We start from the raw sequence: 60,948 nt of genomic DNA, 5'->3' as shown, positions 1-60,948 counted from the left end.
TCATGAAGATGCTTATTGGTCCAGTTGTGAGGATTTTCTTTTTTTTATGTTGAGGTGTAATCCATACTGAAGGCTGTGATCTTTGATCTTCATGAGTAAGTGCTTCATGTCCTCTTCACTTTCAGCAAGCAAGGTCAGATCATCTGCATATCACAAGTTATTAATGAATTTTCTTCCAATCTTGATGCCGTGTTGTTCTTCATATAGTCCAACTTCTCGGATTATTTGCTCAGTGTACAGATTGAATAGGTATGGTGAAAGCATACAACCCTGACACACACCTTTCCCGAGTTTAAACCATGCAGTATCTCCTTGTTCTGTTTGAATGACTGCCTCTTGGTCTATGTACCTGTTCCTCATGAGCACAATCAAGTGTTCTGGAATTCCCTTTCTTTGCAATGTTATCCATAATTTGTCATGATCCACACAGTCGAATGCCTTTGCATAGTCAATAAAACACAAGTAAACATCTTTCTGATATTCTCGGCTTTCAGCCAGGATCCATCTGACATCAGCAATGATATCCCTGGTTCCAGGTCGTCTTCTGAATCCCACTTGAATTTCTCACTGAATGGAATACACAGGGGTCAAATCTACTACATCTGTGGAAAGAGACAATGGAGAAGCTCAATATCATCAGGTAGGACAAAGCCAGGGACCAACTGCAGAACAGATCATCATTTGCTCATATGCAAGTTCAAGTTGAAGCTGAAGGAAATTACAAGTCCGCAAGTGCCAAAGTACAACGTTGAGTTTATATCTCACTTGAATTTAAAGGCCATCTCAAGAATAGATTTGATGAACTGAACACTAATGACTGAAGACCAGATCAGCTGTGGAAGGACATCATACATGAAGAATGTAAGAGGTCATTAAAAAGACAGGAAAGAAAGACCAAAATGGATGTCAGAAGAGACTCTGAAACTTCTCTTGAAAGTTGAGTAGTTAAAGCAAAAGGAGGAAATGAAGAAGTGAAAGAGGTGAACAGAAGATTCCAAAGGGCAGCTCAAGAAGACAAAGTATTGTAACGATATGTGCAAAGACCTGGAGTTAGGAAAGCAAAAGGAAAGAACACACTCAGCATTCTCAAGCTGAAAGAAATAAGGAAAAAATTCAAGCCTTGAGTTCAATAATGAAGGATTCTATGGGCAAAATAATGAACACAGGAAGCATCAAAAGAATATGGAAGGAATACAGAGAGTCACTATACCAAAAAGAATTGGTCAACGTTCAATCATTTCTGGAGGTAGCATATGATCAAGAACTGATGGTACTGAAGGAAGAAGTCCAAGCTGCACTGAAGGCATTGGCAAAAAACAAGGCTCCAGGAATTGACAGGATACCAACTGAGATATTTCAACAATTGGATGCATTGCTGGAAGTGCTCACTCGTTTGTGCCAAGAAATTTGGAAGACAGCTACCTGGCCAACCGACTGGACGAGATCCACATTTATGCCTATTCCAAAGAAAGGTGATACAACAGAATGTAGAAATTATTGAACAATATCATTAACATCGCACACAAGTAACATTTTGCTGAAGAGCATTCAAAAGCAGTTGCAGCTGTACATCAACAGGGAACTGCCAGAAATTCAAGCCAGATATCGAAGAGGATGTACTTTGTATAATAAAGAATAAACCAAAGCATTGTTTAACGCCCTCCCATTGAGTCTCCTAATTCACATGCAGTCTGTTTCTGGGCGAGGCTTGTTCAGGCAGTCGTAAGGAGTTGTTACACTCTCCTTTTGTAATCATGAGTATTTTTTATATAGTATATTACTGCAATAATGAAACTCAAATAAAAATTGCAATAATAAAACTCAGATAATGATCGTTAACAACTTTGACAAGGAAAGGAACACCAAAAAAAAAAAAACACACCTGTTGCTGTTGAGTTGATTTCGACTCATAGTGACCCTATAGGACAGAGTAGAACTGCTCCATAGGGTTTCCAAGGAGCAGCTGCTGGATTCAAACTGCCCACCTTTTGGTCGGCAGCCGAGCTGTTAATGACAGCTAGTACCACTAGAGCCCCAAGAAAGGGAGAGTGTCCATATTATGCCTTTCTTATAAATGAAAAAAATGAATTTTTCAGCATCACTGCTTTTCTCAACTAGTATTCCAATTTCTTATTCTTTGACACGTTTTGCTTTCTCAAGCATTTTTATCCCTCTTTTTTGATGTAGAGTGCAATATTAGAACATAATAATACTTGATTAACTGGAAAATTATTTTGCAGTTTCCTTAACCCAATTTACCAAAAAAAAAAAAAAAAAATCAATTGATAAAATCCTGGATTGCTGACAAATATATTTGTCAATCCATTTTTATATTAGAAACAAGTCAAACTTTTATTCATTTTTAAATGCAGCTCATGTTCTAATTAGCTCTCAGTTACAGTTTCTGAAGTAGATTTTAGTAATTAATTTCTGTTTGTGATTAACCTCAATTTAATTAATCATTTCTTTAAAGTCAAATGTTCTTTTCAAAGAACTTTCCCTGCTTGATATCTCCAACAGCTTTTTCACAGAACTATGTATTCTACTTTCACCATGACAAAAAAAATCATGAAAAGTTTTTTTTCGTTGTTACAAATACTAAAAACCAATGACATTGATGTTTTTTTAAAAATACAATTTGAAAAGCTACTGAGTCATAAAATTAAAAAAAAAAAAGAATCTAAGGCTTCTATATTTAAATGAATATTTTGAAATAATGATTATTTTGTTAATACATTAAGTTTAAAAAAAACAGATCACTTAACATTGTATCAAGAAATCTGATAGTGCTTAAAATATTTTTTGAAAATAATATAATAGAGCCATTATAGATGTGGCATAGCTTATAATATCCTAAGCATATTTCTATTTCATGTATAAGAAAACTCCTTTAAGGAAATATAACTAAGAGAAAGCCACCATCTAGATTTTCTTACATGTAGTGTGATTATTAGAGCAATAAAAACGCAAAAAATGCACAAGTTACCTGGAAATAATCCCTGCATGTTATAAGCTACCAAGTAGAATGTTTGAACAGTGAGTCAAAGCGAGGAAAATCTATTTCCTTAATTTAAATAAAAACATTTTTAATCAGTGTAAAATCAGAAATAAGAGCCCCCCAAATTATTCATAATTCATACTTATCACGACACCTTTAAGAGAATGGAGTAATTTCCTTTAAATGTGATAAGTTATTTGTAGACAAGTTGGCAAAATTACAACAGAGAATTTTACACACATTTGTCAAGAGTATATATGTGTCTTATATGTTGTACAAATAAAACATTTTTTATGCTCAATATTAAAATATTTTCTGATGTTAATAAAAAATATTTTTTTACAATTGAACTCCTTCCATTATTAATGATAGCTCAGTACTTTTTGTACTTAAAGGGTGAGATATAGGCCTTCTCGATAAACGACTACATTTTTGTTCCATTTTACCCATACAATTATCATACCTTTTAGACAAACTAAGTTTAGTTTTACCCCAATTGACAATAAGATTTAAATCCTCTGGAAGTAAAGTATTTGACCTCCTGCTGTTCTCTCTTATTTTAGTACCAAGAGACTTCTGTGGACGGTGCTTAATATGCTTAGAGTCTTTGATCATCTTCTGGCTTTGACCAGTGTCACTGATACATGAGCTTCCCAGTGTAGTAGGACATATAACCTTGTGATTAATAGAAGGAAGACATGTTTGAGATGACATTTTCCCAAGTGATCCAGTGGGTAAATCTTGAAGATACCTGGGGAAATGTTGGCTAATTTTATATTCATAGATTAAATTTCTTGAATTTGAATCGCCTAATTCAATAGAGTGTAGATTATCTATTATTATATTCTGACACATATCTGTTGAACTTTGAGGTGTATTCAACTTTTCAGAATTCCCTTGAGGTATGCCAGGTAAAATTCCAAGTCTATTTTGCTTTAAGACTAGTCTAGTACCAGGAATAAAAAGTTCTGGTTCTTCCTGCTTTGATGGATGAATGACGTCTGTGTTTGAAACCGACTGATGTGCTTGTCCATTCGTTGCTGTATCTTTACAGATTAAAGGATTATATATAACTTGTCTATCAATAGGGCAGGAATTGCATTTGTGAAGTAACCAGTTGTCAATACATTTCCTGTGAAACTTAAAAAAAAAATTTCGTTAATTAGGCCTCTAATTTTCTTGTTTATAATATATATTATTTATATAAACATTTCCCAGTTTCATAATTTTGTGACTATTAAAACCATTAAGCAAAAACAGAAGGGTAATCATAATTTATCATGCTTTATGGAAATATTTTGAAGAGATTCACTCATAATTGGTTACAGATAGATCTTCATTTTCAACATTAAAATGGAAATCCCATGGATATCACTTTTGTAATTTTGCTAAAAGCTCACTACTTATTCAAGTCATTAATTTCATTGCTGTCTAATTATTTCTAATGAATAAAAATTATTAAAAAATAATGTCATAACCAATTAGAGCTTAAAACAGATCTGATGACTGTAAGATACAAAACAAATCACATTCTTGGGAAAAGAATACAAACTGTCAGACATTTTAAGTAAGGGTGACCCTAAAGATATAAAATTTTATTTACTGAAACAATTTTTTTCTACAAAAAAGTTACTTATTAATTTTTGTCTAACTATCTAGTGATCAGTCAATCTTAGACTTTGATTCTAGTGAGTTCATATGAAACAACTATGTCAATTTCAGTGTTTCTGCTTCCTATAATCACAAAAACACATAAAAACATGTTAGTACTCTATAATTCTTTTCCTTTTTCAGATAACTAAATAACAAAATCTGACTGAAAGTGCCACTTCATCTTCCCTAGATAGTACATACACAAATGAACCCTAATCAGCAGGAATCTATGCTCAGGGGCAAAGCTGCATTCTCACTAGGCTCTGCAACAGCTCTTCTACATGTATTCTGTAATGTGAACAACTCTGAATGTATGCGACACAACTAAAAAGTGAAAGGAGAGACTTGAATTATCATTTCGTTTGTGAAAACTGGCGCTACAGTGGAAAACCAAAAAAAACCAAACCTGCTGCCATCAAGTCAATTCCGACTCAGAGCAACCCTGTAGGACAGAGTAGAAATGCCCCATAGAGTTTCCAAGGAGAGCCTGGTGGATTTGAACTACTGACCTTTGGGTTAGCAGCTGCAGCACTTAACCACCACGTCACCAGGGTCTCCTCCTACAGTGGAAGGCAAACTAAAATGATGTGATTTTTTACCTTGTGAGTACATGGTAGCAATCTTATATGCTGACCAAGATGAAATGCCTTCAGACAAAGTCGACACTGGTAGCCTGGAGCAAGCAATTTACTATTCTTTGTAATCAGTAAGAAAGGCAGTGACTTTACGATCTGTTTTGGTGTATAAACCTGGCTGAATGAGAAGCAGCAGAGAGACGGAATGTTCATAGATTACAGATCAGGGTGTAATCAATAGCAAACCTCCATATAAATAATACAACTGAACCCAAGGTTCTTTTGAACTGAAGATTATAAATCTTATACATTATAAAGTTAAAAAAAAATCTATTGCATTGATCCTAAACCAGATGAAAGTAACTTCAATATCAACTTCATAAAGAATAAAGTTTAATTTAGTCATTTCAAATAAAAATACTAACCTGAAATTTTTTGTTTGCACTTTTTAATGTCAGTGAGACCAAAATTTTGATAAAAACATATGCTCAAATTATTTCTGTCTAAGCAACATGTAGGTATGTGTTTAGAAAAATACAACCCAATTTGCTTTGTCATCTGGTAGGAAATGAGGTACATGGTAAAAAAAAGAAGCAACGTTAAATATTCCAGGAAATCAGTAGATCGTAATCGATGAGGAAATTCATTTTCCCTTGGGTATATGGTTTACTATTTCAGTGTGTTAGATTACATTAATGCAACTCTAAAAGTAGCAACCCAATTTTTGTACCAAAAGTGTCAACCAATGTACTAAGGTGATCACTGTGAATTAACTGCTATTTGATGCCACAGGTAAACAAAGAAAACAAATATTTAAAGTAAAAGCGTGGTTAAAAAGTCAGATGCATTCCTATTATTCAAAAGAACAAAGTTCAAATATATTCTTCAGGAAAGTTCATACTTCTCACTACTCTGGAGATATAGCCCATCATGATACAGAAATTGATTTTACTAAGGTCATCTGGGAAACCCTGGTGGTGTAGTGGTTAAGTGCTACGGCTGCTAGCCAAAGGGTCAGCAGTTCAAACCCATCAGGCGCTACTTAGAAACTCTATGGGGCAGTTCTACTCTGTCCTGTAGGGTCGCTATGAGTCAGAATAAACTTGACAGCACTGGGGAGGTCATCTAATTATCAAATTTAAAAAATTGCATTTTTACTACACATTTAGGGTTGTTAAACACTCATTTTAAACTCTCTCCTTAATTTATTCCATTTTTCTGCCTAGTATGCTTCTCTTCCCCTAATGCCTACCCCACACCTCAATATCTCCTAAGTCTAACCCCTAGAATATAACATATAACTCTAACAGGCTGAAGCTATCAAGCCAGACCCAGGGGAAATGAGATGGCTGTAATAGGCTTATATTATACCCCTAAGGCATTTTATGCCCCACAAGAGCTGTGATAGCTAAGTAAGCATCCAAAATATGCAAAGCACCCACACAGTATGGGCTAAAGAGCCATTGGGATTTGTATAGAAATTAACAGTATATTTTTCAGTGAGAACAACTATCATTTTTTTTTGGATAATCCATTGAAATTATTTTTAAAAAATTATTTCAACTTTATCTCATTCTTTTAAAAGTGTCTTTCATGTATGTTTTATAGTGTAAATAATATATTAATAATACACAGCATGTTTAATTTTATTTAATTGATAAGAAGCATGACAAAAAGTCTGGAGGCCTCTGTACTAATAAACAGCTCAATCAATGTTCTGAAATATGACCCATCAGTTTAGCACTCTTCCTTCATGTTCATGGAGTAGAGGGTTAGGGAGAAAGAGGAATGATGCAGAGAAGACTTCCTTCCCCCTGAAGTTAAATACCTCGAAGACAAATATCAAATCCTCCTGCATCTTTTATATAACTTATGTCCGTCCATTTCGATTTTGCCTTTATTTGAATGATCATTTGATTAGTGAAGAAACCACTATATCCCTAACCTAAAACAAACAAAAAACCTCATTGCCATTAAGTAGATTCCAACTAATGACAACCTCATGTACTTCAAGAGTAGAATTGTGCTCCACAGGATTTTCAATGGCTGTGAGCTTATGGAAGTAGATTGCCAAGTCTTTCTTCTGCAGCACCACCGAGTGGATTTAAACCACCAACCTTTCAGTTAGTAGCTGAGCATGAACTGTTTGTACTACACAGGGACCTAATAATAATGACAGATAACATTATTTGAATATTTACTATGTGTTATAATCATTTTGTACTCACAAAATTTCTATAAGCTTGGTTCTATAATTATTCCCATTTTAAAGATGAGGAAAATGAGGCAGAGAGAAGCAAAGTAACACCCCAAAATCACACAGGCAATATGTGGTTGAGCTAGGATTAGATTTAGGTAGTCTGACTTGCTCTTAACTTGCATATTACAATGTATCCTAATGTTTAGTAGGTGCTCAGTAAGTATTTATTGAATGAAGGCATGAATAAAACTTACTCAAACTGAAAAATTCTTCATAGATCCCATCCAATACAATGAATGTAAATTTCACTTAGAATCTTACCTTTTCGTTTTTTGAAAATGTGGTATCTCTTCTTCCATACCTGTATATTTTACAATTTCATTTGATCTTTTTTCTAGTGGCCTCCATTTTTGGTTTCTTCTCTTTAATAGATAAAAAGTAGATGTTACTTTGCAAATCATGGAAATTTTTATGATGCGAGTTAAAATTAGTAGTAATATCAATAACATAATGTGAATAAAACAGACTCATAATTTTACAACATACCTATTATTTTGTATCACATTAAAGAATGGACAAAATGTTTCTGTGTCTAATATACTATTATACAGCTACTATAATGACATTGGAGCCTTGGTTGCACAGTGGTTAAGCATTTGGTGACTAACCAAAATGCTGGCAGTTCAAATTCGCCAGGTACTCCTTGGAAACCCTATGGGGCAGTTCTACTCTGTCCTGTAGGGTCACTATGAGTTGGAATCGACTCAATGGCAAAGGGTTTGGTTTTTCAGTATAATGAAATTACTTTTTAAGGTAAAAATATTGATCAGTAATGATAATGGCAAATGTTTAATTTTAGCTTGTGTAGTAAGTGGAAAATAGCATTATTATTCAGCATCAAGAGATACTTCTCTTTAAGTGTGCAGTTCAAATGATCTCAACAAAATCTTGTGTTTTATTATTAATGTAAGAAATTAAAAAATAAATGGTTGTCAGTAATACTCTTGTAAATCAATTTGTAATGTAGAAATATTTTTAAAATTAATTTTCAAATTTGATAGCTATAATTGCTGTAATTAAGATTTATATATAATGTCATCAGATGTTTGTTAATGTGTCTAATTTTATAAATTACTAGTATAAGAACTGGTTGCCTTTTACATCTCTATGCAAAAGAGTTCCCTAAAAGCACCCTAGGTTTTATTAAAAACGAATCATTTCTATTCCAGCATGTTACCTATTCTTATTATTCTCAGATTTACAACAGGACAAATATAAATACTACATTAAATTTAAGGTGGATACTGTACCTCACGAAACATAAATTTATGGGAAAGATGGCAGCAGTTACCAAAACATTCCTGGCATAAGTGATATTCAATACATTCAGTACACCTAAAACACAAAGCACCAAAAAACAAACAAACAAAAATCCAATTATTTGATGGTTTTTGGTGAAAAATTCTAGCCTTAACTCTCTGGGAACTACCCAGTTATGAGAAAGTCCACGTCCAAGTCACATGCTGTATTACTTTTCTATTACTGCTATAACAAATTACTACAAACTTACTAGCTTTAACATAAACTTATTACCCTACAGTTCTATAAAATAGAAGTCTGACGCAGGTCTCACTGGGATAAAATCAAGGGCCTGGATGAACTATATTCCCTTCTGGAGACTCTAGGGCATTTCCTTGCCCTTTCTAGCTTCTAGAGCCTGCTCCGATTTCTGGGCTTGTGGACCCTTCCTTCTTCTTTAAAGCAAGCAATGCTGCATCTATGTCTTTCATCCACAGTCACATTTCCCTCTGACTGTCTGCCTCCTCCTTCTACTTTTAAGAACTGTGTCATTTTATATTAGGCCCACCAGGGTAATTCAAGATAATCTCCCTATTTCAAGCTCAGTTGATTAGCCACTTTAATGCCACCTGCAATCTTAATTCCCTTTGATGGTGTAACCTAATGTACAGGTTCTGGGGATTAGGACATGGGCATATTTGGATGGCCATTACTTTGCCTACCACACACCCTTTCCAGGTTGCCTCCTTATATCACCCCAGCTTTCATTTATCTCTTTCTTGAAACTCCTAATAGTATCTACAACCTATTAGACATTCTATCATTTGATTATTTTTTCACTGAGTGCTAGCGGTATATTTAGCAGCATTATTTCTTGAAAACAGGAATTACAAGCCCTTCTTTTCCTGGCAGAACAGAGAGAAGTAAATGTATAAAAAGTTCTCAATAAAAACCACTGATGAATTAATACAACTTCACTTTCCACAAAAGCCCAGTCCAAGCTTACATTGTTTATTAAAAAATTAGACACAGCAGACCATATTAATGTACTCGCAGCAATATTCACCAAATAAATAAAATTCTGCGCAGCAGTCACATAAACTTACTTTTTTATTCCAAGCTGTCAATGATTTAGAAGACTACTTTCATGAGAAATTTGGGAAAATACGTTCTTCAGAAAGCTTTGAGAAGGAAAGTGCTAATTTATTCATTATTATGTATTCATTATACATACAGGGAAGATTCAGTGGATGACGGCAATGGAGCAGTTTATTCAATACAGCAAAATATACCGGGCTAGAAACAGTTAAGTATTTCTATATTTTAACATACATCTGATATTTCTGGAGTTAACTTCTTAAAGATAAAATACCTATGTTACTAAACTCCATGAAAAAGGAATTAAGATGGTTTCTAGTATATAATCATCGAAAAGTTTTTTCAGGGTGATGACTAAAATTTAGAGTTTGAGGGGTTGAAAGGAGAGTGAAGTCACAGCTGATGAAAATGAGTTATTTAATTTATAAAAGAGGATTGAGATTGAGGTGAGTAATTGTCAGCCAACTCTACAAAGGAGAAGTTAAAAGAAGAGAAGATATTCTCAAAGGAGAGTGTACAGCAGTGGGCACAACAGCAGAGAATGCCCATAGTTAGGAGCAGGAGCCTTGGTGGTACAGTGGTTAAGAGCTGCAGCTGCTAAACAAAAGGTCAGCAGTTTGAATCCACCAGCCATTCCTCAGAAACCCTATGGGGCAGTTCCACTCTGTCCTATAGGGTTGCTATGAGTCAGAATCAACCTGACAGCAACTGTTTTTGTTTTTTGGTTTTCCATTAGGTTACATGGGAAACTTCTTTTCCAAATATAATACAGAAAAACCAAAACAAACCCAACAGGGCTCCCTAACTATCATGCATTTCAAAAGGAACCCACCTTGACGCTAAATGCATTAGAATCAGAATAATGTACTACCTGTGAGGTCCAGAGGCATAAAAAATGTCTGGTGTACTATTAACCACTGGTAACGAAAGGGTATAATTAAGACAGAAGGCTAGTCCAGGACAGAGAGAGCAGTTAGAAAGCTCAGAGTGACAGAAGAGTACATTGTCCTTAACAAAACAGTTAAGCAAGATTTAACCATCTTTGAGATAATCTACCTAAGCCACACATTAACCCGCTGAGAAATATATAAGCCCTGAGAATTTTACACTGTGGCCCTCGCACATCCTTGTTTCTCACAGTTGTTCTTACCAAACTCCTCTTGAATATGTAACTTCAGTTAGCCTGTAACTCTTCCTATCTGTCCCTCTTTTTTTTTTTAGTTTTTTAATTTATTTTGTTGTTGCTGAGAGCACACACAGCAAAACATACACCAACAGTTTCTACATGTACCATTTAGTGACAGTAATTATATTTGTTGAGTTGTGCAATCATTCTCAATTTCCTTTTCTGAGTTGTTCCTCTCCCATTAACATAAACTCACTGCCCCCTAAGGTTCCTATCTAATCTTTCCAGTTGCTGTTGTTACTTTGATCCCATATAGATAGTTCCTAAAAGAGCAAAATGTTCAAGGCAGACATTTTTTACTAATTAAGCTAAGCTATTAAAAAACAACAACAACAACAACAACAAAACCTTCTTTTTTTCACATTGTTTGGCTTTAAGAAGTCTTCAGAGGATATTTTTGTTTTAAGGCTTAAAGATGATCTCAGGCAATAGTTTCAGGAGTTCATTCCGCCTCCATGGCTCCAGAAAGTCTGAAGTCCATGAGAATTTGAAATTCTATTCTGATTTTCCCGCTTTTGATCAGGATTTTTGTATAGAATCTTTAATCAAAATGTTCAGTAATGATAGCTGGGCACCATTCAGTTTTCCTGGTCTCATGGCAAAGGAGGCAGTTGTTCGTGGACGCATTTACCAACACATTCCATATGCTCCTCTCCTGACTCTCCTTCTGCTGTTGTTACGGGCAAATAGAGACTAACTGTCATGCCTTGAATGGCCGTTTGCAAGCTTTTAAGATCCCAGGCACTAAGCAACAAACTAGGTGGTAGAACTGAAGCACTAAACACGTTATTAGGCCAATTAAGTGGGATGTTCCATGAAACCATGACCCTAAACCTCCAAACCAAGAAACCAAATCCTATGAGGTTTTTGCTTGTACATAGTCTCGCCAGCTACTTTTTTTTTTTTTTTTGTCATTGTTGTAAATATATCTCTCACACAACTTTTGCCAATTCTTTTTACAGGTATACAACTTATTGACAGCAATCACAATAACTGACTGTGCAACCCTACCCTTAACCCATGTGATATCTCCGTCACTGCTAACCTCGCCTTTCCCCTTCCTCCCCACCTCTGGTAACTTTGTTCCCTATATATTTGCCTTTTCTTGTCTTTTTATATAAGTGGGTTTATACAATATTTGTCCTTTTGTGACTGACTTATTTCACTCAGCATAATATCTTCCATATTGTATGTATCAATACATATTGTAGTATGTATCATACATATGGAAACCCTGGTGGCATAGTGGTTAAGTGCTACAGCTGCTAACCAAAGGGTCGGCAGTTCGAATCCGCCAGGTGCTTCTGGGAAACTCTATGGGGCAGTTCCACTCTGTCCTATAGGGTCGCTATGAGTCAGAATCGACTCGATGGCACTGGGTTTGGTTTGGTTTTGGTTTTATCATACGTATTGTAGTATTTATCAAGACTTCATTTCTCCTACTGGCTGAGTAGTATTCCACTTTATGTATGCCTATCCACCCCTCTTGATAACATCTAAATTGCCCAAACAATGGCTGCTAACCCCCAAAATCAATCCTTCCCTTTCTTAGAACTCTCTTTAACCAACCTATCCTGGAACTAGGCTGTTAAAAAAACCCAAGCCCATTTCTGTTGAGTAGATTTTGACTCATAGCAACCCTATATGACAAAGTACAACGGTCCCATAGGGTTTCCAAGGCTGTAATTTTTATGGAAGCAGACTGCCACATCTTTCTCCCACAGAGTGGTTGGTGGGTTTAAGCTGCCAATCTTTTGGTTGGCAGACAAGAGCTTAACCACTGCAAAAATTATGCCCTTCCTCCTGAAGTTAGAATGCTTGTTTGCAGCCTTCTCAGGGCAGCCATTTTCCAATAAAGACTTGCTAATGGTGTTCTGGTTGATTTTCTTCTATGTTATACATAAAACAAAGGACTATAACAACTCAAGGAAGAAAGATATCATTTGCTGTTGGGGGCGATAAAGTTTGTGATTTTATGAGTGAGTTTTTAAAAAATATATACAATTTAAGTTGTGTTCCTCATGATGTAACTCAAGGAAGATTTAAAAGTAAACTAACATGTTTTAGAATTTTTTTTAATAAAGAGTGAAAGAAAATATTCATTTTTGAATATACCATTAACCTAAATTTTAATTGTTAAGAAAACAATTTCTCAGGCATAGCAATTAGCTGATGCATTATTATGGAAATCTTGGGAAAGTCTGAGAGTTACAAAGGTAACGAAAATTTTTTTTCTCTAATAATTATCATGTTGTTGTTGTTCTTGAGGTACTAAACATGCAAGAAAACAAAACCCACACCCATTATGATTTGGAGTACAGAGCTCGATTAAATGTTCAGTCAATCTAGTCAATAGCTTTGGCTCAATCCAAGGAGTTTTTGCCTCCACAATGACCTTATTGGTGGTTGAAAGACTGTTCCAGGAGAGTGAGAGGCACAGCAGGGCTCTGAGCTTGGAAACTCATAGATCAAAGTAATAGTGCCTGTGCCCAGAGCTTCTAGGATGGGATGGTACTTCAGACTCTCAACCTGAGTGCAAAGCCAAATATCCTTGACAAAGTAAGAAAACAGGTATTTGGAGTCTTGAGATATTGGGCTGAGATTGATGACCTGTCGGGAAATCTTAGAAAAGCAGACATCCTTGTAGGCAAACACACCATATATATGAGGAAGAAGACATACTAAAGGATAGATACTCTAATGCTTAAAGTTTACTAAAGTAAAACACAAACAAAACAACCCAAAAAACGTTAGAACACATACTTATAATTCACCGGTGACACTTACTTGTAACACTTCCCTTCAATTGGAAATTGTTTACAGTTATTACAAGGAATTCCAAGGTGTTTGTCCAATCGCTCTTTCTCAGCTGCAGTCACAAGTTTGCTAGAGTTTTTGAATTCCTCTAAAATAAGTTTTAATGGTGCAAAGTCTTTCCTGCACAGAGGACATTTCAACATGGAGTTGTTCATCATTGTATCCTGATAATTAATCAAGATCTTCATGCATTTTATATGAATACTATTGCCACAGCCAAACCTGTCAGAAAGGAAATTCAAATTTACCATATATATACAGCAAAATTATCTATGTGTGTGTGTAATTTTGTGTGCTATCATCTTTATTTTCCATAAAAATAGACTTCAAACTGATTTTCCAGATATAGCTTGATTACACACACACACACAATTTACTTACTTATGTAAATATCTAGCCATCTTTAATTTAGAACATCAGAATTCCAAACATAAATTCTCCCCCATTCCAATGACATGGTGAAAGATTTTGCATCATTAAACTATTTTTTTATATGTTAGATGAGAATGAATATAGTCTTAACACAAAGGAAAATTATAACAACAATTATTTATTATTGTTTTTTAAATAAAATGCTTCGCTAAGGGCAGGGGCACCACCTTATTTTTCAGAATTCACACAATTAGTGGTAGTGCCCAATAAACATTTGTTGAAAGAAATAATATTTCGGGAAATAGTTAATAATTTGAAAATACGCAATGGAAGGAGTCACATGAAAAACTTCAATGTCGATTAAAATTTTGGCAAATAATCAGGAGGAACAAAGAATGAAAAGTTTCAAGAGCAAATGGTTGCCCAAATTTTCCAAGTCCAAATTCACAGTGTCTTGAGTATGAGACCCTCAATAAACATTTGGCATAAATAAAATTTTGGATTAACTACGTTTAAATACAGGATTTTGAAAACTGCAAGGAATTTTTAAAACTCAAAGCAAAATCTTTACTTACAGAAAACTCTTTGTAAATATTGTAAGCTGTAGCATTTACTCATGTGTATAAAACACGTGGAGCTACATTCTAATTCTCATCCTTTAAAATGTGGCTTAGAAACATTTAGTATAACAACAGATGTCTCACAACATTTATATTAGGAAACAAAAGTTCACCAATTATATATAGATCAGTTGTAGGTAAAGCTTTCTATTGTTTCTCTAACAACATGCCTCATAACATAATCAACTGCAAACATTAAATTAGAACTTTTTAAAATAAGTTTTTAGAATCCAAAGAAAAAATACATCACCTGCAAAAGGTGACAGGAAGCTTTTTCTCTAAAAGCACTTCTTGACAAATAGAGCAGATATCCTCTGAACCAATTTCCTTCTGCTTTATGTGCCCATCCTCTTCAACATGTGTATTTTCCTCATTTGTTCCTGGCTGGGGAGTTTGAACTCGATGTATCCCCTGGAGCAAGTAACTGATTTCTCCTTCTGTAAGACCCAGCTGGAAAGCAGCTAGTGAGAAACCCCAAAGTATTAAAATTGGGTGGTATCTTATTTATCTAGTGTGGCTATAACAGAAATACCATAAGGATTGGGCTTTAAGAAGCAGAAATTTATTTTCTCACAGCTTTTTTTTTTTTTTTTTTTAGGAGACTGTTGTTGTTGTTAGGTGCCATCGGGTCGGTTCCGACTCATAGCGACCCTATGTACAACAGAACAAAACAGTGCCTGGTCCTGTGCTATCCTTACAATCGTTATGCTTGAGCCCATTGCTGCAGCCACTGTGTCAATCCATCTCCTTGAGGATCTTCCTCTTTTTTGCTGACCCTCTATGTTACCAAGCATGATGTCCTTCTCCAGGGACTGTTCCCTCCTGATAACATGCCCAAAGTATGTGAGACATAGTCTCACCATCCTTGCTTATAAGGAGAATTGTGGTTGTACTTCTTCCAAGATAGATTTGTTTGTTCTTTTGGCAGTCCATGGTATACTCAATATTCTTTGCCAATACCACAATTCAAAGGTGTCAATTCTTCTCTGGTCTTCCTTATTCATTGTCTAGCTTTCACATGCATATGAGGTGATTGAAAACACCATGGCTTGGGTCAGGCGCACCTTAGTCTTCAAGGTGAAAACTTCACTTTTCAAAACTTTAAAGAGGTCGTTTGCAGCAGATTTGCCTAATGCAATGTGTCTTTTTTTTTTTTTTTCTCTTGACTGTTGCTTCCATGGGTGTTGATTGTGGATCCAAGTAAAATGAAATCCTTGACAACTTCAATCTTTTCTCCATTTATCATGATGTTGCTTATTGGTCCAGTTGTGAAGATTTTTGTTTTCTTTATGTTGAGGTGTAATCCATACTGATAGCTGTGTCTTTGATCTTCATCAGTGCTTCAAGTCCTCTTCACTTTCAGCAAGCAAGGTTGTGTCATCTGCATAACGCAGGTTGTTAATGAGTCTTCCTCCAATCCTGATGCCCTGCTCTTCTTCATATATTCCAGTTTCTCGGATTATTTACTCAGCATACAGATTGAATAGGATACAATCTGGACACACACCTTTCCTGACCTTAAACGACCCAGTATCCCTTTGTTCTGTTTGAAGGACTGCCTCTTGATCTACGTGCAGGTTCCTCATGAGCACAATTAAGTGTTTTGGAATTCCCATTCTTCGCAGTGTTATCCATAATTTGTTATGATTCACACAGTCGAATGCCTTTGCATAGTCAATAAAACACAAGTAAACACCTTTCTGATATTGTCTTCTTTCATCCAGGATCCATCTGACATCAGCAATGATATCCCTGGTTCCATATCCTCTTCTGAATCTGGCTTGAATTTTTGGCAGTTCCCTACTGATATACTGCTGCAGTCACTTTTGAATGATCTTCAGCAAAATTTTACATGTGTGTGATATTAATGATATTGTTGGGTAATTGCTGCATTTGGTTGGATCACCTTTCTTGGGAATAGGCATAAATGTGGATCTCTTCCAGCTGGTTGGTCAGGTAGCTGTCTTCCAAATTTCTTGGCATAGATGAGTGAGCACTTCCAGGGCTGCATCTGTTTGTTGAAACATCTCAGTGGGTATTCCGTCAATTCCTGGAGTCTTGATTTTTGGCAATGCCTTCAGTGCAGTTTAGACTTCTTCCTTTAGTGCCATCAGTTCCTGATCATATGCTACCTCCTGAAATGGCTGAATGTCAACCAACTCTTTTTGGTATAGTGACTCTGTGTATTCCTTTCATCTTCTTTTGATGCTTCCTTCCTGTGTTGTTTAATATTTCCTACATAGAACTGTTCAATATTGCAACTCAAGGCTTAAATTTTTTCTTCAGGTCTTTCTGCTTGAGAAATGCTGAACATGTTCTTCCCTTTTGGTTTTCTAACTCTAGGTCTTTGCACATGTCATTATAATACTTTACTTTGTCTTCTCAAGCCACCCTTTGAAATCTTCTATTCAGCTCTTTTACTTCATCATTTCTTCCTTTTGCTTTAGCTACTTGATGTTCAAGAGCAAGTTTTAGAGTCTCTTCTGACATCCATTTTGGTCTTTTCTTTCCTGTCTTTTTAATGATCTCTTGCTTTCTTCATGTATGATGTCCCTCCACAACTTGTCTGGTTTTTGGTCATTAGTGTTCAATGTGTCAAATCTATTCTTGAGGTGGTCTCTAAATTCAGGTGGGATATACTCAAGGTCGTACTTTGGCTCTGGTGGACTTGCTCTAATTTTCTTCAGTTTCATCTTGAACTTGCATATGATCAATTGATGGTCTACCCCTGGCCCTGTTCTGACTGATGATACTGAGCTTTTCCATTGTCTCTTTTCACAGATGCAGTTGATTTGATTCTTGTGTATTCCATCTGGTGAGGTCCACGTGTATAGTTGCCGTTTATGTTGTTGAAAAAAAGTATTTGCAATGAAGAAGTCATTGGTCTTGCAAAATTCTATCATGTGATCTCTGGCATCATTTCTATCACCAAGGCCATTATTTTCCACCTACTGATCCTTCTTCCTTGTTTCCAACTTTTGCATTCTAATAACCAGTAATTATCAATGCATTCTGATTGCATGTTCGATCAATTTCAGACTGCGGAAGCTGGTAAAAATCTTCAGTTTCTTCATCTTTGGCCTTAGTGGTTGGTGTGTAAATTTGAATAAGGTTTGTATTAACTTGTCTTCCTTGTAAGCATATGGATAGTATCCTATCACTGACAGCGTTGTATTTCAGGATAGATATTGAAATGTTCTTTTTGACAATGAATGCAACACCATTCCTCTTCAAGCTGTCATTCCTGGCATAGCAGACCATATGATTGTCCAATTCAAAAGGGCCAATACCAGTCCATTTCAGCTCACTAATGCCTAAGATATCTATGTTTATGTGTTCCATTTCATTTTGATAATATCCAATTTTCCTAGATTCATACTTTGTACATTCCACGTTCTGATTATTAATGCATGTTTGCAGCTGTTTCTTCTCATTTTGAGTCTTGCAACATTAGCAAATGAAGGTTCTGAAAGCTCGACTCCATTCGTGTCACTAAGGTTGACTCTACTTTGAGGAGGCAGGCTGCTTTTCCCCAGTTGTATTTTGAGTGCTTTCCAACCTGAGGGGCTCATCTTCTGCCACTACATCAGACAATGTTCTGCCTCTATTCATAAAGTTTTCACTGGCTAACTCTTTTCAGAAGTAGACCGCCGGGTCCTTCTTCCTAGTCTTAGTCTGGAAGCTCAGCTGAAACCTATTGGCTCTGGGGGCAGGTCCTTATTCCTTTGTTCCTTGGTGATCTTCGTTTGGTGTGGCATCTATCTTCCCCCATCTCTGCTTGCTTCTCTGTCCTAATCTGCTTTTTTATATCTCAAAGGTAACTGGTTTAAAATACACCCTACACTGATATAGACTCGTAACATAACAAAGAAAGCCCATTCCCAAATGAGATTATAACCACAGGTATAACCAAAAAAACCAAACCCACTGCTGTCAAGTTGATTCCAACTCTTTTTGACCCTATAGGGTTTTCAAGACCATAAGTTTCTACAGAAGCAGACTGTCACATCTTTCTCCTGTGGAGCCACTGGTGGTTTCAAACCATTGACCTTTCAGTTAGCAGTTGATTGCTTTAATCACAGTGCCACCAAGGCTTCTTTAGCCACAGGTATCCTGTTGGTATTGCATTGATTCAGAATCATAGCCACCCTACAGGACAGAGTAGAACTGCCCCACAGGGTTTCCACAAGTATAGAGGTTAGGATTTATAACACATACTTTTGGGGAACACAATTCAATCCACAACAGGTGGTAACTTGGAGATACAGAAATGTTGTAATAACTCATGCTGAATGTTAGAATTTTCTTTCAAATATCAGAAAGATAATTTTAGTTGAATTATTATACTGAGTTTTACCATTTCCGTGTATTCCTTTCATAGTCAAAAGGCCAGAAAAGAGTCATTTATAAAAATGGGTTTTTTTTTTTTTTTTTCGTTACTGAAGAGAGTCTGTGGAAACAGTGCATTATAAAAATTTTTGGATTAATTATACGATAGTGCATTCTTGGACTGGTGTCATGATCATGTCTTAGTCTTACAATTTGATCTGTTCTCACCTGTTTATAAATATTTTATGAACATAAAATGGTGATACATGGATGAGAGTATTAAGAGAAACAGTGTAAATATGTAAAGGAGAAACAGGGATACCTGAGTAGCTAGTATAATTAATATTTGTTAGATGAATATATGAACGAATGGAAGAGCAAGGCTCAGTTAATAGTGCCTATTTTTCTGTCTTGGTTTTGTCTAGTCCTGGTAGCAGCATCCTTTACAGATTTGGTCAGTTATCTCTCAGGGCATTTTATATTGCCTGTAGTCTTAGGATGTACATTCTTTGAATTCTAAATTTTCACCATCCTGCTGTTCTTAAAAGAAATTGCGTTCTAAATGCCTACAGTTTGATCAGGGAATCCTAGCATTTTATTCCCTGGCCTACCCCCATATCTTTCTGCTTCTCCTTAACACATTATAATTTAAATACAAGCTATTATGGGTCTGCCTGGTTTTCTTCATTTTATACATATAGATGAAAAAGAATTATTTGCAAGATAATGAAAAGCTCTATTTTTTTTTTTTTCTGGAAAGCCACCCATTGTCTTAAACAAGAAAAATATTGAAAACATCAGAGTTAGATTTCACTACAGAAACCTCTGTTCCTTGCCTGCAGTGGGGTGGCAGGTGGAATGTGGGACGAAGTCAATACTTTAATTAACAATTACTTTGAGGGCGGAGGTCTATTTGTCACAAAGACACAGCAGCATCTGCTCTCTAAAAAGGGGAAGAAAACGAAAACAAGAGATTGTTCTTTGGGGAATAAAGATTCTCTGTGGCAGGCTGAAGCATAAAAGTTCATAAAAGGAATAGGCCATAACCTGTTCCATGTGGTATAACATGAATTGGAATATAAAAACAAACTCTTCTGAAATTAATTTTGAAAATTAACGTATGACACTATAGAAGAATATTCTGAAAGAAAACAGCAAGGTAGCTAACCTTACCAGGTATCACAATGTGTTATTAAAAGCAATAAATCTAAAAATATCTAAGAGCTCACTAAATAATAAGCATTATGAGCAAGGATAAAAAGAAACACTATCCAATAGCTGTTACTGAGATAACTGGGGGAAATGTTGAGAAATGTAATTAATTGAAACCTAATACCAACCTTGAACTAATACCAACACAACTGTAAATGGATGTTATAATGAATAAAAATAAAAATATTAGAAAAACTGGCAGGAAAAAACCCAAAAACCTAAAAGAATAGCATTAGTATGGAAAAAAGGTAACTTTTAAAGGACTGAAAGAATAAACATGAAAGAAAATAACTGATTTAGCAACACACCAAAAATCTGTATGTATAAAAACCGTTGAAAGCCATATTGGAAAGAATAACAGATTAGGAAAAATTTGCAAAGAAGGGGTAATCCCTATAATATTTGGCAAGAGTTTATAATTTGATTCCAGTAAATAAACAGCCAAAGTGCAATTCACATATGAAGATGTACAAACAGTAAATGCCACAATGGAAGATGTCCAATTTCATTAGTGCCAAAAAAAAGGATGAATCAATAAAACTAAATAAATTCTACTGAATAAGCTATAATAAACAGATGTGACAGGTTTTTGTCTTGCCTTTTGTCATTTCTCTTTTAAAAAGGTCACTTGAGGGCATTTTAGATCTTCTGAAGTTTTTTTTTTTTAAAGGTATGTCAAATGTATGAGAAAATGGAAACTACTTTCTTCTTCATTTACTAAGAATGAGTAGATTACTATGAACCTTGTATGTGACATTTTCCCCGTTTTGTGTGACTGTCTTTTTTTTTTTTTCTAAATTATAGAAATACTATTAATGTCAAAATGTTTCCATGTATCTTTAATTAAAATCTTTGGGGACTTAAATATGCTGTTAATATCTTTCTTATATTCTTAAGTAATATGGTTAAAACATGAACCCCAAAACAACCAAACTAACATAATATTTATATATTGCTGAAATTACTGTAAATCAGCAAAATTATTTTAAAGAGCAATTTCACAATACTTATGGGAGGCAGACATAAAAACTTATTTTTACTCCAAAATTAAACTAAAGGAGAATTTAAGTCAAAGAAATATTTGGAAAGAAAAAGCTTCACATATAAAGAATATGACAAATATTTACAGATAAATGTCTAATAATGGAAAAATATTAAATGAATTATGGTGTATCATATTCAGGGGAATATTATTTAGCAATTGATGAAGTTAATTATGGAGATTGTGTAGCACTAAAAATATAGAGTGTGTGATAAAAGCAGAACACAGAATTACAACAGACTATTTATACACATAAAATAATAAATGGAAAATTGAAAATAAAGTTAATTATATCTTTGTGGTGAGAATTAAAAAAATTTTTAATGATGTTTTTATTTATGCATAAATATTTAATCAAAAAAGGAACAAAGGACATTTACTAGTCATTGTATTTACAGGAAATGCTTAAGTGATGTCTACATTTTTTTTGGAAAACATTTGCTGGATAATGGGGAAAAAAGAGTATTTAGTATTCAAAAACCAGTATTTTTCATAATCAAACTGCTGTATCACCAAAAAATAAATGAGAATCTCAGGTTTCGTGTATGTAATAAAAAAAAAAAAAATTTATAGCAGGGTGCAAATAACTGTTTGCAGGTTTGTGTTAGAAAAAAATCTATGAATGACGTTCAAAACACCCCTCCTCTATTACTAGTAACCATCTGGTCCACACTCATGTGCATACTTCATATGATCCTAAGTAAATTGTTTACAGCTTTGTTTGGATTATTTTAATTTTCACATGTATTTGTTCCAGCTTTCATTTAAGTGACAAATTTCAAGGTAACTAAGACTCTTATTTCCTTTGAACTGAATATTTCTATACTGTCTTGTATTATACTGAGTACTTGGGATTTTCTCAATTTTCACTAACTAAAAATTCTTTTAAATATAAAAACCCATTGCTACTGAGTCAATTCCAACTCATAGTGACCCTATAGGACAGAGCAGAACTGCCCTATGGGGTTTCCATGGAGAGGCTGGTGGACTTGAACTGCCAACCTTTTGGTTAGCAACTGAGCTCTTAACCACTACACCACCAGGGCTATTTTAAATATAGCCCTGAAATATGGAAAATCTTTTATTTCAGTGGGAAGCACAAACTTTCAAACATTAATATATAGAATTAAATTGAAAATTTTATTAAGCACCTATTATAGAACGATATTTATAAAAGAATAAGACATGGTTTCTGCCTTCGAGAAGTTCAAAGAATAATACAACATAAAAAACTGATCTATTTGAACTTGCTGGTTTTGTAGATCAAAATCATTAGAATATTAGCAAATACGATTCAACATGCAAAAATCTTCTAGCAGCATGCCTGGCTAATAGGCAATAGAATATTTGTTGAATTTAATTGGGTAGAGCTGAGCTGTTCAATATGGTAGCTATTAGCCACAGGTGACTACCGAGCACTTGAAATGTGGCTAGTGTGACTGAGAAACTGAATTTTTAATTTTGTTTAATTTAAATTTAAAAACTCGGAAAACTTTTAAGTATGTTTGTAACAATTTGGGTATTTATGTGACTCTATTTTTCAACTGATAATTTCATGAAGTCTAAATGCAGATCAAGTATCTTCAATGAAAAATGTGTCTGAATTGAGATGCCCTGTAAGTATAAAATATACACTAGATTATGATTTAGTATAAAAAAAAGAATGTAAAATATCTCAATAATAATTTTTATACTAATTACATGTTGACATGATATTCTGATATATCTGGTAATATATATTAAAAACAATTTTACTTTTATTAATCTGGCTACTAGAAATTTTAAAATTAAATATGTAGTTTGCATTGTTTCTTTTAGACAGCCCTAGTACAGAAGCTTGTTCAAAATATTAAGAAAAAACTGTAGAGAATAATTAATACTTCAGAGAGGAGATGAAAACTTAACTTCAGGTGGACAAAATGGAGAAATGGAAAAGAAAACAATACCTATGAAATCATACAACCTAATTACTCTGCATGAAGGGACTGGGAGAGAGGATGGAGGAGACTCTAAGTGACATTTCAGAAAGAACCTTTTGTCTACAGTGTGAAGGAGAGATTAGAAAGCGCAGGCACAGGAAAAAAGGAGGCTACAAAGATAGTACTAAAGGATGATGAAGGTTGAACACAGGTGAGAATGAGGATGAACATATGGGAACTCTGTTAAGATACAGTTAAATGCCACCATCACTGAGTCGATTCCAACTAATAGTGACCCTATAGGACAGAGTAGAACTGCACCATAGGCTGTAGTCTTTATGGAAAGAGACTGCCACATTTTTCTCCCTTGGAGTGGCAGGTGAATTCAAACTGCAGCCCTTTCAGGTAGCAGCCAAGTGCTTAACCACTGAGCTACCAGGGCTCCTTTGAGATATAGTTAGGATGTAAAATAAACATGATTTGTAGAATGACAAGATCCACAGGAGAAGAGGATGGGAGAGGAGAAATCAAGGAGAATTTCAAGGTTTCTACCTTTGCTTATTAAATAAAAAAGGAAAGCTGATATGTGAGGTAGGGAATACAAGATGGGGACACATATGAGGAAATTTAAAATGCCTGAGGGACTTCCAAATGGAGCTGCACAGAGGCAGCTGGAAATACTGGTCTGTTGTTAATATGTTAGCATCAGTGATATAGAGGTAACAGGATAAAAGAAAATGGGACATTTCTAAGGGGATATATAGGGAATAAGAAAACATTACAAAGTAGAACCACGACTTCTTGAATTAAAAAAAATTTGAAAACTGATTATCAATTACTTATGAACATTTATTAATAAATATAAAAACGCAGTGTAGTTCTTACATCAGTCTAGTATAGGTCAAACAACTCAGCTGCAGGGAACACTTTCATAATGACAGTGTCTTTGTTATAGAACTTACTACTAAGTGAAATGACCTTTTATAAATTAGTTTTCTTTTTATTTTGAGATATCTGGAATCTAAAGTTGTACAACTATAAGTCTTATTATAAACTCATAATTAAGTACTGACAACAATTATTGTTTATTTAAAAAAATTATTTCTTGCATAAAAATTTCAGTCATTAGACATTTTTGAATGAAATTATGTGCCATACCAGCTGTCTAGTATTGGGATCTAAAAAATTACACTTGCTATTTTTTATCACAATTAAGTTTAGATGCAGTAATCAACACAAACTTTTGCTTAAAATAAATGAGGGAATTTTTTGTACCCAATTCCTGGCCATTGTTCCATCCCTATTTTTATTATGTGCCTTTGAGTTTGAAAATGGCATGCAAAGTTACATTTTATATTAAGGAAGAAAAAAGTTCTAACTCTTTTAAATATAACAAGGTGGGCTCCAGAGAGTTGTCAGATTCTCTAGAAGTATAACTGTCTAAATTAGAATATGTCTAAATAAAAAATTATTAAATTTATTTAATTCGAATCAGTAAAAAACAAAACTTACATTCATGACTCCTTGGAAGCTTGAATTTTTTCAACAAGATCCTAATTTCAGAAGTAGAAAAACAGAAATTAAACATTTATTTCTGACATAACCACAAAAGTCATTATTTAGATTTAATTTTAGAATAGGAATAACATTACACTATTCATATTGCTGAAAGTATTATGAATAAACTTAAAACTCTCACCAGCTCTTCTGTTACAAAAGTAAATTTATGTTTTCAAAAAGCAGATGTGAATTAAAGGGTGATTAATGGAAACAAAATACCTCTGCAGTAAGGATATTTGCCAGAAGGAATCCATGTATTTCTTTATGACATATAGTTATTCACAGAGAGAAGTTAGCGAGAGAATTTCTATATTTGTATTACTTTCTTTAAACCTCCCTAGAAATGAAGCAATTTTCTGGGTATAGTATCAAATGAATGTTTTCCTACATATATGATAGGAAAAATACTGTATGACATAAAAAAATTCAAAACTCACCAATTAAAAAGTAATATAGCTTGTATTTTTAAAGTGAGAAAGATATGAAATACTTGGATTATATTTCCATTGAATGTATGGTTAATATACTGTACAAAATGAATTAATTACATAAAAATTAGAATGTCCTGCCCTGACAAAGCTGACATAAAATAAAAATGGCAAAAATTTACTTTATGTATGATCATAATATCAAATTGTAAGTTTTGGAAGGACCATATTTCACATCTTTATGCCAACCATATCAGGTAACTTGTGTCCATAGATGATCAATAAAAACGATTTAAACAACGACAAAAAAATCTGGTAAATAAAATCATTAGAAATATGACATACACAATGTTTTCTCAACATCTGATTTTTTCCCAAATAACAATTAAATGTTTTTCTATAATAACATAACTAATGATTTGTTGCTATCAGTATAGGTAGATAAAACAAAATGAGTTCACTTTGGTTTAAACTAAATTGAAGGAAAAAACTTTTTTTTCATTTCTGGGGGATTTCCTATAAACAATTAAGTTCTGGCAATAGAGGAAAAATTTTAGATTATACAGAAATAATTTCTAGTAGAGTCCTACTTCTATCTTGAAAGACTCATAGCCAAATACTCATTGAAAAGGAAAATCTTCTGAAACTTGGCCAACCTAGGCCAGTATGAATACTTTAAATTCCTGTGTCTATGCAAGAAAAGATCTTATTAACTATATATAAGACTATATTAACTAAAACAATTTATTAAATACAAAAGTGTTGTAATCAACAAAGTAAAATAAAAACTGACATCTTAAAAAGATTTCATTTTACTTGGATCCACAATCAACAGCCATGGAAGCAAAAAAACAGCAGTCAAGAAATCAAAAGATGCATTGCATTGGGTAAATCTGCTGCAAAGGACCTCTTTAAAGTGTTGAAGAGCAAAGATGTCACCCTGAAGACTAAGGTGCACCTGACCCAAGCCATGGTATTTTCAATTGCATCATATGCACGTGAAAGCTGGACAATGAATAAGGAAGACCGAAGAAGTGTTGACACCTTTGAATTGTGGTGTTGGCGAAGAATATTGAATACACCATGTACTGCCAAAAGAACGAACAAATCTGTCTTGGAAGAAGTGTGGCCAGAATGCTCCTTAGAGGCAAGGATGGTGAGACTACATCTTACATACTTTGGACATGTTGTCAGGAGGGATCAGTCCCTGGAAAAGGACATCATGCTTGGTAGAGTACAGGGTCAGCGGAAAGGAGGAAGACCCTCAGCAAGGTGGATTGACACAGTGGCTGCAACAATGAGCTCAAACATAACGATCATAAGGATGGCGCAGGACTGGGCAGTGTTTTGTTCTGTTGTGCATAGGGTCGCTATGAGCCGGAACCAACTCGATGGTACCTAACAACAACATGCAAGAAAAATGCAAACAAATGGATTTTCAAGCAAACGGTATTTTTGGGAATACAAGGTTCTTGAAGAACAGTAATGTTTCATAATGAACCATATAATTATCATTTGTGTAACTGTTCCACATTATCATCAATGATGTGAGTTAGGAATTTTTTTTTTCTGTTTTATAGTTAGAGTTCACTTTTATATACCATGAGAATCTAAAGATTGATTTTTTTTTTAACATTAACCTTAAGAACATGGTGAGGTGGTAATATGTTTCTAAATTTAAACCTTACTCAATTTGCAGAATGAAATAAAATACTGAAAAGTATATTGGTAAGCTATGACCATTTAATGTTGTATTCCCCAAACACCAAATTTCTTTAATCTTGAAGTATTCAGACCATGGAAAAGGAAATACATGTAACACACCTTCCACTGTGGAAGATCTTCATTACAAAGTCACTTACCAGCAGATATGTTTACAAAGATCCCCTCCTTTCAGAAATGTGGAACAGTTACATGAATGAGGATTTCCTAGGAAAACCTTTAAAAAAAATGCATACTGTTTAAAACTGTAAGTTAGTTTTTAGTTAGAGCAAAACTAATTTGATAGATAATGGGATTAAAAGGAATTTGAAGATGTAATATAGTTTAAACCGAAAACCAAACCTGTTGCCTTCAAGCAGAGTCTGACTCGTAGTGAACCTGTAGGACAGAGTAGAACTGCCCCACAGAGTTTCCAAGGTTGTAAATCCTTATGGAAGCAGATTGCCACATCTTTCTGCCGTGGAGGGGTTGGTGGGTTTGTGCAGAGCTTTCAGTTAGCCTAAACCCAAAAACCTACTACCATTGAGTTGATTCTGACTCACAGCAACCCCAAAGGGTATCCAAGCCTATAAAAGCTGATTGCCACATCTTTTCTCCCATGGAGTCACTGGTGGTTTCAAATCGCAGACCTTTGGTTAGCAGTTGGTCACTTTAACCACTGCACCACCAGGGCTCCTTTCTGACCTTCTGGTTAGCAGCCGAGTGTTTAGCCACTGGTGTTGCCAAAAGGTTGAATACAATCTAGCTGGAAATCTTAACTCTTGACCGATTTTCACCTCCATATTCTTTGCTTTGGTCAACAACTTGCATTATCAGTTAAGATCCCGTTTAAGTGACCTGTACTCAGGCAGGTGAAAATACATCTAATTTTAAAGGCTAAAAAAAAAAAAAAAAAATTCCTATAACCTCTCACAAACCACTATTTAGCAAACCTTACCCAAAGCACCTCATAAGGAAGACTTGGCAATCTACTTCTAAAATACCAGCCATCGAAAACTCTACGGAGCACAGTTCAACTCTGACACACACAGGGTCACCATGAGTCTGAAGAGACTCCACTGATATCCCTGCTGGTGCAGTGGTTAAGAGCTACAGCTGCTAACCAAAAGGTTGGCAGTCCAAATCAACCAGCTGCTCTTTGGAAGCCTATAGGGCAGTTCTACTATGTCCTATAGGTTCACCATGAGTTGGAATTTACTGAACAGCAGCAGGTTTATTTTACTGGCGACTGGTAGTAGTAGCACTGTAAGGAAATTCTACCTTGGGAGCCAACCTAAACACCTTTTATCTACCAGTTGCCATCAACTGCATTCTGACTTATGGTGACCCCATGAGCGTCAGAGTAGAACTACGCTCCATAAGGTTTGCAATGGATGATTTTTCAGAAGTAGATGGTCAAGCCTTTCTTTCCAGGTGCCTCTGGGTCTACGGGGACGCCCAACTTTCTAAGTGTGAAAATTTGCACCACCCTGGGGACTCCAAGACCTTTTTATAAGGTAACTCAAGTTGGATATTTGTTTTGTGCATTTAAACTGGTGAGTTTCCTTTATGAAATTTAATTCTGTTCACGAAGGGTTAGACTATATTAACTAAAACAATTTATTAAATACAAAAGTGTTGTAAACAACAAAGTAAAACAAAAATTGACGTCTTAAAAAAACACGGACTAGTAAGCTGTATTCGGTACTTGAAATGCATGACACTGAACTAAAAATGTCCAAATCAACTCTTGGGAGGTGATATGTGGATGATTTTTGAGGGGTGAGGGTAACCAAAACCAAAAAACCCACTGCGGTGGAGTCGATTCCGACTCATAGCAACCTTATAGGACAGAGTAGAACTGCCCCATAGAGTTTCCAAGGAGCGCCTGGCGGGTTTGAACTGCCGACCCGTTGCTTAGCAGCCGTAGCACTTAACCACTACACTACCAGGGTGTCCAAGGGGTGAGAGTAGGGTATGCAAAAATGAAAAGATTTGTGATCTTTCAGCAAAATTAAAAATAATTTTTATTAAGACTTGCAAGGCATCATCATTTTAAACCATACTTTGAAAAGACCACGTTATGGCTTTAGAATGAGTAAAGAATAAAAGGAAACCAATTCGTTTACTTAGCAACTATGTAAGGTATGCAATCACACTGCAGGAGTTTCACTTCGTTTGATTAACAGGGCTAGTGATCGCTAAAAACAGAGCCAAGAATGGATGTAATACAAACCACGTTTCACTCTTTCAGGCCTAAAGATCAAGGTCTATCATCTTAAGAGCTGGATGCAATTTAGAGTCCTAACCTCCAAAAAATAAACTTCTCTAACAAATACTATTTCCCTCGGTAAGTGCACATCTTTGGGGTTGGGACAGTCGCGAGGATGCATTCGACTTCGGAGTGCGGTAGCGGTAGCGAGTGTCCGCAGGGATTGTGAGGATGGCTAAAGACACAGCGCAGACCTCACGGGAAAGGCGCGGGCGGAACAGGCAGACAGGGGGCGAGTTGGGGGCGGAAGTTACTCGGAAATCCCTGTTCTCCGGCTCCTCCTCCCTCAGCAGGAAGCCAGTGGGGCCAATCTCTCGTAGAAGGTAGATGCTGCTACTCAACGCCTGGTCTTGCTGCCAGCTGAGGTGGTCGCTCACGTGTCTTCGTCTTTCCGAGGTCTTATAGCCTCGGCGAAGCATCCTGCCTAAGTGCAGGCGGAGGCGGCGCCTCAACTAGGCTCTGCGATGCGTATGCTAGCCTCCATGACAACGGCGTGCCGGCTGGTTTCCTTGGTGATGGTGGTTGGGCTCCGCGGTGTCCCAGCGTGCCTTGCGCCGGGTGAGGGCTGGCCACAGAGGTACCGGCGAGCGTCGATTCTACAGCTCAGACCGACCTCCGCGCCTTCCTGAACTGTGTTCCTGAGGAGTGTTTGCGGAAGCCAGCTGGCCGACTTAAAACCTGGCGGCCAAAGGTGTAGTTGTCAGATCTCTTGCAGATGGTTTGCTTTCTTCTGGTTCCTCGCCTACAGGGCTGGTGAAAATCTGCATGTTAGGATATTGGACAGCCCGGTTACATTTTGAGCTCTGGATGCTAAAATCATCCTGTGATTTTCAAATCATTGTCTTTATCAGAAAAAACAGCAACAAAACCCCAAACAACCCATTGCTGTGGAGTCAGTTCTGACTCACAGTGACCCTGTAGGACAGAGTAGTACTGCCTTATAGGGTTTCCAAGGCTGTGATCTTTCCGGAAACAGACTACATCTTTCTCCCGCAGAGGTCGATCTTTGAGGTAGCAGTCCAGCTCTAAACCACTGCAGCATCAACACCAGGGCTTCATCAGAAAGCCCTGCGTATGTTTTGACGTGCAACGGTATTTTACAAACATTAACCAATTGTCTACTATGTCCACAGTCGCTGGGGGGAGACCAAAGATGTAGAAGACAGGAGGTCTAACCCCTAGAGAGCTAGGACCTTAAATCCAGTGTGTTTAATGTGTTGGTCTTAAATCGAGGGAAGCATCTCTAAATTGCAGGTTTGGGTAGGATGTGTGTAAATGTATATTCACTGACTCTTGGTAGGTGGCCTCTAAGTTTACAAATCCTCACTCTAAGGAATGAGATTTTCAAATTTTGACCAAACAATTCAAATCATCTCTGAGTTTTGTTATTATATTCTAGGGTATTAATAAGGATGGAGGACATACATTTGTCTCATTTTATCCTGTGAAGAAGCCACAACCAGGTTATGTCAAGAGCAGGAGAGGAGAAAATGGAAAAGGACACATGATTAAAAAAGATGTTGGTTGTGACAGCTTTCACATGTGCGGTATCTAGATAAAAACCATACAACCCCAGGTCTAAGGTTTTAATTTTCTAAATTTTATTTCTCTTCTATTCTGACTAGTGACAACTAAATACATACAGTATTCCTAACTTTCACATCAAGGTGGTATATTTTAAAGTGAAACGTTATAAATTAGGAGAAAACCTTATATTAAAAGCAAATATATAGTCTCAAATTCACTTATGTATTAATATAATTTTAAAAACTGAAAATAATATCAAGTCACATTTTCTACATACAGGATAAGTTGGGTTTTGAAGTGGAGGCATGTTATTCAACCACCATTCTCTGTGTGTGTGTGTGTATTTTTAAGGATTATATATTTATATATTTAATTATAACATATTTATGTATTATAACTTATACTATATATTTAATTCACATATATATTTAAGAATTGTCTTGGAGATAATTTTGAGAAACAAGCAATAGCCAATAGGTGTTAAAAATGTGTTTTACTGATAATTAGATGATACTTGCTCCGTGTGTGAAAAACATTGTTAATGTTAAGACACAATAGTCATTATGTGAACTGAATATACGCACTAAAAACCCACTGCTGTCGAGTCGATTCCGACTCATAGCTACCCTATAGGACAGAGTAGAACTGCCCCATAGAGTTTCCAAGGAGCACCTGGCGGATTTGAACTGCCAACCTTTTGGTTAGCAGCCATAGCAACTAACCACTACGCCACCGGGGTTTCCAAACTGAATATAGGTTCGTAAATGCAATTTTGGGGGATTATAAAAATAACTTCATTTTTTTATGGAAGTTAAAAAGAAAGCACAGATTGCTAGACTGAACTTCAGTCTGGATATAAGATATTTGTTTTTGTATCTGTCAGTTAAAACTAAAAACATTTTTATAGCCAGGTGTCTAGCTCATATGCTTGCTTTATCTCTGAATTGTGTGACGGGGATTGTTGTTTTTGTGCACTGTCCAGTTGATTACCACTCATAGCTGCCCTCATAGGACTCATAGGACAGATTAGAACTTCCCCATGAGGTTTCCAAGGCTGGCATCTCTACACATGGATCATTGGTGGTGTAGTGATTCAGAGCTCAGCTGCCAACCAAAAGGTTGGCAGTTCAGATGCACCAGTTGCTCTTTGGAAACCTTATGGGGCAGTTTTACTCTGTCCTATAGGGTCGCTGTGAGTCAAAACTCCAGGGCAATGGGTTTGGTGATTTTACTTCATTTTTTAAAAATCTGTAAAGAAGTAGACTGCTACATCTTTCTCCCACAGAGTGGCTGGTGGTTTCCAAGTGCCAACCTTAAGGTTAGCGGCTGAACTCATAACTATTGTACAATGGACTCCTGCGACAGGGGTTAATGGTTTGCAAATAATGAATCAGGGAATTAAATTTCTCCCTTAAATTCCAAGTGTACCCCTCCAAGGTATGTTTTGAGGCGTATTGCCCCAGGGAAGGGGAAGGTGTTTATTGCTAGGAACAAAGAAAACTCTTTGCCTTCCAGTCGATTCTGACTTACAACGACCCTATAGGTCAGAGTAGAACTGCCCTGTAGGGTTTCCAAAGAGCAGATGGTGGATTCAAACTGTGACCTTTTGGTTAGCAGTGAGCTCTTAACCACTGCGCCACCAGGACTCTATTGGAACAAAGAAGTCCCTGATAAATTTTGGATTAATTTTTAGACTCTTTAGCAATACAATTTGGAAACCCTGGTGGTGAAGTGGTTAAAAGCTACATCTGCTAACCAAAAGGTTGGTGGTTCAAATCCACTAGGCACTCCTTGGAAACTCTATGGGGCAATTCTGCTCTGTCCTATAGGGCCGCTATGAGTTGGAATGGACTCAACGGCAACAGGTTTGGTTTTTGGTTTGGTTAGCAATGCAATTTGGTCATGAAAGACAGGAATTAATAAATTTCTATAACTCCAATTTAACATATAAAAAACTAGGCCTAGTGCATTAGACCTTGGGGTTTTATGGAAGAGAAGGCCCTGGGGAATTATGGGAAGAAGAGTAATGGAAGTCAATGGAGGGAATCAGCTGCCAGTCTCAACATGGCTGTATGTGTATTGGGGTGAGGTTGGGAGTTTCGAGAGGGATGGATTGAAACATCGTGATGGATTTGGGAAAGCCTGAGAACCCTGGGGTGGGTGGGTGGGAAAGGAGCATGCATACCTGTGGAATAGTATCAGAGAGGTGCAGGTTACTAAGACACTGTAGTTAGCTTAGTGCCATGTTTACCAAATGGTGGACAATATGCAGAGATGCCAGATTGGTAAGTGAACTGGGTGTAATGCTCTGGTGCTCAAGGATTAAAAACATGCAACAAATACAGGAACTTGTATTTACCTCTGGGAACTGGGGATGAAGAAAGGCAGAATACTGGTATGTGATAAAGAAGATGCAGTATGCTATGACCTATGGACTGGGAGAAAATAGAACCAGGTATTCAAATGGGAGGTGCAAACATGATACCTTTTAAAAAAAATTCAAATGGGGCAAGTCACTACTCAGCGATCACCAACAGGGAGCAGATCAGACTGGCCACACTGTAGAAGTGTCCAACGCGAATCTAGGGGAAATTAATTGTATGGATTCAGGCTCCCCATTTTTTGTCATCAGACACATAGTCACATAAGCTTCACTTCCTTCATATACATGTGTACCTTTTTGGAAAGAAATAGAGGATGGGTGAAAACCTGAAATTCTAAGCATTTTTATCCATAAAAGACAGCATTTATCTAAAAAGAGGGAACCCTGGTGGCATAGTGGTTAAGTGCTATGGCTGCTAACCAGAGGGTCGGCAGTTCAAATCTGCCAGGCACTCCTTGGAAGCTTTATGGGGCAGTTCTACTCTGTCCTGTAGAGTTGCTATGAGTCGGAATCGACTCGATGGCTCTGGGTTTTTTTTTTTTTTTTAATCTGAAGAAACTTAAATTATTAAAATAAGACTAAATTTACAGCCAACTACTGTATTTTTTTTCCCTTGTGGTCAAGGCGGGCAGGGGCTTCAAAGGAGTTTGGGTAAGTTATAGAGAAAATACACTTCATTTTTTTGCACATCCAAGTATAATATTAGTATGATCGTGATTTTTAGTTTATGATGCCAGACTGGGTACATAATGTCTATTTTCCCTTCATCTGAAGAGCTTATTGGGGGGTGGGGGGAGGGAAGACTTCAACCCCTGACAATGAAGAGAACTAGAGAAGACTGAAGTAGGCAGAATTCTGAAAATGACCCCAGTGGTGCTTGGCCTTGTAGAATTCCCGTCCCTGTGAATATAATTGGACATTACTCCTGTGATTATGTCATGTTACATGGCAAGAGAGAATTTGCAGATGAAATTAAGGTTATAATCAGTTGACTTTGAGTGAATCAAAGGAGTGATAATGCAGGTATTCTAAATCTAATCAAAAGGACACTTTACAAGGTAGAGTGTTTTCCCTGGCTGGTTGCAGAAGGATGTTAGAATGAAAGGATGATTTTCTTGTTGGCTTTGAAGATGGAGGGGGCCACATGGCAGGGAATGCTGAGGGCTCTAAAAGAGAGCAGCCCTAACTGACAGTGAGCAAGGATATGGGGACCCAAAACCTATAGCAGTAAGGAGCTGAATTTTGCCAACAACTGAATGAGTTTGAAAGCAGATTTTTTTCCTGGAGCCTCTAGGTAGGAGTACAGCCTGGCTGACACCTGTATTTCAGCCTTGTTAGATGCTGGTCAGAGAACCCAGGCAAGTCTGCTAGGACTTATGACCTATAGAACTGTGAGCTAGGAAGCCACTAAGTTTGTGGTACTTTTTTATGCAGAAATAGAAAGTGAATAAAGGTCCATCAGCAAATGAATAATTTCAGCAAAATACTAGAAGGACAAATATGAGTGGAAAAGTGCTGGTTAACGAAAGGGAATAATTGAAGGTATAAACATGTGAGAGTTTATTTCCTGTTATCTATCAGCATTAGGTGGATGGACAATAGAATCACTATAGCTAGTTTTAAGTATCAGGAATTTATTATAGGATTTAAGTTAGCTTGCAGAATTTCTGGAAGGGCCACAGAATCAAGCTTTGGTGCCAGACTAAAGAGAGGCACTCAGGAAAATTGTTTATTCATACTATGAGATTTTTCCAGTAGAAAACCCTCTGTGATCACTCAAGAAGCTAGGGGCTAGACATCAGTACTTTAACTATCATTGCTGAAGAAAAACCAAAGGACTTCACAACTGATTGCTAGTTAAGCTTCGTGGTCTCAAGATCTTCACTTATAATTATGTATATTTAATGTTGTTTTAAAACTTATTTAAACTAGTTTTCTGTTATTATTCAGTTGCCATAGAAGCCATGTCTAATTTAAGATGTATAATACAGATTTCAGAAACATTCATATATCTTTCCTGTAAATATGTGGAATTTGTACCTTAGTTACTACACTAAAAGAATATCAACATGAAAATGTGTTCTTTAAACACATACACGTATTTTCTAAATATACATAATTTCCAATAATCTGTGAAAATATAAATATCTCATTCATTGGAGAGGAAACCCTGGTAGTGTAGTGGTTAAGTGCTATAGCTGCTAACCAAAGGGTCAGCAGTTCGAATCCACCAGACACTCCTTGGAAGCTTTATGGGGCAGTTCTACTGTGTCCTGTAGGGTTGCTATGAGTCGGAATCAACTTGATGGCAGTGGGTTCAGTGGGTATTCATTGAAGAATCTTTTTTGTGGCCTCTTGGGCCATAATATTACCAGTGTAAATATTCTCCTTTTCATTTACAAATATTCTATGTAAGTAAAAAAATTTAAATTAATATTAAAACAGTGTCTTATTTTGTCTTAATTGTTTAATCATTAACTTGGAAAATAGATCTGGTTCTGTCCTTTTAGCTTTCAAGATCGTGATTTTTCTGATGTTATTTTGACACTATTCTGAACTGCTTAACAGGAACTGAATTTAGCTGATCTATAATTTGAATACCACCGTCTGTCTGCCAGTGTGTTGTACTGTGGTGGCTTGCGTGTTGCTATGATCCTGAAAGCTACACCATTGGTATTTTAAATACTAGCAGGGTTACTCAGGGTGGAAAGGTTTTAGGGGGAGCTTTTTTATTTTTTTTCCAGATTAAGATAGACTAGCAAGAAAAGCCTGGCCATCTACTCACAAAAATTAACCAATGAGAATGTATGGATCACAACAAAACATTGTTCGACTCGCTTTGGACATGTCAGCAGGAGGAATCAATTACTAGAGGAGGACATCATATTCAGTAAAGTAGCGGGCCAGCGAGGGTGTGGGAGACCCTCAGTGAGAAGCATTGGCACAGTAGCCACAATGATGGACCCAAACATGCTGGTGATTCTGAGGATGATGCAGGACTGGGCAAAGTTTTGTTTCATTGTGTATAAGGTCATCATGAATAGGAGTTGACTCAATGACAGCCGACGACATAATTTGAATTAATGAATGTTGTCTGTAACAAATGGCAACACTTGACATCCTCAGGGTAGAGCCATGAGAATATTATTATTACATTACCTAAGCCAAAGGAATGGAAATGTATGTGTGTATTTTCAGAGATAGCAAGAAAATATGGCACTGTGACCTAAACCTTGTGGGAAATCTCAAAGTTAGATGATGCCCTGGAGCGAATGTCCATTTTAATTTGAATACTATCCCATCTTTTGATTTGTAAAAGTCATTTAGTTATTCCTGAGCTCCACTGGTATAGCTCTAGACAGGTCTGGACAGTATGCCATAACTAAGATAAGAAAAAAAAAAAAAAAGAGGGCATGACTACATACCCATGCCTACTTCTCAGTGCCTCTATCCTTTCCAGAGGCCCTGGTGAATGGAAGGTAGCATGCATCATTGTCCCTCTATTTATAGCACCTTGGACCAAGATAGGACACTGCTTTCAACAACATTTCATACATCAGCCTGACCAGTGACCTGGTTCACAAAGAGGATCTAAGTTTCCTTTTTTGAAAACTTGACTAAGACTCACAGGGAAGTTTTTTTTTTTTGTGGGGGAGATAAGCAGATCTGTATGTAAATGATGCAGGGTCACAGTAATGTCAGAGCACTAGAGTAAAGCTTTGTGGACTCCCAGTGCCAAAGTTCCAAGAGCTACCATGAATCTCAACAACTCTCTAGCCTTAGCCTTACTGAGGCAGGTCCCTATTATAGTGTTACCTTCTAGATGGCTATGTGAGTTTCCAGTTACTCATTACAATAAACCCTCTTGCTTGCATTAGCCCGAGTGAATTTCTGTTCTGCTTTTTTTGGAGCCAAATGAGTAACTATAATGAAGCTGTACGTTTACTTAATGGTCGTGGAGATAAAGACAAAAGAATGGATTTCAGAGATTTTAGGGAAAAGAATCACAATGCCTTTGAAGCCAATAGAATATGGATGATATTTTGGTAGAGGGAAGAGTCGAAGGTAGTCTCAAACCCCTGAAATGGGTAACACAGGAGAAAGAGAAGGTATAGGAAGGAAGATGTTATGTCCAGGTTTAAACATTTTAAGCTTTAGTGCCTGTGAGACTTTCAATGGAGATGTTTGTATTGGGCAGTTGGATGTATCAGTTTGGACTCTTACTGCACTATTCTTTTTTTTTTTCCCCAGTAAGTAGACTTAATTGGCATGAAATTTCTTTTTAAATTGAATTACTTATAATTAAGGATTTTGACAATGATTCAAGGGTGAAATCAACATGGTAAGAGTGCATCAAACTAGTATAATGTCATGCCATTAATAATTAAGATTTCATTCCTTTTAAACAATATTATTCACTATTTTGGCTTTCTGTGCTTTAAGCACAGAATTGCAGTTTATAAAACTTGAGTATTTTATTTGATAGTATATTATTTAAGTCAATAAATTATAATCCTTCTACTATACAACAGTCCCTTGTGAGTTTTGTTAGTGTGAGGTGGGTTCCAAAGGACTGAGCAGTTCTGAGCCACTAGTAAAATCATGTTTCTGGAGGGACAAACTTGAGGAATCAATCATGAACTTAGGATGTCTCCAAGAACATTTGGGTGTGGAGGTGGCTAGTTATACACTCTAGGTATGGTCTTTGGTTCTGTTGCATTGAAACACTTAGAAACTGATGTCTGTAGAATGTTCTGGCTTTCCTTCTCAAAAAAATCTGTTGGCTGAATAGAGATACAAGGTTGTTTTTGGGTAAATTAAACGTATAAATCTAAATAAATGATTTCTGAACCCCCATTGAAGCTATAGTAAAGAAATATTTTAAAAGGCTCGAGCCCACAGGTACAAAAGGAATGAGAGTGGAGACGAGCAATATGATTTTGGAAAATGGAATCACAATGAGTGAAAAGGGTCATAGCAAACTGGTGAACCAATTCAATTTTCCTTGAAGAATTCCAAGAGTACTTAAGGATTTATGGAATCAGCTACCTCTGGAAATTGGGGGTTGAGGTGAAAAGATACTCTACCGTAAGAAAAATTGAAAGAAGGAGTTATATCCCCAGACCCCCTTCCTTACTCTGAACATTTAAGCAACTGCCTCCACTCAGGCAAGTCAGCAGAGATTTTTCCTCTGGAGGTATTAAATAGAAAGGCTGTACACTGGGGAGTACCAAGCATAGACGAGAGTGGTGGTATTATAATTGAAAACACATACAGACTGGAAACTGAATCCCAGCCCCTTACTATCCTCCACAACTAAGTCACTGATTGTCAAAACTTTACCTTCTAAGAAGGAGAATGAAGAACCTTCTCTAGAGAATCTGCTCAGCCAAAAATGAAAGACTTAAATGTTAACAATAGAGGCTCCCCAATGTTGTGGCCTACCCAGATCACCTACAGTGATGCGTACAGAGAACCCCAGATACACGCTCAGTACCAGACTGCATTTTCTCACCCCCAACTCTGAAGTATGAATTGGTAACCAAGGATAAGAGGCCTGAGGAAGACCTTCAACATAAACGTAGAGATAAAAACAGCTAAAAGGAAAAAAACTTTGAGGGAGAATCAGAGACTCTGAAGGAAGAAGAAAATATAGTTTTTTTTTTGCATAATCTTTTCAGAGAATGTCTATCGAGACCATAAAAAAGAACGGGATGGTATAATAAATATTAAGAGCATAAAAAAAGCTTTCAGGAATTAAAAATATGACAGAAGAAAACTCAAAAGGATTGTAAGAGTTGAGGAAATCTGCTACAAACAAACGAACAATCCCCCAACCAACCAATAACAAAAAATCAAAAGTAAAATTCAAGGGAGAAAAAAATATTATCAGATAGCATAAGGGGTCCAGTATCTAATTAACAGAAATTCCAGAAAGAGACCAGAAAAAAAGAAAGGGGAAGAGGAGAACATTAAGGAAATACTTTGACAACATTTCCTGGAACTGAAGGTACAAGTTAACTTATTGAAAGGGCTCATCGAGTATAACATGTTTGGGTACTGACCCACCCTAAGGGGGCACCCTGTGTGCGTAATGGAGTTATGCAGCACACAACCTGTGTGTTGTATGTGCTGGCCTGAGTAGCCACTGCAATGTTGGAAGATACATTTTGCCAAGGCCTGTGAATTAAAATTTTACAAACATGGGAATAGAGAGAAGAGACTACATACACTCTGTGTGTGTGAGTGCGTGCGTGCGTGCGTGTGTGTATGTGAGAGAATGAGAGTGAGTGAGAGAGAGGCTAAAGGACCTGGAATCAGAATTACTCTTTACTTCTCACAAAAAGCCCTGAAGCTTGAAGACATGGAATAATGCCTGGAAATTCTAGGGAAACAGGACTTTCAATTTAGAATTCTATACCTAGCCAAACTTAGGCAGAGAGGATGAAAGCATTTTCGGGATGGAAAGGTGTATGTGTGGGTGGGGCAAGGGTGACATAAAGTCAAATCCTTCCCTTGCAAAGTGAGAAGTAAGTAGAAAACTGATGATGTTGTTTGAATATATAGACATTAAAAGCAACTAAAATAATTAAAAGTCTTTGCCTCTGGGGAAGAGTTAATTAGCGTGCAGAGGGACAGGGGCCACTGTTTTTCTTAACAAAGATTGATTCCTTATACTATGTTCATTTAAACGTCTAGTAAAATAGAAATAGAGAAAAACTCCACTGACTTTTAAAAAATCATCTCATTTTTATAAAACTTGATTAGGTATTTTGAAGTCCAGTATTGACTGCTGCCCATTGCTTTCAAGTACTTTCTTACTAAATTGGTACCTTAGTGGTTTGTTTCCTGCAAAATATTTACATGTATATCGTATGTATGTGTGTGAGTGTGTGTTTGTATTATTCTGTTGGCTAATTTAAACATGAACGACTTAAAAATTGTAGATTCCTTGGCAGCATTGTAGTCCTGTTTCTATCCACTAGGTGTCAGCATAGCACTGTGAATCTTAACATGATGTGCGCATCGTTATTAAAGCATTGCTTGTTCATAAATGTGTATCTTTCCAAGGATGATAAAAAAAATTAGATTTAATAATAAAATAATCTGGTGTATTATAATTGTTATTGCCTACCCAAATATTCATTTAAAAAAATCTATTCGGTTAATGTCAGCTGCTGAAATTAGTTAAACTTTGGTGCTAATCTGCATCAAAAAACCCAAACCCACTACCGTAGAGTCGATTCCGACTCATAGAGATTCACAGGACAGAGTGGAACTGACCCATAGGATTTCCAAGGCTGTAAATCTTTACGGAAGCGGACTGCCGCATCTTCCTTTCAAAAATCGGCTGGTAGGTTTGAACCAGCCACCTTTTGGTTACCAGCCAAGTGCTTTAAATCTACATCAAGGGAATAGGAAAACAAACAAACAAACAAAAAAATCCCACACAGGAATAACAGTAATGAGTATGTTTCCTGAATCTGTATTTTGGGTTTTCAGTCAGTAGCTTTTTTTTTTTTTGTCAGTATGTTATGAAAGACATTTGGCCAATGGAGAAGGTCAAAACTATAACGTTTTCCCCTTCCATTATCTAGTTTATAAATATGCTGTAAAGGATATGAGCAATAATTGACTAGATTAGTGTCATGGTAACTGATAAGCTGTCTTGTTAAGAGGATGTGTTGGCTAATTCATAAGTTAGATATTTTTAACTTACTTTTTTTTCCTCCTCAGACTACGCAATGTAGCATTAATGGCTGTGGTTGTGCGTTGACTTGACCTTGATTCATCTGAACATCAGCTTCATGCTACATTTAGACAATGAAAAAGTATCTTAGGTCATATCTTCATAGGCCAGAAATAGCTGAATATTTATGAAAAGTTGTTTCCTACTGAGTTCTGTATTTCTTAGTGTGCAAAAGATTTATCATTTCTTAATACAGCTATCACTGTATTTCAAAGGAAAAAATGACATCATGAAGTGTTTTTCAAATAAGGGTACATAAAAATGAATTAAATATGTGATTTTGGAATAGATATGGTGAACGTTTTAATATGTTTTCAGCGACAGGGGACGGGACAGTTATTGCAAAGTATTACAATCGTAATGAAGTTTTATGTGCCTCATTCATTAGTTAATTTTCAGTAGTAATCTTAGAATTTTTTTCTCTTTGAATCACTTTGAAAACTCACAGGAAATTCCACTTCTCCATGCTATCTCTTCATGGTAAAAGATGACTTTCAGTGTTAATTTACTCATAATATCAATCAATTATATAATAAGCCAATATTAAATAAAAGAATCTATAGAAATACAAGTTTAAGAGATAGATTTAACTGTGTACTATATTACTCTGTCTTAAAGTTGTATCATATGAAATTTTAATCTAAATTTTTTAAAAGATTATTTTAGAAAAAAATAGAGGAAGGTAATATGTATAAACAGTTAAATAAGGAGCCCTGATGATGCAGTGGTTAAGCGCTCAGCTGCTAACCAAAAGTTGGTGGTCTTGGGGGTTCCTCCAGTCTCTGTCAGATCAGTAAGTCTGTTTTTTTGTGTGTGTGTGTGTGAAATGAATTTTGTTCTACATTTTTCTCCTGCTCTGTCTGGGACCCTCTGTTGTCATCCCTGTCAGAGCTGTCAGTGGTGGTGGTAACGGGATACCATCTAGTTCTTCTGGCTCAAGCTGGTAGAGGCTGTGGTAGTTGTCATCCATTAGTCCTTTGGACTAATATTTTCCTGTGTCTCTGGTTTTCTTCATTCTTTTTTGCTCTGGATGGGATGGGACCAGTATCTTACATGGCTGCATAAGAGCTCTTAAGACCCCAGATGCTGCTTACCAAAGTAGGATGCAGAACATTTTCTTTATGAATTATGTTCTGCCAATTGAACTAGACGTCCCCCAAGACCATGGTCCCCAGCCCTCTGCCCTGGTAATTCAGTCCCCCAGGATGTTTGGCTGTATCTAGGAAGCATCTGTGACCTTGCCTTGGTCAAGTCGTGCTGACTTCTCCTATACTGTGTGTTTTTATCCCTTTACCAAAGTTGACACTTTCCTACGATCTAGTTAGTGATTTCCCCTCCCCACCCCTTCTCTCCCTTGTAACCATCAAAGATGGTTTTATCTCTGTGTAAACCTTTTCTTGGGCTTTTATAATAGTGGTCTCATACAATACTTGTCCTTTTGCAGTTGGCTTATTTCACTCAGCGTAATGTCCTCCAGATTCATCTGTGTTGTGAGATGTTTTGCGGATTCATCATTGTTCTTTATCATTGTGTAGTATTCCATCGTGTGCATGTACCATAATTTGTTTATCTATTCATCTGTTGCTGGGCACTTAGGTTGTCTCCATCTTTTTTCAGTTGTGAATAATGCAGCAATGAACATGATGTGCATATCTCTATTCATGTGATAGCTCTTATTTCTCTAGGATATATTCCTATTAGTGAGATTCCTGAATCATGGTATTTCTATTTCTAGCTTTTTAAGGAGGTACCGTACCATTTTCCGTAGTGTTTGTACCATTTTACATTCCCACCAGCAGTGCATAAGAGTTCGAATCTCCCCTCAACCTCCCCAACATTTATTTTCTTTCTTTTTTTTATTAGTGCCAGTAATGTTGGGATGCGATGGTATGTCATTGTAGCTTTGATTTGCATTCATTTCTAAAACTTTTGAGTCAGTGTAGCAGACAGTGAAATGGAGCTATCAGCCAGGTGTTGGCTCTAAAGTACTGACATACATTTAGGAGAAATGTCTGAGCTGGAGATACAGATGTCATTATGATATAGAAGGGCTCAGGAAAGTGGATGAGATCATTGAGACTGAGGTTGTTGAATGAGGACAGAAAAAGACCAATGGCAGAAAACTTTCAGAAGACCAACATTTTAGGGGTGATTATGAAAGAGAGAGAGTTCTACAAAGGAGGCTGGACAGGAAGGAATAAAGTGGTAGGCATAGCTAGAAAGCAGTGAATTTCAATAAAATGGAGTGGTTGCCATGGTCAAGTGCTGCAAAAACATCCAGCCATATGACAACTAAAAGGAGTTCATGAATTTATAAATTAGGAAATGGTGACTCTTACATGAGCTGGTTCAGTGGAGTTGTGAGGATGAATTACCGAGGATGAAGTAAGAGGTGAGGAAGTGAAGAACATGAGTATAGACTATAGACTACATTTTAATGGAATATTAACAGAAGGGAAACAAGAGAACATGGCAACTCAAAGATTGCTAAAGCCAACTGACCCATGGTTTGGATTTTATGGAGCAGCATATCAGCCGTCTTCAAACTGAGATATGCGTAACTCTTAGGTTCACGAAGACTTTACAAGGTACATGAGCTTGGAATGATTTTAAGGTATGCGATGTCCAGATCTTAACTCCCATGTTTATACTTTCCTAATATTAATTGGCCTGAAAACTTGGATTAAAACATCATGCTTATCTTTTTTTCCCCCTTTCCTTTTACAACCACACTTTTACTTTACAAAACAAAATCATGTTTCACATCCATTCTGGTGTTTATCATCCCAGAGGGAAAAAATCACTAGGGCATCAAACAAAGGAAAAATTGGTGTTGGGATAAGAAAGTGACTGTTTCTAATGAATGGGAAATCTTTTTGAATGTCAGGGGATTTCTAATTCTCCATTTTCAAAACAATTGAAGATATTACCAGCTGATAGATTATGAAAACATAATTTCTGAAAATAGATCACTATGTGATTTTTGACATATGGCTTGAAAGGAGTTCGAATAGTTAAGCAATATTGTTAATACCAAAGCTCTCATTCTCATTTACCTTGCTATGTGAATAATTTTTCTCTGTACCTACATCTACAAAAACACCACCAAAACTAGGAATTTAATTCATGCTGAACACTGTCTTCTACCCATAAAAAAACCCTTAAGTAGTATTTATTCAGTGGAGCCCTGGTGGCGCAGTGGGGAAGTGCTTGGCTGCTAACCAAAAGATAGAAAGATGTGGCAGTCTGCTTCTCTAAAGATTACAGCCTTGGAAACCTATGCAACCATTCTACTCTGTCCGATAGGGTTGCTATGAGTTGGAAAAGACTGAATGGCAACGGGTTAGGTGGTTGCTGTTGCTGCTAGGTGCTGTTGAGTCGGTTCCGACTCATAGTGACCCTATGTACAATAGAATGAAACACTGCCCGGTCCTGCATAGTTGTTATGCCTGAGCCTGTTGTTGCAGCCACTATGTCAATCCATCTTGTTGAGAGTCTTCCTCTTCTTTTGCTGACCGTCTACTTTACCAACCATGATATCATTTTCCAGGGATGATCCCTCCTGATAACATGTCCAAAGTATGTGAGATGTAGTCTCGCTATCCTTGCTTCTAAGGAGCACTCTGGTTTTATTCTTCCAAGACAGACTTGTTTGTTCTTTTGACAGTCCATGGTATATTCAATATTCTTTGCCAATACCACAATTCAAAGGCTTCAGTTCTTCTTTAGTCTTCCTTATTTATTGTCCAGCTTTCTCATGCATATGAGATGATTGAAAACACTATGGCTTGGGTCAGACGCACCTTAGTCCTCAAGGTGACATCTTTGCTTTTCAACACTTTACAAAGGTCTTTTGCAGCAGATCTGCCCAATGCAATGCGTCTTTTGATTTCTTGACTGCTGCTTCCATGGTTTTTGATTGTGGATCTAATTAAAATGAAATCCTTGACAACTTCAATCTTTTCTCCGTTTATCATGATATTGCTTATTGATCCAGTTGTGAGGATTTTTGTTTTCTTTATGTTGAGGTGTAATCCATACTGAAGGCTGTGGTGTTTGATCTTCATCACTAAGTGCATCAAGTCCTCTTCCCTTTCAGCAAGCAAGGTTGTGTCATCTGCATAACACAGGTTGTTAATGAGTTTTCCCCCAATCTTGATGCCCTGTTCTTCTTCATATAGTCCATCTTCTTGGATTATTTGCTCAGCATACAGATTGAATAAGTATGCTGAAATGATACAACCCTGACGCACACCTTTCCTGACTTTAAATCACGTAGTATCCCCTTGTTCTGTCTGAAGAACTTCATCTTGATCTATATACAGGTTCCTCATGAGCACAATTAAGTGTTCTGGAATTCCCATTCTTCCCAATATTATCCATAATTTGTTATGATCCACACAGCCGAATGTGGGTTACATTAGCTTAACATAAATGAAAAGCAAACCAAAGAATTCTATAGGGTACAAAAGAAAGTGCTGGGAAAGAGAAGAGGATTGGCACTCAGGGTTGAAGGAACATTTTGTGGTGTGGGAAAGAGGGCGTATGAGAGGAAAGGTCACTGATGGGTTTGCATTTTTTGCTGAACTGGAAGAACAGCCATATGATAGGATTAATGCCTTTAGGTTTTGGAGTTCCAAGTGGAAGCAGATAGAGGCATCAGGTGATATCAGCAGTCTAAAGAGGCCAGCTACCTGTGATTGTAGTCTTGCTTGCCTTAGGATTCCAAATATGACGCCTACATGGAGTTGTTTTCCTGACTTTGAAAATGGCACTCAAGAAAACAGTGGCTTTGATGGGATGGATCCTGAAGACACTCCTCCAATCAGGCAGTAGGAGGAGATTCGTTATATCTGAGAAAACTCACCTCTCATGGAATAAAAGCTTGACTGCCTTCTTCAGTGAAGTAGTCCCAATGCTTGGGACTTTGGCTGACACAGGTGGCTCAAATGTTTTCCACTGAATGAATTGGCAGTGACTGGAAGTAGCCAAGACTCTGGAACCTTCACTTAGTGAATACTAGTTTGAGTTGCCAATTTACAATAAAGCTTATTTGAATTTGTATATTATTTTTTCACTCCACATAGAAAGGAGTAAAAATAGAGCTGAATTATATATTTATATAATTCACTTTGAAGGTCCTTTTCTAAATAAATCTCACACTTCTTCCCTTAACTTAAAAAAAAAAAAAGAAGTGGTTCTTGTTATAAAAAAAGTAGAGAATAATGTTATCAAATGATATCAATTTAATAATGTTATCAGATGATAACATTATTAAAGTCCGTTTTAAAAGCCATAATTCAATTATTTGTATATGGCATTAGGTGTTAAAAGTCCATTTGTGTGTTTGGATGACACAGAGAAGTAATAGACTAAAAGTGTTAATCGAGATTGGTATTAAGGTGTTGAAATTGTCATAAATTTAGCTTTTAATAGGCCAGATAATCATGTAAGATAAGACTAGCAACAATCTCCACCTAGTTTTCTTGGAAACATGGGAATGACTTGGGAGTTAAGAATTAGATTAAACAACTTGGTATTTTCTGTCAATTAGAATGATTATAATCAACAACTGTTTAAGCCAACAATTATTTAGTTGCAAATTATAGAAATCCAACTATAATTAGTTTAAACCCAAAGTGGAAATTAAACTGGGAGGCCCAAGATGCAACTAGCTTTAGCACAGCTAGATGTAGGCACTTCAGTGATGTCATTAAGAGGCCCCTGTTTCTTTCTCTGTTGGTCTCTATCCTCTTGTATTGCAGTTATTTCTGGGCAGACTTTCCCCACTTGGTGGTCAAGAGAGCCACAGCAGTTCCACATTTGCTTGGTACTTAGTGCCTTTAATCTCTGGAAGAGAAGATTTGTCTTTTTCCTGATAGTTTTATCAATAAAACTGGGAGGACTTTTATGGGCCTGCATGGGTCATGTGGCCAGTCCTGAAACATTTTTGATGGTCGGCAGGATGCAGTACTCTGAGTGGCCAGAGCTGGATTCTCTGTATCCTTGTAGAAAAGTTTGGCAATAGAGGCATTCCTACCTTAATCATAAATAGATTGTTAGTAGACAAAATAGTATGGCCATTAAAATATTTTCACGTTGTATTAGTACTGATTAACTCCACATGAAAATGGATGCATTACACAGGCTAAGCAGCTGTAACAAAAATACAGTAACTCAGACAAGACTGTCTCTCTAGGAACATTCCAGAGGTAGGTAAGCAGTTCAGGGCTTTTCTCCCCCAGTCAAACTGAATCTGAGCTTCCTTCTATGTTTTTGTTTCTCCGTTCCCTAAGGCTGAGGCTGGCTCATAAGCACCAGCCTTCAAGGAGAGAGAAATAGGAAACAGAGGAAAAGTAACTTCCAGAAGTTGTACATAACACTTCCATTCATATCCCATTGGCTAGAATGTAGTCATTATGGCCATTCCTGGTGGCAAAGGAGGCTGGGAAATCTGCTATCTAGCTGGGCAAACATGTTGAGCTAAAATTCAGGAGAGTCTATTACTATAAGGAGGAAGGTGAGAATGTAAAATAGACAAAAGTTCTCTCAGCAATACTTCTTTTACTAACCCCCTCCCCCCCCAAAAAAACTAAACCCCCTTAGATATATAAATGTAAATAGATTTTAAAAATTGTTTTTACTATGAAAATATGACTAAAATGTGGTTTTTATTTATATGAGAAAATGGAAATGAAAGTTTCTGCTTCAATATTAAAAAAAATTGCAGTTTAAGTGTTTAATTTTGCACATTTTAAAATCCTTCACATATGGTGGTATTTTTCAGGGATGCTTGAACTCTTGACATTACTATATTTTAGAAAGAAGATTAATGCATATATTTTTAAAATTTTTATAAGAATGAATACTGCTGCTTTGAAAAGGATTATAAATATTTTGGTCTTGTACTTTTTATGCCATTTTCCGTATGAAAATATGGAATTATTTTGCTTTTGTAAAGAATAAAATTGTGATATCTACTGTAACAGAGTAGATTAGAAATTCAAATCCAATGGAACTGCAAGACTGCATCTCTTTCTAATTCTAAAAACCTACTTAGCTGGAAAAAGTATAATTTAGCATGTTACTGGCTTGCCAAAAAAAAAGATGCCTGGCTTGGGTTTTATCCAGGAAGACATCTGTTTGCCTGGAACTAATAATAGCACAAACCTAATGATGTGCCAAACAAGTTATTTTAGTAGAAATGCTTTGTTTTGGGAGGTTAAGTTTGGTTACTCAGCAGAGCTGCTGTGTTTATAAGGGCATTATGTCTGAGTCTTCTCCTAGGACACACATAACCCACTGACGGGCAGCTTGGGAAACTTGGTGGGAGTTGCTGCACATTTTAAAGCTGAACAAATGGGATACTCTTGGCTTCTAAATGACCCCTCCATAGTTAACCACATTAAGAGAATGGCTGCACGATAGTAGCAAGTCACTGTGCAGGCTTTAAAACACTTGTTGGAGATTGTCCATTGTTTAAAAAAGCACAAGAATTCATTTAAATGCCTGGAGTCTGTTTCTCAAAATTTACCCAAACTCAAAAACTCTAGCTTCATTGTGATCCCACTCTTTCTCACTCCTATTTCTCCTATTTATTTCTGTACTACCAGGATAAGAGTATAAATTAGCAGGAAGAATCATGGACTAAAAATGCCAAAACATCTGGAAGAAGTGAAGAAGAAACACTAAAATATTTGAATGTTTGGTCTATGTGATTTTAAGCATCTCCATTTTTAAATCACAGAAATGATAGAATTTCTCAGAGTTTATTCAAACTTGTGATTGTGTGTACTTAGCATGTTAGCAACTTTGTAAAAAACACTGCCATGTGAACCAAACCAAAAGGAATAATGTTGTGAGAGAAAGTCATTTACAAGCCTTCTAGGCTCGTTGCCTAGTTTTAGTTATCGTTCTGTCCAACTCTCATTGTGCCAACATTGCTTTCATTTACGCATTAGACCAGTGGCTAATACTCATGTAGAAACATGTCTAAAATTTTATCCAGTATGACCTTAGTTGCTGATTTAGAGACATCATTTAAACCCCAAATAAGAAACTAAAGTGTCTCTTTTAACAAGATTAGGTACTGAGACCACTATTGCAAGAAAATAGTTAGTTTGATATTTTATGTCCTTAAACAAAAAGTATTAATATTCAAAAAGATATAAAGAGGCAAACACTCTAAAATTAACATAATGTTTTCTATGTAAAGACATTTTGTGAGATTAAAATTGTCTAAAACTTTATACTGAAATGTCACTGCTATTCGTGCAATAGATCACAATATATTAATTAGCCACCCTCTGAAGTACGTGGGTTTCTGAATGCTGTGCACAGAGACTGCAGCCAGAGGAAGGCTTTCTAGCCAAGTCTAGTTCCACATGTTGTCTCTGACTATGGGAACCAGAGTCTGGCCAAAACAAATATTAGGATTGTTCCAGGAACTTTTTGGTGCACCTGAATTTTTTTTTTTCTCTTTAACTAAGTAGTCCCTATGGAAATTATTTTGCAGACCTAGGCTACTTTTGGGCTAGAATCTTTTAAAAATTGATTTAATTCTGGCTTGCCAGATATAATTTCAGAATATGCTGAAGGGTCTCAGGGAGAAATATTGAAAGAGAGAGTTGTAGTATACGCTGCTAGTTGCCTTTGCAAGAGAAATCACCTCTCTCTCTTTTTTGGCTTATTCAAGTATTATTTAAGTACAGTAAAAGTTACCTTTTTAGGTGTACACATTTATGAATTTTGACAAATTTATACAGTTGTGTAAACAACACCACGATCAAGATAGAGAACATTTCCATCATCTGAAAATTTTTCATGCCCTTTTGTAACCAGTCCTCTTCTCCAAACTCCAGTCTCTGAAAACCATTGATCTGATTTCTGTTCCTATAGTTTTATTTTTTTTTAAGAATGTTGTAAATGAAATCCTATGGTATTGCAGCTTTATGAATCTAGCTTCTTTTACTTAGCATAATGCTTTTTAGATTCATCCATGTTATTGCATATATCAAAATTTATTCCTTTTTATTTGCTGCTTCTCATCCCCTTTTAATATCAATGAAATATAAAATTTATATGTGCAGACTCAGAGTGATCTGAGCCAATCATGGCAATCACATTTTCCTTCTGCAAGTAGTCTCCCTTGCACCCAGGAATGGCCATGTGACTGTTGAGAAGTAAGGAGACATCTGTTGGAGAACATATAGGATTTTTGCCTCCCACATAAAAAGGAGGGAGTAATACAAATTTAACATATTCCAGTCCACTGGTTGGAAACCCTGGTGGCATAGTGGTTACGTGCTACAGCTGCTAACCAAGAGGTCAGCAGTTCAAATCCACCAGGTGCTCCTTGGAAACTCTATGGGGCAGTTCTACTCTATCCTATAGGGTCACTATGAGTCGGAATCAACTTGACGGCAGTGGGTTTGGTTTTGGGTTTTGGAGTCCACTGGTTGCTCCCTCCCTGTTCCAGATTCCTGCCTTTAGACAAGTGATGTCTGGAGCTATAGCAGCCATCTTGAAAGCATGAAGGAAAGACCAAGAGAATTGCAAAGGTAAAATCCCAGAACCTTGTCATCATTAGCTGGTCATCAAACTCTGGAACTGTCTACCTTTAGATTTCATATTGGATGAGACAATTGAATGCCTTTGTGATTTAAGTCACTTAGTTATGCGATTTGCAGTTGATGATATTCTTTGCTGAGAAAAGTGTCAACCGGTCTAGAAGCCAGTTCATGTTGGATTTGGGCTCATGGTTCTAATTACCATAATTAGGAAATTTCCACCAGTTCTTTCTACAGTAACTCCGTGTTGTACATGGAATGAGTTGGTAAGGAAGTATCATTCCAGCCTATCAGTTCACTTAAGTGATTACAGTTCTATACCTTAAGGATTTGTGTTGAGATCCACTGAGTATGCTTGCTAGTAATATTTTCTGGACTGGTTTCAGATCTGTGAAATCTATGTGTCAGTCAAATTTAAGCATGGTGTTAAATTTAAGCGTGATTTTCAGATAATTCTCCAACAAAGAGAACAGAATTAACAAGAAATTTTAATGAGTTTAGCTAGAAATTTATTGCCCTAGGGTGGCTATGAATTGGAACTGACTCAACAAAATGGGTTTTAAAGGGTTTACTATCCATTACTATGTTCTCACAGTGGTTAAAATAGAGTTGCTCAACTAATACACAACTGGCTATTAGATGTGTCTAGTCTTAAGATGATGAATACTATATATTTACTTTGTAGTGTTGAGGAAACATAAGTTAATGTCTTTAAAACAAAATAGGAAATGAATAAAAATTATTTCTGTAGGAAGACTCACATTTTTTCTGGGGCCTGTCAAATATATGCTACTTACTTACTATTAACTACTTGGCCTGGAGTCATTCCAAATGAAGGTCCTTGTAATTTTGTAGCCACTGAACAGGAAATCCTGTGCTTAAAGAATTGTTCTCTCTGCCATTAATGTAGGGCTGTGCCAACTGGGAATAGCCTGAAAGGGCAATGGCCCTGAAGAAATATTGGAATAAAATAATGAAGAACTTTGAAATGTTTTTGTTAATACAACATTTTTATCCTAATAGTTTAGAGGGAAGATAATTTTAGATTTGTCTATTTTATGTAAAACTTTTTTACAAAGAAGGCTAACGGTTTTCACCAAAAAGAGCGCCCTATAATCAACTAGGACCCAAAAATAAACATGAAAAATGTTAGAAATGAATTATTCTTTTACATTTAAGATAGCCATGGAATTATTTCTTGAATTAGTTCTAAGAGTCAGAAAATATTGAGACTGAATAATAAACTCCTTGTATCTTTGTCAATATTCCATAAAATTGTCTGCAAATGTTAGCAGATACTGAATAATTTTGTGATCTTATTAGCCATTCGGCAGTCTAACCTTGCTTGCTAAAAATGAAGAGGACCTACTGAAGATCAAAAACTATAGCCTTCAGTATGGACTACACCTCGTCATAAAGAAAACTAAAATTCTCAAAACTGGATGATAAGCAACATCATGATAAATGGAGAAAAGATTGAAGTAGTCAAGGGTTTTATTTGACTTGGATCCACAGTCAACACCCATAGAAACAGCAGTGAAGAAATCAAAGACGTATTACATTGGGTAAATCTGTTGCAAAAGACCTTTAAAGTGTTAAAAAGCAAAGATGTCACTTTGAGGACTAAAGTGTGTCTGACTCAAGCCATGGTATTTTCAATTACCTCATATGCATGTGAAACCTGGGCAATGAATAAGAAAGACTGAAGAAGAATTGATGCCTTTGAATTATGGTGTTGGCAAAGAATATTGACTATATCATGGACTGCCAGAAGAATGAACAAATCTGTCTTGGAAGAAGTACAGCCAGAATGCTCCTTAGAAGCGAGGATGGCAAAACTTTGTCCCACGTACTTTGGACATGTTATCAGGAGGGACCAGTCCCTGGAGAAGGACATCATGCTTGGTAAAGTTGAGGGTCAGCAAAAAAGAGGACGACCCTCGATGAGATGGATTGACACAGTGGCTGCAACAATGGATTCAAATGTAGCAATAATTGTGAGGATGGCATTGGATTGGGCAATGTTTCGTTGTCCATAGGGTTACTGTGAGTCGGAACTGACTCAATGGCACCTAACAACAACAACAGCAAGGAATAAACACTTTACTTTTTTCTGGTAAATATGAAACATTTATTCGTGGGAATACTTGTCCAAATCTTTGTTCATTTAGTGTAATAAGGCTGATAGATTACTGGAGAAATGTAATGAATTTATTTTACTTTAGATTTTTCAAAGAATTTTCTTTGAGTTTATCTTGAACTTTCTCAGAGTTTTAACTCTTAGAACAGAAAGAGATCTTAGAGATCAGCTACTTAAATTATTTCAAGAGTCCCAATTTACCCACTGATGCTTCTACAAGCAGCTGTGAAATAAGTAGTCTATAACCAATGATAGTGTATTCATGTTTGTAAATTATTTATTTTGGAAGTGTCATCATCTAATTATTTATGAATATGCTTTTTTTTTTTCGAGTTGGAGAAAAAGGGGTGAAGTTACAGAGAAAGTACCAGGCATTGCCCATAACCTATTGTCCATCTCATCTGTATTGCAGTCCATGGGAGAGTGTTGTGTCTTTGAGCCACCATCTACCATGGTTGTGTAGAGGTAGAATTTGAGAAACACTAGTCTAGATGAAGGAAACCCTGGTGGTGTAGTGGTTAAGTGCTACGGCTGCTAACCTAAAAGGTCAGCAACTCGAATCTACCACGCACTCCTTGGAAACTCTGTGGGGTAGTTCTGCTCTGTCTTATAGGGTCTCTATGAGTCAGAATCAATGCAACAGCAATGGTTTTTTTTTTTTTTTTTTTTTTTAGTCTAGATGAATTACATTATACAGTTGAGAAAACAAGTGGTCAGAGTTGAAATAACTTGTTTAGTATAAAATATCTATTTAGAGGCATAGTAGAGTACAGTCCTGGATCAGGAATTAGTTCACCTGGGATGTAGCCCTAGATGTATTATAAAATTAGTTTGAAAAAGCAGCAGAGAAATCACTGAAATCCTGACCAGTAACTTACCAAGAATATGTAGTTTATACATTCAGGATGCTGTGTCCTAGGCATGTCCCACTGCCTGTCTAAATTTGGCATGTCCACATTTCCTAAGTAGGATTACCCTTCATGTGTCACAATCCTGGCAGTGGCCAACAGTTATTTCAGCCAGGGAAAGACATTTGACCCAATAGTAGCCATTTCATTGTTTGTATTTCATGGCTTAAATAGAAAAATGAGCCAATACAACAGTGAGAAGGACTGGGTAGTAGTGATTGTAGAGTTTGGGGTAGTGGCCTTATTGGGCCAGAGTGACTCAGTGTAGACACAGAATGAGGTAGAGATAATATGGTAGCAAACCTGTATTAAGCACTTACTATATATTGCCAGCATTATTCTAAGCACTTTATATCTCTAATGTCAATACAACTTTATTATGTATGTACTATTTTAATCCTCATTTAGCCTCAGTTTAGATATATTAAATGGCTTACCTAAAGTCATAAAGCAGACTTTAGTAAGGAGTGAACCAAGAATGTGCATTGAGGTAGTCTGATTCAGAGCCCATACACCTAAGCAATGAAAGTAGCAGAAAAATGGAGAGCAAACTGATACTGAGAACTTGTCAGTTTCTAGGTCTGATTTGCCATGAAAACTGTGTAATCTTCATGTTTTTAGGCATATGCTATTCCCTGTAGATTTTCTCCACCCTTTTACATGAGTTAAGTTCATTCCTTAAACAAAAAGAGCTTCTACAGAAATTTTTGGAAGCTAAAGATGGTAAGCATGGACATTGCAAAGACGTTTACCAATAGGCTATTCTCCACCCTTTTACATGAGTTAAGTTCATTCCTTAAACAAAAAGAGCTTCTACAGAAATTTTTGGAAGCTAAAGATGGTAAGCATGGACATTGCAAAGACGTTTACCAATAGGCTACTGGAGCTATTTACACAGCATTAGAAATACCAGACAGGGTAGCATCTTTCCAAGGCATCACCCACTGAGGTAAGAGTACAGAAATAATGCAAAGATGGAGGGAATAAGCACCTACTGTATTTAAATTCTAGAAATTCTGAGAATGGATATAACTTCTAGAGTCCTAGAGCTGAGAGTGGGAATGAAGCAGTAGGGCCTGTCCAGTAAGTAAGGGCTACACTATTATTTGATACTTGTAAGATATCCAAAATATGTTGAGCAGTACTCATTATATGATAGAATTATATTTTTCTTGAGTAATTCTTTTTAAGAGAAAATGGACAAGTTCACGTAACTGCTGTCCCAATAATTTAAAAAAAAAAATATTTTAGTATTGTTTAAAGGAATTTGCAGTGAAGAAGTCAATGGTCTTGCAAAATTCTATCATACGATATCTGGCATCTTTTCTGTCACCAGGGCCTTTTTTTTTCCCAACTATCGATCCTCTTCTTTGTTTCCAACTTTTGCATTCCAATCACCAGTAATTATCAGTGCATCCTGATTGCATGTTCATCAATTTCAGACTGCAAAAGTTGGTAAAAATCTTCAATTTTCTTCATCTTTGACCTAAGTGGTTGGAATGTCAGTTTGAATAATAGTCGTATTAACTGGTCTTCCTTGTAGGCGTATGGATATTATCCTATCACCGACAGCCTAGGACTTCAGGATAGATCTTAAAATGTTCTTTTTGACAGTGAATGCAACACCATTCCTCTTCAAGTTGTCATTCCCAGCATAGTAGAACATATGATTGTGTGCTTCAAAATGGCCAATACCAGTCCATTTTAGCTCACTATTGCCTAGGACATCGATGTTTATGCCTTCTACTTCATTTTTTGAAAATTCCTATTTTCCTAGATTCATACTTAGTATATTCCATGTTCTGATTATTAATGGATGTTCACAAATGTTTTTTCTCATTTTGAGTCATGCCACATCAGCAAATGAAGGTCCCAAAAGCTAGACTCCATCCACGTCATTAAGGTTTGCTCTACTTTGAGGGCCCTGGTGGCATAGTGGCTAAAAGCTATGGTGTGCTATGGCTGCTAACCAAAAGTTCGGCATTTCGAATCTACCAGCCACTCCTTGGAAACCCTATAGGGTAGTTCAACTCTGTCCTATAGGGACACTATGAATTGGAGCCAACTTGATGGCCATGGATCTAGGTTGTGGAGGCAGTTCTTCCCCAGCTGTCTTTTGAGTGCCTTCCAACCTGAGTGGCTCATCTTCTGGCACTGTATCAGACAGTGTTCCACTGCTATTTATAAGATTTTCACTGGCTAATTTTTTTTCAGAAGTAGACTGCCAGGTCCTTTTTCCTAGTCTGTCTTAGTCTGGAAGCTCAGCTGAAACCTGTCCGCCATGGGTGACCCTGGTGGTATTTGAATACTAGTGCCATATCTTCGAGCATCACAGTGACGTGCAGGCCCCCACAGTACGACAAAAGTGTTAAAAAAATAAATATGTCACTTGGAGGACTAAGGTCCACCTGACCCGAGCCATGGTGTTTTCATGCGAAAACTGGACAATGAGTAAGGAAGACGGAAGGAGAGTTGACACCTTTGAATTGTGATGTTAGCAAAGAATACTGAATATACCATGAACTGCCAAAAGAATGAACAACTCTGTCCGGGAAGAAGTACAGCTAGAATATTCCTTACAAGTGAGAATGGTGAGACTTAGTCTCGTATACTTTATGTATGTTATCAGGAGGGACCAGTCCCTGGAGAATGACATCAGGCTTGGTAAATTGGAAAGTCAGCAAAAAAGAGGAAGACCCTCAATGAGATGGACTGACACAGTGGCTGCAACAGTGGGCTCAAGCATAACAACGAACATGAGGATGGCATAGGACTGGGCAGTGATTCGTTCTGTTGTACGTAGGGTTGCTGTGAATCAGAAACGACTGAAAGTGAAAGTTTATGCAGCAAATAAAGTTCCCATTTAATAATGTCTACAGAAGTTATTCAGTGATATTGTTTACATTTTTCACAATGTAACATCATTCTTATTCATTCTGTTCTGGTTGTACCATTTCCAGTGCTCTAGTTTCCAAGCCGCTTCTTACCTTCTCATATTTGCTTTTTTGACTATTTGGTCTTACATAGATGATTTTTTAAAGGAGCTCATTGTTCACAGGTGATATTCTTTATTTTATGAGCCAAGCTCTTATTTAGCAAAAAGTGACCTCACGGGATAATACTTGTTTAAGGTTTAAAGAGTATCTGTAAGTAATAGTCTCAGGGAGTCCTCTAATCTCAACCAGTCCAGTAAGTCTGGACTTTTTAAGACTTTGAGTTCTATACCACATTTTTCTGCTGTTCAGTCAGGCTCCATCTGTTGTGACCCTGATCAGAATGGTTGGTAGTGGTAGCTGGGCACCATCTCATTCATCTGGTCTCAGGGTAGACGAGGCTGTGGCTATTAGACCTATAGACTGTTTTCTTCTCTAAGTTCTTCGTTTCTTTCTGTCTTGTTTTGGATAATTAAAGACCAATAGTTGTGTCTTAGATGGCTGCTCACAAGCTTTTAAGACCCCAGACACTACTCACTAGATTGGGATATAGAACATACACTTTGTGAACTATGTTAAGACAATTAACTGAGTTGTCCCACAAGACTATGGTCCTATGCCTTCGTACTAGAAAAGCAGTCTCACGACATGTTTGGTTATATCTCAGAAGTATTCATAACTGTGTCCCCTGTGATTATTCTTTGAATTACATCTTTGAATTGCAATTGTGTTATGAAGCAAATGATTTGTGTACTACCTAGATATAACGCATTTGTGATGAGTTTTTAAAAATAGAATATGCAGAAATTAACATTACCAAAAAAAAAAAAAAAAAAAACCAAACCCAGTGCCGTCGAGTCGATTTCGACTCATAGCGACCCTATAGGACAGAGTAGAACTGCCTCACAGAATTTCCAAGGACCGCCTGGTGGATTCGATCTGCCGACTCTTTGGTTCGAAGCCATAGCACTTAACCACTACGCCACCAGGGTTCCCAAAATGAACATTAGAGTTTATTTATTATAAATAATTAGATACAAATTTGATACATTTGTTAATTTTACCTTGAAATATTCTCAAAAGTTCAGCTAAAAGTTCAGATAAAGCTGCCATTTTTTATGATTAATATACTTTACTAACTGGAAAACCAAAAAATATCAGTGAAAATATTGTATATTTAAAGTATTATTATTAATAATGCATCTAATTCCCCACAGATTTTAATGGAGAACTTTTGTTAGTTTTATCAGAGAGTGGACCTGAATAGCAAATCCCAGTTCAGATGCCTATTGCCCTATCAGAGTTGGCACTTGAAGGACATGCTAACATTTGATATAGACTTCATCCTATAGCTGTGATTTTTAACCACAAATCCTTACCTAGTTTCTTAACTTAGTGAGCAGAACTAAAAATCAAAGCAGTCTAAAGAGCACTGTTTATGCTTTATCCATAAGCAGCACAGCAGAATTGGCTTAAACTCCCAACTCTATATATCGTTTCCACTAGAGTTCTCGCTGGTGTCTCCTGGCCTCCATGCAAGTAGGAGCAACCTCTAAGAACTTAGCTTACCTCATTAGCCTCAGAATACAAAAAAAAAAAAAAAAAACTCAAGAAGTGGAGACACCATTTACTTGCCCACTGCAAACTCAAGCTAATATTGGAAGAACATAATTGTGTGTCATTTAGTTCATCTCACACTAGAGGTTGCAGACTGATGGTTCATAGGCCAAGTTCGCTGACAGATCTGTTTTGCTTGTCTAGCCCAGTGTTTATAAAAATAATTTTGAATATATTGCCAACATTTTGAAATTGGGTTGTTTTGTATAAAAATATGGATTCTAGGCTTCTCCTGAAAAACCTGAAGATTTGCAAGGGTTGACCCAAGTCCCCTTAAGACAACAATAGCTCGGAATTGAATAGCAGTTGCATACTTTACTTGGGACAAAATTTCTACGTTTTACCCCAATTCCCATCTGCTCCTATACTCATTTATATTGCCTCTCTAGTTCTGGAAGGCTTTTGTTTTGCCATTCTGACATACTCCAGCTCCAGCAACATAACTTCTTTCCTATGGGACAATTGGAAACCCTGGTGGTGTAGTAGTTAAGTGCTACTGCTGGTAACTAAAGGGTCAGCAGTTCAAATCCACCAGGCGCTCCTTGGAAACTCTATGGGGCAGTTCTACTCTGTCCTATAGGGTCACTATGAGTTGGAATCAACTGGACGGCAGTGGGTTTGGTTTTTTTTGGTTTATGGGACAATTTGGATGGGAAGGTGTGTCTGTGAGTGTGGGGGTGGGGGAGGGGCAAGGAGATTTGAATGTGTGACCAACAGTATTCTGCCTAATGGAATATCCGGAGAGACTGAATAAATTTAGTTGAGAATAAAACTTTTAAAACTTAAATGTAGATAAAATTATACATTTATATTTGTTTAAATACGTTTATGAAATGTTGAATTATTTCTTGATCTTTTAAATACTTACTGGACTTCAGACTCAATATCCTATAACTACAGTAAGTAATTTTTTTTAGAGCATTTGCCATAGTGATTGCAAGTGGGTAATTTATTGCTTGTTATGCTTTTCTTGTTACTTTCTTCAGTTTACTTTGGTATGGTTTCATTGTCTGGAAGGACTGAAATTTGCAGAACTGATTTTCTAGTACCATAACAAAAAAGATTAGCAGTGACAGTTTTCTAAAATATATGTTTCCTACCAGAGGCGGTCTTCTCAGCCCATTTCCTTTAATGCTATCTGGAGTGGATCTGATAAGCTTTATTCTGTTTTACACAAGTCAAAGGTCATTGTCTTCCCCTTCACTCTAGCAGCCAGCAACAAAGCCAGGCATATGTTATCACCATTACACAGGAAGCTTCAGGCTTGCTTGTGTTAAACAGAGCACAAATACAGGAAAAGTGTCAGGCAGGTTAAAAGCCAGTAGAGCTGTGCTAGGAGAATATTATGCTAATAATATTGCAGACAGAATTTTAGGTATGTGATTAGCTTTTAGTGTAAAGTACTTACAAATCTTTAAGCATGAAAAACATAAGAAGTAGCGATTTTGTTTTCTTTTTTGGAGCGATGATCCCATTTTTTTAATAGAAAAATTACAGTTAAATTAAAGGCAGTTATGTCAGGAAAAATACCATTTCTCAAAACATACAATTAAAAAAATTCTTAGTCATTTTAAAATTGTTCCCCCTCTATTTTGTCTGATAGAAATTCCTAATTGCATTCTTTTATTTCAACAGAAAAGGGGATTTCCATTTTGTGTTTGAAGTTTTGTCATGAATAATTTGTGCCTTTGAAAACTAAAGAAGTAATTTCATTCATGGATTTTATTTTGAATATTCTAATTGGGGTATGTGCCTGGTTTTTAGGAGTTACCTGAGTCATAGTGGATATATTCTAGAGATTTCTACCAATTAGATTTTTATGTACCAATTACGATGTGTTGAAAAAAAGTGGTTTGAAGAGTTTTACACAATAATGTCCAAATCTCTTCTTTTAATTCAAATATTTAAAAAAGGATTAAAAACAGAACAAATTATAAAAACTTTTAGAGACTACAGGAGAAACAAAAATAATAATGTATAACCCTCCACCTTGACACATAGCCACAGTGAACATTTTGCTTAATTTTCTCTCCATGTATTTTTTATCAGTATGTTCAAGATTGCCGTCATATATGTTGCTAGTTTCCATTGAGTCATCTCCGACTCATGGTGACCTAATGAATAGTAGAAGGAAACATTGGCCTGTCATGGTCATTGGTATGTTTGAGTCCATTGTTGCAGCCATTGTGTCAGCCCATCTCATTGAGGATTTCCCTCTTTTTAGCCAACCCTCTACTTTACCAGTCTAGGAGCCCTGGTGGTGCAGTGGTTAAAGAGCTCAGCTGCTAACTGAAAGGTTAGTGGTTTGAACCCACTGTTGGAGAAAGATGTAGCAGTCTACTTCTGTAAAGATTTACAGCTTTGAAAACCCTATGGGACAGTTCTACCCTGTCCTATAGGGTTGCTATGAGTTGGAATCGATTCGATAGCAATGGATTTGCTTTTTGGTGTTCTATTTTACCAAGCATGATTTTCTCTTCTAGTGATTGGTCTTTCCTGATGATATGCCTGTAGTAAGCAAGCCAAAATCTCACCATCCTCACTTCTAAGGAGCATTCTGGCTGTATGTCTTCTAACAGTCCATGGTATATTCAATATTCTTCAACATGCGACAACTTGAATGCCTCAATTCTTCGTCTGTCTTCTTTTTTCATTGTCCAACTTTCGCATGCATATGAGGTGATTGAATAGACCATAACTTAGGTCAGGCTCATCTAAGTCATCAAGGAGACATCTTTGTTTTTTAGATCTTTAAAGAAGTCTTTTGCAGCAGATTTGCCCAAAGCAATACATCATTTGATTTCTTGATTGCTGCTGCCATTGGTGTTGATTGTTGATCC

At 36.5% G+C, this 60,948-nt stretch overlaps 1 protein-coding gene across 1 annotated transcript; it reads right to left on the bottom strand.

The window, feature by feature from the left end:
* Positions 1-2,800: 2,800 nt before the first annotated feature.
* ZSWIM2 (zinc finger SWIM-type containing 2) lies at positions 2,801-29,821 on the bottom strand. The gene is made up of 9 exons (XM_003406177.3): positions 29,536-29,821; positions 27,171-27,247; positions 24,833-24,873; positions 15,069-15,279; positions 13,797-14,048; positions 8,737-8,821; positions 7,748-7,848; positions 5,251-5,404; positions 2,801-4,138 (listed from the first exon to the last, which is right to left on the bottom strand). The coding sequence occupies exons 1-9, from the start codon at positions 29,698-29,700 to the stop codon at positions 3,338-3,340; spliced, it is 1,887 nt and encodes a 628-aa protein (XP_003406225.1). The 5' UTR covers positions 29,701-29,821; the 3' UTR covers positions 2,801-3,337.
* Positions 29,822-60,948: the final 31,127 nt, after the last annotated feature.

The sequence above is a fragment of the Loxodonta africana genome, chromosome 6 (genome assembly GCF_030014295.1).
Source record: "Loxodonta africana isolate mLoxAfr1 chromosome 6, mLoxAfr1.hap2, whole genome shotgun sequence".
Lineage (NCBI taxonomy): Eukaryota > Metazoa > Chordata > Mammalia > Proboscidea > Elephantidae > Loxodonta > Loxodonta africana.
Note: the sequence above shows the minus strand (reverse complement) of the source record. Positions and strands in the feature narration are given on the sequence as shown.

Coding starts and splice junctions, on each gene's coding strand:
- ZSWIM2 (XM_003406177.3), bottom strand. CDS start 29,700: ATGCTTCGCCGAGGCTATAAGACCTCGGAAAGACGAAGACACGTGAGC. Junction 7,849..8,736: donor ATAAATTTATGTTTCGTGAG/GTACAGTATCCA, acceptor TATCTATTAAAG/AGAAGAAACCAAAAATGGAG. Junction 5,405..7,747: donor CATTTTCAAAAAACGAAAAG/GTAAGATTCTAA, acceptor CTTCTCATTCAG/CCAGGTTTATACACCAAAAC.